Below are 72089 nucleotides of genomic sequence, written 5' to 3' on the forward strand. Positions count from 1 at the left end.
TTGTTTTTCCAAGGTTTGAAATCTTGACATTTTCATCCGACTCGTTAACTCCATTCATTTTTTTACGTTATGGCAGGGGCATTTTTGTCATTTTAGCTATTTGTTTTGTTTATTTATATCAAAATGGCAATATTAAATGACTGAAATACCCCTGACTTCTTGCTAAGAAATGGATGGAGTTAACGAGTCAGATGAAATTGGCAAGATTTCAAACCTTTTAGATCCAGATGCGGAATAACAAACCTTTGGACGAAAGTCGCAAAACTGGCCAAACCTCAGGGACGAAAATGGCATTTTACTATTTGTGATTGGTTAACTTGCTGATATGCTCAGTACATTGTTTATGATCAATGAACAATATATTTTTATTATTATTGTAGATGACAAAACTGAAAGCGCTACTTGATCAAGAAACATGGGTTGAAGTCGACGTTCCTAATGAATTCCAGGCGATAGTGGATTCACTTTTTAGATTGGAGTCTGACTCTGAAGATGATAACCATTCTAAGAGCATTGCTAATAGCTACAATGAAGTGGTTACCAGCAGTGCAGAACAGGTAGATCTCAATGGACAGGTGGAGTCTTTTTTCTCTTTTGAGGACCATTAGAACAAAGCTGATGTCATAACCTTTTAAAAATGATTATTCTTTTTTGGTTTAGGTTAACAACACTAAAACAAAGAATGGACAGGCAAAATCTTCTGCTCATTTAATTTCTTTCAGAGGTGTTGGGTACCACATGGTAAACTGGTTAGTAATCTTCTACATAGCCGCAATGCTCTACTAAAGCGTGTGTTTGACTTCTCATTACACCATGTAGGCCTGTAAACGAACCGAACGAACACGAACATATAATCGTACAAATTTTTTTTGTTCATGTTCGTTCATTAAGAAAATGAGCATGTTCGTGTTCGTTTAAAACCTAAACGAATAGTTCATGATCGTTTAAAACCTAAACGAACAGTTCATGAACGTAAACGAACACAAATGAACATAAACAAACAAAAGTAAACTAATATAAATGAACTTAACTGAACAAATGATAAACAAACACAAATGAACATACTAATGATAAGTATTTTTTTTAATTGTGTATAATGTAGTGATCAATTAAGATACGTTCCATTGGAAAGCCTATTTTTTTAGAGTAAATTACAAGTTTTGTCCTTTATGTTTGTCTCAAATTTCAGGCGCTGTCCTTTATCTTTAAAATTGATGACTTTTATACTTACTGTTTGAAAATGTTGCACGTTATGTCCTTTAGGGCAAACCCAGTTATAATTTTCACTTAAGTTATGTCATGTGCACTGCACATGAGGGTAGAACGGTCATTTCACCTCCCCACTTGTCTTCAACACCAATCATACACATAATAACCTTCAGATCTTGATTTCAAAGAACAATACACTTCCCATTTTCTCCAAATTTCCGCCATTAACGGTGTCGATCACAACCTCTAGCTCCACACTCATCCTCTTCACAACCACCGTCTCCCAACAACACCACCATCTTCCTCACCATTAACAACCATATCCATCATTTGCCCCAATTCTTAGGGTTTCAACTGCAGTCGAAGTCTCAAGTAGGGTTGGGTAAAGAAACCCTACAAATGTTACAGATACTATACACCATCTTGCTCTGGTTTTTTAGCCCATGATATCTACCAGTCGTATATTTCACTTTCTCCAACTCTCATCCCATTTAGATCTTCGGCCTCCAGATTCTCGAAAGCTCTAACAATCTGAGAATAAATCATAAGTGAATATGTTTAAACTCCTCGGTTTCAAGTGCATGACTAAATCTAGTTTAGTCCACTAGCTCGGAACAGAGAAACAAGCTCCAAACTTATCGAAATCAAAGTGGTGCTGCAGAATGGTGTTGGGTTACGGTGTAGAAGTTCAAATGTTCATCAAGATTATGATTCTTGTTCTTGAGTGATTGATCCAAACTGAAGATGAAGGGGATGATGGTTAGTATGAAGGTTGAAGACTTGAAGATGAAGTAAATTAGGGTATTAAAAGAGGGGAAAGACAAGTGGGGAGGTGAAATGACCATTCTACCCTCATGTGCAGTGCACATGACATAACTTAACTGAAATTATAACTGGGTTTGCCCTAAAGGACATAACGTGCAACATTTTCAAACATTAAGTACAAAACTCATCAATTTTAAAGATAAAGGACAGCGCCTGAAATTTGGGACAAACATAAAGGACAAAACTTGTAATTTACTCTTTTTTTATTAATAAAAAAGTCCAATTACTATTTAGTTATATTTTTATAAGTGGTTAGAAAGCCCCCTTTATGTTTATATTAAGATAAATATAACTACTTATGTACTTATTAAAGTTTAAACAAACATAATCGAACATAAACGAATGTTTACAAACATAAATGAACGAACAACGTATGTTAATGTTCGTTTGTTAAATAAATAAACGAACTTCCCGCGGAACAAGTTCACGAACAGTTCATGAACGTTCGGTTCGTTTACAGGCCTAAGTCACCATGGTTTAGTCACTTTGTGAATTTGGCCTAATGCTATTATAATAATTAAAATCTTGTTTGACAGTGGCTTAATCTTGCTGAAGATGTTATCCGAGTACATCGATATGAATAATTTTTTGCCAGCACTTTCTTCTGAGGTTATTCACCGTGTACTTGAAATGTTGAAATTTTTCAACACAAGGACGTGTCAACTTGTTCTTGGTGCCGGTGCCATGCAGGTAACAACTATATTGTTACAGTGGCATAGTGGTAAATTGTAAAAGATTAATCCGGTTTAATTGGAAATACAGGTCTCTGGTTTAAAGTCGATTACATCCAAACATTTGGCACTAGCAAGTCAGGTTATCAGTTTCGTGCATGCTATTATGCCCGGTAGGTGCTGTCTCATTTAATTGAAATATATAATATTCAGTGGGAATATGCTTTCTCAGGTTTTATAAATTATAATACCTTTTCATATGTATGTATTTAAGAAATTAGGAAGGTTCTTTTCCTGAAAGTTCCTGAGGCGCGTAAAGGATTGCTGTTATCAGAAATCGGACGAGTGTCACAGGTAGTGTTAGTGATCCTATGTACAAAACATGAACATTAATTATTTATGTTACCTTTTAGTTTATCGTGACTTTATCTTTGGAAATGAGTTTAGGATTATAAAGTGCATCGCGATGAAATACATACAAAGCTGGTGCAAATAATGAGGGAAAGATTGTTAGTTCATCTCCGTGGATTGCCACAAATAATTGAAACATGGAGCCGAGTAGACGAAACTGAAATACAACCCAGTCAGTTTGCTAAATCACTCACAAAGGTAATCAATTTCTGTAAATTTACTTGATATATATTTTATAAAAGAGTAAAATGCCATTTTCGTCCCTGAGGTTTAGCCAGTTTTGCGACTTTTGTCCGAAGGTTTGTTTTTCCGGATCCAAAAGGTTTGAAATCTTGCCATTCTCATCCAGCTCGCTAACTCCATCTATTTTTCTTCATTAAGGTTTGAAAATACCCCTGACTTAATGGAGAAAAATGGACGGAGTTAACAAGCCGGATGAAAATGGCAAGATTTCAAACCTTTTGGATCCAAATGCCAAAAAACAAACCTTTGGACGAAAGTCGCAAAACTGGCCAAACCTCAGGGACGAAAATGGCATTTTACTCTTTTATAAAATGTTGGTTGTAGTTCGTAATATGCAAGTGTACCTTTTATAATATTTTCAGCTGCTACGTCTAGTTGGCCTTGCTATGCATGTATTTTATTAAATGAATTTTGTTGTACAATTTATTTTCAGGAAGTTGGGTATCTTCAACGCGTGCTTTCTCGGACCTTGCATGAGGCAGATGTTCAAGAAATATTCAAGTGAGTCTTTTTGACAAAATGATGTTAGAATTTTTAATTCAAATAAGACGTCTAGTGCTAAGTTCTATCTAGCTAAAGGACAAGTAGTTTGATCTGTTTATGGATTTTGATCTAGTATTTGTAATTACTGCTTATGTACCCCCCATCTTGCAGGGAAGTGACCATCATCTTTGACATACAAATCTCTGATGCATTCGCACATGTGGATATTAGCACTCCACAAGCAAAAGCCAGGTTCTAAAATTTTATTCATGATTTATACTATGCGTTGTGTTTTTATATATCTTATGTATTAATTCTTGTCGATTACTGTGGCAGGCTTAATTGTGAAATTCAGCACATTCTTGGATGCATTAAATCACTGCCTTCTGCCAAGTTAAATATCGAGTCTGGGATTCCCATTGCAGGACAACTTGAGGCCTTAGTCAAAAGAATATCTTCTGCTGAATCAGATCAATAGTGTATTTGGTAGCTACTTTTATCAAAACATTCACAAAGACTGGGCATATATCTCTATTCATGAACCGTCGTTATGCAAATGAAGTGAGGTAACAATGTTTGTACACCTTTTTTACTTGTACCATAAAAGTAATGATTACCCACCAATAAAATTAGATGTGGCAAAATGGGCGGGTCGGGTAACAGGCCAAAACGTCTGGTTAAAATGGACAGTTTTTGGTACAAGTCGAGGTTGGGTTGACTCAAAACACTTTATTTTAACATAATTTCATATTTTAAAAATAATTAGTGTTGGTTATGATTATGTAAATTATATTATTCAGTAACAATATAATACTCCCTCCGTCCCATTTTAAATGTCCAAATTTCCACTTTTGGTTGTCCCAATTTAATTGTCATTTTCAAAAATGTAAATATAATTTCCAGTTTTGCCCTTACCATTACAAACTTCCATTTTTGGTTGTCCCAATTTAATTGTCATTTCTAAGGACATTATTGTCATTTTACAACCCAAAAAATAAAATACTCAAATATTTCTTAAATTGTGTGAATGTGGGTCCCATGACATCTAAAATGGGACGGAGGGAGTATTTTAAGTAACATGGTTTAAGATGTTTTATGTATAGAAGTATAGGACTAAATTACACGAATGGTCCAGTGGTATGCTCAAAATATATGATTTCACCTTTGCATATCAGAATTATACCTTTGGTCCCGAATGTTTGGCACTTTGACATGGATTACACTACACCAACATACAAGAACAAGACAACACGACAAGTTGACAACATCAAGTTACGTTTGATTTGTACAAGATGCATCAGCGGTTGTTAGGTTGTATAGTATCCGTAATTTGGACCAAACCACATGGATGATTCGTGTAATTTACTTAAATATAGAACAACTTTGACCAGTTTTCTTTCAAGCCATTTTTTAAGATAGATCATAATCCTGATTCATGTGATCATCAATATATTATTCATCATTAACACTTGTTCTATGACTGTGATTCTGATATCCCTGTTTTTTGTTAACATCCAGGTTGCTGTTTTCCATACAAATTTTGTGAAGAGAATGAGGCTAGTAGGCTACATTTGGTAGGCAATGTATAATTCAATGGTATAGATGTAACAGGTTGCTTGATTTTGTTGGTGTTTTTATTTTCTCAAGAGGCGGGCCAGCCCGGCCCAGGTAGTGAATCTGCATTGGACCATGGTTACAATCTTATGTTATGTATATGTATTTGAACACTACAATCGAAGAGAATTTTCAAGATTTGACACATAAATATCAATTCAAATTGTTAACTCTCTTCCCCATAATTTTTCATTGCACATTTTTAAATGTATCGTTTCTGTGTCCTCGATTGTGTTTCGGCTTTGATCCGAATACGTGCCTTTCAAGCCAAGATTATAAGTGAGTGATTCAACCTGATCCCGGATTGTGAGGTTCGGGGGTGCCAACCCCGGCCTTTAGTTCTTTCTGTGAGTGTTTCCCTCAGTTTTGGAGCATGCTCGGTTTCTGTTTTGACGACTATCGACCCTAGTCTACCCCGTTTTCTTCCCAAGACCCATTTTAAAGAGATGTTTTATACATCAAAATTTTACAACAATGCCTTCCATTGCATAGGAATGAACTTCAATATGAAAAAAAATGTTAATTTGATTTATGTTAATGTTGGGGGTTGAGAAGCAGCATTGAAGTTGAAATTATTATTATTATGTTCCTAGTTCAAGGGACGTGGAATGTTGTAAAAGATCATGTTCATGTTTGAAGGAAGTCATTATCGCCATCCTAACAAACCAGATTTGTGGATCTTATTCGCTATTGTGCTACGGGTCAATATAACTATATAAGACAAAGTTGTATTTGTTGCTTGGCGAGTGGTAAAGGAACGACTCCCAACCCGAATGGCTCTAGCGACAAGGAATATAGGTGTAAACTCGGATAGATGCGCCTTTTGTAGAGATTATGCGGAAACAAGCGAACACCTTTTTGTTTTGTGTCAATTCACCCGAACAATCTGGTTCCTTATTGCACTGTGGGTAAAAATCCCCATGTTTTATGCTTTTAGCATAAGCGACATTCTTGACCTTCACAAATACTTGCCATTATCTGCAAATAAGAAAAGGTGTTTCCAAGTCGTCGCCGAAGTAACAATCTGGAGTGTTTGGCTGCCTGGAATAAATTAATTTTTAACGGTACGTATCCGGAGATTTCGACGCGTCATGGAGGAAGTAAAGGCCATGAGTTTCTTATGGGTGAGAAATCGCTCCAAAGATCCGGCAATAATCTGGGAAAATTGGAGAAGGTTCGAGGGCTTTGGTTGAGTAGTTCTGGTTCAGCTTTGTTTTCAATTTGTTTCATTTTGGAGTACAACTTTTAGGATGTGATGTTTTCTGTCCCCAGTTTGTTTTTTGTTTTCTTTGGTGCACCTTTTGGTGGCTCTCATGTATGTTTGGTGTAGCGACTTGCTAATTAATAAAGAGTTTTGTTGGCCGTTCAAAAAAAAAAAAAAAGACAAAGTATTATCTAATTAAATAGACTTTTGAGTTAAATTTTGGCAGTTAATTTTGGAGGGAAACAGTGTCGGTTGTAACTTGAAAAAAAAAAAGAAGACATGTTCATAGAAAAGATAATAGAATATTAGGATCACTGTCCGTGATTCTCGCTTTGATAACATATTATTATTGTTTGAATGCTCTTATTTTACACTAGTGCTAAGTGCTAACATATTTTTAACTACTAGTGCTAATATATTTTTAACTGATAAGTCATAACACCCGATTTAATTTGTGGATTTGCTTTAATTAAAGGGTTATGTTTTATAGATTTTGGAGCAATGGTTTTATAGAAGTAACAAAAATGGATATTGCGATTTGCCGTAATTCTCCATAAAATATGTTGACATGTAAAACAATTGAAAAGTCAACTAACATGTATCTCTGTATCATTATATGCAAAGGGTATAGCACTATAGTTATTAGTTAAAAGCAAACATGTCAAACATCACATGGGTTAGTGTTTAACCAAGTTTTATTTTCATTTTTCACCATGATATAGTAGATCTATACTTATAGTATAATATTATATTATATAGCATATGAGACAAATGTAGGATGATAAGATATAAGCTTAGTTGTGGCATTGGATTGGATTGGATAGGATGTAATAATTTGTTTATGTTTGGAGTCTTGAGGTCCTCTTATGTTTCTCTCCTCAATATGAGTTGGTTTAGTTATAGCTCTCTTTCTTATAATATAACAACAATAATAGTAAAATTAATTACATCGTATGTACATTTGTTCTTGTGTCCAATATTAAACATTTAATATTCCGTACATCTTTAAAGAGTTAGTTGTTCATTGTAGAAAATGGCTTGTTTTTTTAATAACAAAATGAAGTAATCATCAATATATTATAATAAAAGTTTGTTGTTATTAAGAAAATTGAACATGAATTATTTTGTTATCATGACATGCTAATCATAATATAAGTTAAAATCACCTAACCCCAAACGTAACAAACATTCTTAGTTTTAACCCATTGCATCAACTTGCTCATTTTATCACCTCTAATCATATAGTTAGACCGCTACTAGTGTAGCTTTTGAAACCGCCACATTATGTTAGCTATATCATATTACCGTTTGTCCATTTGATTATAGTCCGGCTTTGGTTATGATTTAGTTGGTCCCGTTTGAGACCATCGCTGACCCGACCAGTCATATCATCATATTATCATTTGGTCGGGTCAGTCAAGCAAACAACATTTGCAAGAAACACCACTCTTACATATTGCCCAACTTGGTCAACTTAGTAAAAACTTGGTCCTCATCTCACGTGGCCTCCAAACACCAAAGAATCCAAATTTCCGACCACACAACACAACCTTCCCGGGTCACCCATATTTCCCACCATCCGATCACAACTCCCTAGCCATCCAACGGTTACCATCACACCATCTTGGATCTCAAACAACAAGACCCCTTTCACACCAAATCAACATCATCACTAAATCATGTCACTCTCTTCTTCCCCCTAAAAACTTAAAACTTCCACTAAAACTCCAATACTTAAACTCAACCCCCCCAAAAAAGATCCAAACTTTTCAAGATTTTCTTCATCTTCAAGATTATCTTTCTTGATTTTAAGGCTAAATTTCAAGAAACACACACACTCATGGGTTTCACAATGGGTTTAAATCTACTATTATTACTAGCAATGGTTGCCACCAACATCCTCTCACTCTACCACCTCTCCACCACCATGATCACCACCAAACCCACCACCACCACCACCACCAACAACCCTCCTGTCCCTGACCACCTCCTCCGGCAACTCCAAACCATACGCGCCACCATCAACCACCTCACGCGCCACCACCCCACCACCCAATCCACCCCCACTACCACCTCCACCGCCCCACCGGACCTCCTCCTCTACACCCAACTCTCCCCCATCGCCTCCGCCTGCCGCCACCACCCTGATCTCCTCCACCAGTACATGAACTACACCCCCTTTTCCACCTGCCCCACCCTCTCCTCCGCCGCCGCAGAACCCTTGATCCTCCGTGGCTGCCACCCTCTCCCTCGCCGGAGATGCTTCTCCCCCACCCCTAAAACCCAATCACCTTCTCTCCCCACAAACCCTTTTTCTCCGGTGCCGGAAAATTCCATTTTATGGGCGAATTACAAGTGCAAGAATCTAGATTGTTACAATCCGGATCTGGGTTTTGATCTAAAGAAAGAGAAAGCAAGATTCTTGGTTTCAAAATCTGATCTTGATCTACCCATTTCGCAGTTAATGGATATTGCGAAAAAGGCGAAAAGTGTTGTTAGGTTAGCGTTGGATATCGGTGGGGGTACGGGTACTTTTGCTGCTCAGATGAAGCAGGAGAATGTGACTGTGGTGACTACTACAATGAGCTTGGGTGCACCGTATAGTGAAGTGGCTGCACTTAGGGGATTGGTGCCGTTGCATTTACCATTGCAGCAGCGGCTGCCTGTCTTTGATGGGGTTTTGGATCTTGTGCGGTGTGGGCGGGCGGTAAATAGGCGAGTTTATTATCTGTTATAGTTATTGTTATTTGGTTATAATTTGGCTTTAAGTTTGTTAGTTAGTTATTGTTCTACCATGAGTAATGTTAGGATAGCTATTGACGTTTTATCATTATCATTTGTTAGTTAGTTTTCTGATAAATTCTTTCAGGTGGATACCGGCGCAAGCATTGGAATTTTTGCTTTATGATGTGGATAGAGTGTTGAGGGGCGGTGGGTTCTTGTGGGTTGATCGGTTTTTTAGTAAAGAGGTGGATCTTGATAAGGTTTATGGGCCGTTGATTGGGAAGTTAGGGTATAAGAAGGTGAAATGGGTGGTTGGGAAGAAGACGGATCAGAGTGGTGTCAAGAATGGAGAGGTTTATCTGACTGCCCTCCTGCAAAAGCCAGTTTCAAGATGATGAAGATGATGATTGTGATGATGATGAGGATTCTTAAGGTACCATTTATGAAATTGAATGTTGTTTATATTATGCATATTGCATAATATTATGGTTAAGTTTTGATGGTTACATGAGTTTAAAGTTCCTTAGTTGGTAAACTTTTGATTGAAATTTGGCAATTTGTCATGGATTCAAAGGTTGTAAGATTGAAATCGGAAGCTAGGATCCGGATTTAGTTATTTTTAATTATAATTTAAGTTGAAGTTGATATTGGTTCAAGTTTTTATTGTTTTCGTGATGGTTGACCTTTGTCATTTGTCTTCTTATCCTTCAAAGTGGGGTGTTTTTGTAACAACCTATTCCTCATACCAAGCAATATAGTCCACTTTGTGTTCCTAAGTAGATCCGGATTCGTTTTTGGTTGCTTTAGTTGAAACTTCATACTGAGATTGCTCTCACCCAAGTATACTTAATTGTGGAGTTGTGCTCCCTCTTAGACCAACCGTAAAGGTTAATGCCCCCTAAGGGGCATTTTCTGCCACATTAGCATCATAATGCCCTTTCAATAATTACTTTCCAATTTTTTTCTCTCGTTTGACATTATTCTAGAAACGCCCATCCCTCTTCATGCCCCTGTAACGCCGCTTTAATCGGGCATTCCTTATGAGCCCAACATATCTCATCTCTACGACCGATATGGGATTTGACTAGGGTGTTACATACGTTCTTGATTTTGAAAACTGTGAATGCAAATCTATAGTTCTCTTGATCTAAATCGTTTCAGCTTTTATTTTCTTTCGCAAGTATTAAGTCAACTTACGCGTTCCATTTGAGCAATGAGAACCTCTAAATGTGTAATAAATCTTTTCTTTTTTTTTTTAATTTTAAATCAAAATTTTCTTGTTTCTACAACAGGTGCTAGATGCCAAGGAGCTCAAATCAGCCTAAACAGGAGGTAGATAAGTTTAATTAGAGGTAAACCAGTTTGCTTGATTTACATTAGCTTCAAGTCAATGGCTAGTTCTTGGTGTCTTTATGCATCAATGTTTGTGTTGTAGTTCAAGTAAAGATAAGCATTACCAAATATATGTAACCTGCAAATACCTTCATTTTTGTAGCACACGATTTACGTGTAAGCAGCCATGCTTTGAGTCTGATTCAACGAATCATTTCTCTTCGCTGGACTTGCATTATTAGTATTATTTAAAGGCTTTGTATGAACTTGGTTTCGATATAGAAAATTATATTGTTTGACAATTTGTCAAAATTTGATAAATTATCATGTTAACTTTGTTTGTGATTCATTATTAGAATGATATATATGAATGTTTGATAAGTGTGTTGAATTGACGGACTTGAAATTAGCATATTGAGGGTTAGGGTGATGCTTTTATCAATCTATTTAAATGGAAACATGCCTAACTTAGATTATGTTTTATTTATAGATGAAAAAACAACATCATCATCATGATACTCAGTAAATACCACCAATAGCAAAGCAAAGGTAGGGTCTGAGGAGGGTAAGATGTAGACAGTCTTACCTCTACTCCGTAGGAATAGAGAGTCTGCTTTCAGTGAGACCCTCGGCTCGATAGTAGTTTTGCATCAAGCCTTGGACATAAGGCACATAACACTCAGTAATTGGGACAAAGACGGATTAGTGTATGTACCCTTTTGTCTTTCAGCTATCAATGCCACCACATGATGCATGATTAACCGTCCTCAGCTTTTAACGTTATTTTCACGAAATTAGTAAAATAACGTTAAAATTAGTGCACTTTCACTTTTGCCCCCTGATGGCCCACACATATATACATTATATGCGCATACTGCAAGCGGGATGTTTATAGATGAAATATAAACATTAGCTCTAATTAACCTAGGTCAAATATTTTTCAACGACACGTTAAAAGTATTTAAATGTTTATGTTAACCGGTGGGAGCTGAACTTGGGGCACGCCTTTGGAGTATTTATCTCCTAGGTACCCTTGAGTGATTATTTTTTTGTTGCGAGAAGTAGAATTTTTTGGATGATACAAATTGACCCGTCTCGAAAGTTGAGACGGTCATAAAATGGGGTTCTCCTACAAAAGTTAAAAAGTTTTCTTAGATTGGTTAGGTATCATCATCAGCGATTCATTTAAGATTCTATATTTTTAATTGGTCTTCCTGTTGGCAAAGTTAACCTGAAAAGATGGTAAATTTAGTGGGAAATAATTAAGAAACCTTTCTTCCAAACCTCAAAAATCTCTAGTGAATTGGTTTTGCCCTATTAATGAAAGATATAGCATGTCTTTTGGGATGCAACGAGATAAGGTCATGGCTTATGCATCACAACAATTGAAACTCTTAAAATCAATCTAGAGCTGGTAATTTTTTGTTTTGAATGTTTGGTGATATCAGATTATCATCTCAATTGGGTCAAATGCATCTTTGCAATAATAAATAAGAGATAGCAGAGATGGCTAGGTTATTATTCCGAGATTTTATATCATCCCCGAAAGAAAGACGAATGCCAATATCTTAAAGAATCATTATTTCTACTCAGTATGGTCAATAAAGAAGATGATAATTTGATGGTTGACTGACAAGATTTACCACAAGTTGTAGCAACAAGACAAGTTTGGTCCATCTCTTGTGCACATTCCCAGGATATATTAAATATCAAATGGCCCCATCTCCCATAGGTTTTGTCAACACAATGAGTGGCTTATTGATAGGTAGGTTCAAGACATTAAGTTGTAAAAATGCCATATAACAACATTATAACACCATCCCTATTAGTAAAAAACCTACATATTCATTTCCTCATGTAAAATGGTAATCATCAGAAACTAAACCTCAAAACTTTAAGGCAAACATCATCCACACAACAAAACACAAGTTGGTCTGGTCACACATCCTCCTAAGTATCTGACTTCTATACCTGCTGCTGCTATTTTAAGATCCAAAAAGTCTGGGAATGCACTTGTTGTGTACAAACAAGAAGCGGTGTCTAAATTCATCTTGCTGTCTGTCTAATCTTGATCATCCGTTTCAGTGTCGCTAACCAGAAGCTGCATTCGTCCCAATCACTTGTTGTAAGATCAACCTGCATCAATTCACACAAACATTCCACATATTATTATTTTTCCTTTTCAGTAGTGACAAAACGGTTGTTTGTATAAATATCAACCCGAATTGACACCTTGTTTGTATAAATGGAAGTTACCTGTATTTTAAGCGCAGTAGGGAAATCTCCACGATCTAATGCTTGACAGAGTTGTACAAGCTTTTCAGACGCGTTTTTGGATATATCACCACTGTTTAGTTTCACAAACAATGCACCTAATTTCTTTGAGTTGTCATCAATTTCCCGCTTTTTAGCTGGAACAGCATGCGAACCCCCCAACGCTTCTGATGTCTCAGTAAAAAGTCTCGTTAAACTGCTAATAACCGCCCGTTGATGTGCTGTAACACAAAATAAACTTAATGTGTCTATTAACTTCACCAAAAGATCAACTCAACTCATATCCAAAGCTTTGATACAACAAAATATCCATTATGTTATAGAGAAAAGAGTAGAATGCCATTTTTGTCCCCTGAGGTTTGGCCAGTTTTGCAACTTTCATCCAAAGGTTTGTTTTTCCGCATCTGGATCCAAAAGGTTTTGAAATCTTGCTATTTTCATCCGGCTTGTTAACTCCATCCATTTTCCACCGTTAAGTCAGAGGTATTTCCGTCTTTTTTGCTAACTTAAAGGGCAATTCGGTCTTTTTCACTTTATGTAAAAAGACTAAATACCACTGAAAAAAACCGAATTGCCCGTTATGTTAACAAAAAGACAGAAATACCCCCTGACTTAACGAAGAAAAACGAATAGAGTTAACGAGCTGGATGAAAATGGCCAGATTTCAAACCTTTTGGATCTAGATGGAAAAAAAACCTTTGGACAAAAGTCGAAAAACTGGCAAAACCTCAGGGACGAAAATGGCATTTTACTCTAGAGAAAATGATAAATAAGGATGTGTAACACAGAAGGGGTTGATATTTACCAGGTACATTGGATACATCAGCTGTGTGTACGGTTGGTGGTGGAGCAGGAGGTGCAGCGGGCTGTGGAGGACTGGGCGGTTGCATTTGTTGACCCGAACTAGTTCTTTGAGGTCCTGTATTGCTTATAGGCATAGGCATGAATCCCCTTACCTGTGGTGTAGGTCCCACACCCTGTGACATCTTCTGCACAGGCGTAGGAACCATTGGAGACGGTACAGGGCCTAGTGAACCAGCCACTGGTGGTCCCACTTGGTAATTAGAACTAGCATTCACCTGAGACTAGTACACAATCTCATTATAGCAGCAGCAGCAGAAATCATTCGATTTACTTTTTAAAAATGGGTAAATTTTGTTTGATTTGGCTTGCCCTGAAAAACCTTTTGTCCAAAATTCTTAGTTTTTCTTCAATAATTAGTGTACAGATGCTATATTCTTTCATTAATAGTCTAATTTTATAAAATGTTTCCGAGTAAAATGCCATTTTCGTCCACGAGGTTTGGCCAGTCTTGTCCAAAGGTTTGTTTTTTGATATGATTCCAACGATTTCGTTGGCCAAAAGCAAATAGAAAGAAACTAGAAAGCAAATTAGAAAGCATTTTTTATTTAATTTTCTTGGCTATCTCTTTGATGAATAAAACATGCCTATAAATAGTTACAATGGAGATAAAAATGCAAAACCACTACCTACTAAACATGGCATCATGGGTATATACTCCCACTACTGCCTTTATTCCCTCACTATTTCAACTAACCATGTGACAAAAACCATAAACATACAATTAATTAAAAATGAAAACTCTTGCAATTGAAAATAACGTAAAGTCATGGGCACATATCATTTTTCCGCATCTGGATCCAAAAGGTTTGAAATCTTGCCATTTTCATCTGACTCGTTAACTCCATCCATTTTTCTTCGTTGTCAGGCGTATTTTCGTCAACTTAAAGGGCAATTTGGTCTTTTTCACTTTATGTACAAACATTTAGCATCAACTTAAGTTAACTCGAAGACGAAAATACCCCTAACATAACGGAAAAAAATGGATAGAGTTAATGAGCCCGATGAAAATGGCAACATTTTAAACCTTTTGGATCCAGATGCGGAAAAACAAACCTTTGGACGAAAGTCGCAAAACTGGTCAAACTTCAGGGACGAATATGGCATTTTACTCAACGTTTCCTGATGTTTTATACATTAACAATACAAGATGAAGGACTTTCGACCCATATGACATGAGCTAATATTTCTTGATTTTACGTCTTTGACCCAGGTAATACAACATAGCCGGAGTCGACTCACTCGAGTAAATGGGTCAAAATTGAAAAATACAAAACTATTCATATAGATATATATACACTTACCGAATATATCTGAGAACCCAAGCTAGGGGCCTGCTGGTATTGGTCAGCGTTTTTCATAACTGGCATGGCACTAGGAACAAACACTTTTGGAGCAGGTTGAATTGGTGGTTGTGGAGTGAAGCCGACCTAAAGAACGCAAGTGAAAACCTTATTAGCAACCCGATGTTCAAACAAATACTAAAGAATTGTAATAAACTATGCCTATTTACATACCGGTGGAGTGTGAGGTGCAGGGGCTGGAATAAAAGTAGTAGGCTGTTGCGGTTGCTGTTGATATTGAGGGGCGTATGAAGGAGCAGGTGTTTGTTGATAGTTTTGACGGTTATAGGTAACATCATCCTGAAGAACAGCAATATCATCACTAGAAGAATATTATAATACAGGTTTTGCAATGACATTCTTCACACCAACTATTTATAAAGCAATGTGATAGTATTAGTCTATTAGACAGTGTTACATATGTAGTTAATATCGCGATATATCACCGATATACGGGTGATATATCGACTATCGGTCCCCTGGTAAAATATCGGTGCAAAATATCAGTCAGAATATCCGTACCGATATCATCGACGATATTGACCAATATTCGACCAATATTTGACTGATATATCACCGATTTTCCCGATATCGTACATTTCTACTTAGTTCTACCATTTGTCTTTCTTCTTATTGTTGTTATCAGTGTTTTAAGTCTTAATTGTTAATTGTTAGTGTTTCAAGTCTTAATCAGTTCCTACTTGCTACAACTGTTAGTGTTTTGCAAGTTGCAAAAGGTTAATTTGTTAATGGTAGTAGGAGAGTATACTGAATTATTAAGTGTTAAATTGCTATATATACAAATTCTGCATGATATTAAAATTACCAATATCCTAACCTATACTTTGAATATCGTTCTTTAGCCGATATCCAATATTTTATCGCATTAACTACTTTTACAGGTTAATCCATACGTCATCCGACACGACACGACACGACACGACACGACACGACCGGTCCATTTCGAACCATTTTACAACCAACCCACCGCGTCAATTTTGCCACCTGTAATACCAAAAAATTTCCACTAGCAGTATGTCTGATAAATCCATACCTTTGTATAGATATTTCGATTTACATAAAGAAATGTGAAGAAAATGGAGTACACAAGCACCTGATAATAGTTTCGAGAGGGATCAACGACTGAATTCTGTTGGTTAAAACCATATGCAGCTGCTGTTGGTAACTGAGAGTTGGCAGAATCCTTAGGCCTGGTTGGTCTCACTGCACAATGCGTGACCTCATAAATAAATTACGGAACTCAAAATACAAATGAAAGCATAACTTTCAAATAAAAGTGAATGGCGCGGTGGATGATAATGCGTGTGTACCTGGTTCAGATAAAAGCGTAATTCGATCTCGCAAAACCACGAGTTCGGGAGACGAGTCTTCAGTGCCCATTAAATTTAGGTATTCCATAGCTGTTGTTAAAAGCCCTTGACCCGCCAATATTTCAGCGTACTTTTCAACTAGTTTGCATAGAGAAGAACTGAATTTCTTCTGCCCGGTTGCTAACGCAAGAACCACAGTTTTCTCCATTAAATCCTAACCCATAAACATTACATGGTTAATAATATAAATTCATAAGAAACTAAACTTTCAAGTTTAAATATGATGCTTTACCTGAAGAAGGTCAACATAGGATTTCCCCTCATGCTCACTTGTAACATTCTTTGACCAAATTTCGACTGTTTTATCGATATTCCCAGCACATATATAACAAAGGGTTGCAGCCAGTGTGTTACCAGCAGCCATCAGTCTAGAAGCAAGAGTATCACATAGTAAAGTCCAATCCTCCCTCTGTGCAAACTGTGTCATACAGGCATAGATAATATATCATTATTCGACATAATAAACAGAAGCCCAGCAGCTAGCGATATGACTAGGCCTGTAAATGAACCAAACAAACACGAACAGAGGCATGTTTGTATTCGTTCATTTAACTTTAACCAAACACGAACATATAATCCAACACATTGTTTTATTCGTGTTCGTTTATGGTCGTTCATTTAAAACCTTAACGAACAGTTCACGAATGTAAACAAACAAACTCAAACGAACATAATTTAACCAACAATAAACAACACAAATGAACATAATTGACTAAACATAAACGAAAATAAAGTAATTTTTTATATCAATTGGTGATTAATTACGATAAATTCCCTTGAAAAACCTATTTTTATTACTAGAAAGCCCAATTTCCAATTAGTTATATGTATATAAGTAGTAGAAAGTTCCTTTTTATGTTTAGTATTTATACAAATATACCTACTTATGTATTTCACAATTGAAACGGACATTAACAAACGTAAATAAACGAAAATAAACGGACGTTTACGAACATAAAGGAACGATCAAAACGCGTGTTCATGTTCGTTCATTTAATTAAATGAACAAAAAATTGTGTTCATGACTTCATTTTTGTTCATTTATTAAATAAATGAACATAAACAAACTTCCTGCTGAACAAGTTCACGAACAGTTCATGAACGTTAGGTTCGTTTACAGGCCTAGATATGACATAAAGAACTCACAGTGCAAAGGAGGGCAAGTGTCTCCTTCCAGGACTTTAACGGTCTCGTGTTTACAAGACTAACAAGATCATTATTCACCATTGCAGCAACAACCTTTAGATATGGTGAATGATTCTTTCTAAGGTACTGATCACGTGTGGTCTCCCACAAAGACGCACCACCAACTTGTGCAATAACTAAAGCATCCGCCATTTTATTTGCAGCTACGCACAGTGCAACAGCTCCCTTGTAATCACCAACGACCAAAGCACGTTGAACAGCATCGTCAAATGAAAAGTCAGTAACGCCATCTAGTGACTCACTTTCCTTTGTTGATTCTTCCACATCAGCAACAGATCCTTCAGTTCCAAATTTGTTGACCGATGTTGACCCAGGCGTGTCGACTTTAGGGCTAGGAAGATTGTTAAAGAAATCTTCCCCGTTGTCAGCAACAAATCCTTCGGTAATCACTTCATGTTGTTTAAGATTGAGAGAACTCATATCATGAGAAAGATCATCTTCAGTTGTTTGATTTGTTTCATTTACTTCTGCTGGTAAAGTGAAGCCGAGATGGTTCAAAAGCTTTGTTCTTGCAGTTCCGTCATCTTCAAACATGACTTTTAAGAATCCCCAAGTTTCTTTATCGTCTTCAGATCTGCTTACACAAATCATCAAAACCTACATTCAGAATAATGTGGTAATATAGCAGATAAAAATTATTATTTCCCGAGAAACGTACTCAGATTCTTGATATTTTTGTTCACATAGAAGCCGCAGTGACGATTTATCTCCACTCTTCATTGCAGCTTCGAATTCAGATGATGTACTTACTAAGTTGAGTTCAGTAACCAAGTCTCGCACATTAATCTGAAACCCAACACAGATAATGGATAGATGTAGTAAATAGTAATGGGTCATTTTAGTACGTTTCGTAACTGATAGGATTGGGTCGACCTGTTACCACTTCTTTGTTCCTTTCTTATTTTTATGAGTAAAATGCCATTTTCGTTCCTGAGGTTTGGCCAGTTTTGCAACTTTCATCCAAAGGTTTGGATCCAAAAGGTTTGAAATCTTACCATTTTCATTCGGCTCGTTAACTGCATCCATTTTTCTCTGTTAAGTCAGGGGTATTTCTGTCTTTTTTGTTAACTTAAAAGGCAATTTGCAAAATGTACAAAGCATTTAGCATAATGTACATGTATTCAAAAGACCGAATTGCCCTTTAAGTTAACAAAAAAGACGAAAATACCCACAACTTAACAGAGAAAAATGGATGGAGTTAATGGGCCAGATGAAAATGGCAAGATTTCAAACCTTTTGGATCCAGATGCGCAAAAACAAACCTTTGAACGAAAGACGTAAAACTGGCCAAACCTCAAGGACGAAATGACATTTTACTCTATTTTTATATACATGTAATAACTGTGTTAATTTGATTACCGTAATAGGATTAGGTTCAAGAGTGAACACTAGTGTATTTGCGAACTAATCCTGGCCATACACGTGTGTAAATAATCAATGGCCAGGATTTGATGATGAAATACACTAGTAATAACCTAAATCCATAAACAACACGATTTAAGAAGTATGCATAAAAACAGACTTTTGGTGACTTTCAACCCACTTGACATGTTCTCCTTTTAGCTTTTTTTTTGTTTCTCTCATTTGATCCATTTTCAATAAAAACTCAACCCAGTTCGACCCATTCATAAGTCAAAGGGTTAAAAGTTGCAACTTGCAACATTCAGAATTTCAGATAACAAGAAAAAAATTTAGTGAAAAATAACTAAAGCTGCTAGAAATACCTCGGAGCGGCCAGGTGTCAAACTAGTTGAGTGAAATGAAACAAGCTTGCCACCAAATCCAAAAGTGACTCCAGCTTTGCGCTGGTACCATTTTGGGGCTTTTAGTGGTGCTGCAAACAAAATAACACGTAAATAATAAACAAAGTTACATATAAATGCAATGAAATTTCAGAAGAGCACAAGAGTTCCAAAGTGAATTGCATGTAACCCTAGAGTCAAGGCACTTGTAGCATATTAATAGATGCCTTCTATTTGAATATTCCCTCAAGGCTCAAAATGTGCATTTTTAGAATTCAAAAAGATTATAGAAAAAATAATGTACACAAACAAAGAATCACTAAATAACACTGGAATTACTGACTGAAGTAAAAAAAAAACAATCTGAACATTTAATCTAACTTTTTAACATTTACAATCAAATTATAAACATGGTAAGAACCTAGACGCTGAACAGCTATTAAGAAACTCATACTTCAGAACATTAAAGTTGTAAGAACCACTAGGCGCTAGTTGGCCGGTGAGATACCGACTTTTACAACCATATATTAAATTGATCACAGAAAATAGTCAAAATACAAATAACTTTTTCAAAGAAATCATACAATTATCACAGCATGACATACAAGTGTACAAATAAAAACTATTTAACTAAACTATAAAGTTGACGTGTACAACTATTAGAATAATGAGCACACACCTTATAAATACAAATTATGCAAACCGATTAGATAAGACAATTCATTATTACCTAATAAAAAAAGTAACGCTAAGTTATCAGATAGCAAACAGACTTAAGACTAAAATATCAAATAGTAAGCAAATAAAAAACTACATTAGAAAATCATAAGAACATCACCTCCACTCAGCTTTATCTAAAACCAAATGCTTCAATAAAATACAAAAAAAAAAAAAATTACAAGTGTAAAAAAAAGACCACGAAGAGATACTTTACCAGAGACAAGGTAACTCTCGTCAACACCATAGCGAGCACAAGCCTGCAAAGGGGCATATATAAGCTTCCATAACAATCAAACAGATGATATGGATATAATTTTTTTTTACTATTACAGCAAACCTCAATGTTATAAACACCAATTTTTCCATCAAATGAGGACGCTGATATAACTCCTGGTATCTTTGGATACCAATGCACATCAAAGTTCCAGTTGGTTCCTGCTGGAAGTTCAGAGACAATCTGCAAATGGTTTTCCATCATGATAGCTCAGATATTCTTCAAACCAAAAATATATATAACATACTTAAAAAAACTAAAATAGACCTCAGCTGAATTAGTGTCCCAGCAAATCGTGCGGTTATCTTTGCCACAGGTAAGCAAATAGGAGCTATCGATAGGACACCATGACATTGCAACAACACCTGGAATACTAGTTTGTTAACAAAACACATAAATAAAATAAAAAACATACGTCGCATTTCGATTATCATCGTACCTTTAGTGTGACCTACCAACTCCCGCAGTGGGGTCATTGTGTTCCGCATATCCCATAACTGCATGGCAAAAGTTGATCAATTACATGAATGTCACATTTATGTGTACATATGTTAAAAAGAAAAAGAAAACGCTACCCTCAAAGAAGGTGCTGTATCATCATCTGAAGCAACAATAAGTTGTGTGGCAAAATCTGGATGCCACTGCAAAACCGAGCATCGTCTTCTAACTGAGTCTGAAAAACTGTAGATTTAAATATTATTACTGAATTGGCAAAATTTAAAAGTTCAGGTTTACATCAGTACATCACAAAATCATTATGTGAGATTCCTGAAATTTACCTTATAATCGGTTTTTGCTTCCTCAGGTCCCAGACCACTAAAAACAAACAAAATGTACAAATCAGTTTTTTTAATTTATAATACCTTAAAAAGAAAGGTCAGTGGCTTTTGCCACCGACCCTTTCTACCTATGAACTTTGTGACAATGTCAAAACTAACCCCTCTTAACTTTGTAAATGTCACTTTAACCCCATCAAATTTCTAAAGTTTCGAGTTTATGGTAAAAACTAATTTCTTACGTTTTATTTTTTTTACGTGTCGGTATAAATTCGAGTTCATCTACGCTTTTAACGTAATTTTTGTCCGGAAACGAGTCGGGTCAAATTTATATAATGTTTTATTTTTATATACAGTTTGAGTTGGGGTACGTTTTGACGTAAATTCTGTTCGGAACAAATCGGATGGAATATAGCACGTTTTCATCCGTATAAATTTGAGTTACTATACGTTTTGACGTAAATTTAGTTCAGAAATGAGTCGGGTCGATTGTAGTCTATACCTTATCACGTCACGTACAACGCCAACGCACATGCTTATTTTCTGTACGTTTTGAGTTGGTCTACGCCTCAACGTAAATTTTGTTTGAAAAACAAGTCGGGTCAAATATAATACATTTTCATTCAACAGTATGAATTCGGATTACTCCACGTTTCAACGTAAATTTAGTTCGGAAACAAGTCGGGTTGATTTGTAGTCTATAATTTATCACACCGCGTATGGCGCCAATGCAACGCGCTGCAGGTAAAAAACTAGTTAACACTAACTTAAACTAATCTTGATTTCCATCCATACCAGTTGTTCCATTAAGAGAAGTGGATGCCAAGATAGGTTGAACCTTCTTATTCCATGATACGAATGAAATTTCACCCTGTGTAGCAGATCCAGTGCCCTGCATAGAGAGGTTTGTTACTCTAAACATAAAGCTAAAATACACAAGATGTGAAGTAGAGATCTGTTCATTTGATGACTAATAAGTGTTACCTTAAGAGGCGGAAAATGTGTAGGTTGTGTTGGTTTAGCAATATCCCATATACAGATGTCACCTTCTTCGGCACCAGAAGCAAGATGACTTGGATGAAGAGAACAAAAGTCCAAACCACGAACCTGAAAAAAAATGATGTAGAATAGAGCCATGAAAAGTTGTCACTAAATTCGAAGTATAAAGGAGCCTATGATTAGATATTACATCCTGCAAACACAAATAAAAATTCTTACAGGCCCTTTGTGTCTCGATAGGGTTTGAACATAAGAGCTCTCACTTTTCTCAGGGCTGCAGTAAATACAAACGAAAACTAATGAGACTTCCAGATACTAGTTTTCTTTACATATGAATAGCATGATAAACCATAACTCTAGTTTACTATTTTAGTCAATAGACAGTTAAAAGAAATGAAGAATACATAAATTGAGCATGAAAAGGTTAGAAAATAGAAATAACTATTAGATTATTCTTTACTTCTTCTCATGATAATCACAGCATACCTTGGCACACATCAAAGTTCCTCTATCCCCTATATATTTCCAAACAGCATTCTAAAACGAAAATCTAACACTATTACTAAATGACATTAACACAAGAAAGATATATGTTGCACTTCTTAATGAGGTTTTATGTTAAAACCAAATATATAAATCATAACATTGCTCTACAATGTAACCAGATTATTCAACTGTGTTAAATCATAACATTTCGCGGAGACTACAAGAGGATAGCATTGCTCTACAATGTAACCAGATTATTCAACTGTGTTAAATCATAACATTTCGCGGAGACTATTCAACTGTGTTAAAATCAAATATATAAATCATTAACACAAGATGATAGCATTGCTCTACAATGTAAACAGATTATTCAACTGTGTTAAATCATAACATTTCGCGGAGACTACTAAATAAAGAGCGAATCATATATCTCAGATTTACTAGCATTAAAACAATTTAATCACAATGCTTCTGTGTTTCGGTCAGTTACTCAATCTGACCCAATCAACCCATCTGCCACACATACCAGAATGCAAACTGATCACCTACTGGCTACTTACTAAGCATCATGTTCTCTTATCTGATCACACCATACTTAAAGTCCAAACACCAGTAATATTATAATCAGTTCACTTTTTCCGTTTGCCAAATTCTTAACTAAGCATTAACAATTGCAAAAATTACAAAACTATATCAAACATATTCCACACAAATTATATTATTAATATTTATATAACAGTTTATCACAATTCCGAACCCAAACATCTTCAGTTTTATAGCTACTTACTAAGCATCCTATCCTCTTATCAGATCACACTATCACAAACACTATACTTAAAGTCCAAACAGCAGAAATTACATAACCGGTTCGAAATCGCCAAATTCTTAACCGGGATATAACAATTGCAAAAACTACAAAACTACATCAAACATATTCCACATGAATAACATTATTTACATAACATTTCATCACAATTCCCAAACCTAACATCTTCAGTGTTCAGAACAAGCAGTAAACTACCTGATTAGTAACCTAGGGTTCCAGATACCAATGTTACCATCAACAAGACCACCAGCTACAACACCGAGTGAGAACTCTTCGGAGACAGACGACGGCGATTTCCCCCACGATAACCGGTTAAACGGCTCGGAACTAGGTGCGGAACCGGCTAACGGAAGATTCCGATCGTCGGATTGGAAATCGAGTCCGAAGATTTCGAGATTTGCGGAGGAGCTGAACGACATGTCGACGGCTCCGGCCATCGTTCCGGCGGCGAAGAACGGCGCGTCCGGGGCAAACGCCACCAGCGCCGATCTGACGACTTCCTTTATGCAGGGTGATGTGTTCATGTTGATTGGAGTGTGAGTGAATGATTCAAGTGTTGATCTGATTTTGTGAATTTAGGGTTAGGGGTTTGATTTGATGAGAGAGATGATTATACAAATCTCTCGCTTCATGAAATGAAACTGTAGTTGTAAAGTAAAACTTCCCTAAAATATACTAATAGGCTGTCAGCGCGACGCGGTGGGGACGACGCTTTGCATTACGGCACTCATTTCTGATAGTTTTCTTATTCGTATAATATTTATGGTAGCATTATTGTGGTTGGTGGATATATGTCATAAGTATTACACAACGCGCGATGCTGCGGCGGCGACAAATTGCAACGCGATACTCATTTTCTGTTAGCTTTTCAATCCTCTCGTGGTGATATCGTTATTGTTTTACTTTTCTTAAAGTTTTCAAGTTTGTTGCATCTATGTGATCTATCTACGAAATAACCCTTATACATCTCAATTAAATAATAATAGAATATTAAAATTAACTACTACTAGGTTTATCACCGTCGCCGCGTTGCGGCGAACTTTTTTTGTTATTTAGTCTATGTTTACATGTGTTTGAAATCACTACGAGCGCGTTGCGCACAGAAACACTGACAAGAAAAAAAAAGAAAATATATAAAAAAACACTAAAAGATAACCGAAAGAAAATCAACCAAAAAAGTCGTATAGTAATCTTTTTGTTTGTATAAAACCCGTGGTCAAAGATGAGCAAATGGTACTGGATACCGGTACCGAATTTCCCGAACCGAAAAATCTTAAGTACCAATTCAGTATCAACTTTTGGCGTTCATGGTACCGGTTCGCTACCAGTTTTTACATTCATATACCGGTACCGAAACCGACATTTTCGATACAAGTACCGATTCAGTATCGTTTGGCACCGAACTCATCCCTACCCCTAAAACTAAAAAAAAATAAATCATTAAAAGTTGAAGAAAATCAACAAAAAAAATTGTACGACACCATTGTTGTTCGTAGGGTACCCGTGATCAGGGATGAGCAAATGGTACCGAGTAGCAGTACCGTATTTCCCAAACTATAAAGTTTTCAAACTCAATTCGGTACCGACTTTTGGCGTTTTTTGTACCAGGCTAGTGCCAGTTTTTGATACAAGTACCAGTTTTTAGCTTTATGTACACCAAATCCAACTTAAAAAGTAAAGGAAATAATTATTATTATTATAATATTAAAATAACAAAACTATTAAAAAAACTATATATATTATTATAATATTTAACACACTATTGATTAGGTTCTATCTAGGTTTAAAGAAGTTCGCCGCGTTGCGGCGAACTTCTTTTGTTATTTAGTCTGTGTTTTGAAATTACTACGAGCGTGTTGCAAATGGAACCGCTGACAAGAATAAAAAGAATGTAGAAAAAAACACTAAAAGATAACCGAAAGAAAATCAACCAAAAAAGTTGTATGGTAACAATGTTGTTCGTATGAAACACGTGGTCAGAGATGAGTAAATTGTTCTCGGTACCGATACCAAATTTGCCGAACCGAAATATCTTAAGTACCAGTTCGGTACCGACTTTTGGCGTTTCTGGTACCGGTTCACTACCGTTTTTCACCTTCATATACCGGTATCGTAACCGGTGTTTTCGGTATCAATACCGATTTTGTATCTGTTGGCACCAAGCTCATCCCTACCCCTGAAACTAAAAAAAGAAAAAAAAAATAAAAGTTGAAGAAAATCAACAAAAAAAAATTGTACGATACCGTTGTTCGTACGGTAACCGTGATCAGGGATGAGCAAATGGTACCGGGTAACAGCACTGAATTTCCCGAACCAAAATATTTCCAATATCAATTCGACACCACCTTTTGGCGTTTTCTGTATTAGTACCGATTTTTACCTTCATGTACTGATACAGAACAGAACTGTCCCGGTATTTTCGATACCGGTTGACACCAAGTTATCCCAACCCCTGATATTAAAAAAAGAATTAAAGTTAAAAAGTAAAGAAAATAACTATTATAGTAATATTAAATAATAAAAGTATTAAAAAAACTATATATTATTATAATTTTAAAATCACTATTCATTTCAATTCTGTTAGTAATATATAGTAATAATAATTAGAAAGCATTGTTGTAGTTTTATCAGAACTTAATCTAAGATAATCTATCTTCATGTTCTAGTTCTTCAACTTTTGTATAATTTTGTTGCTTTCAATGCTTATCAGAACTTAATCACATTTAAATCTTCTTGTTTATCAGTAGTTTTATCAAGAACGTAGAAAAATCAGCAAAGCCAATCACAAAGGCCATTGCTTCTAACCTCAGGTACGACCAACTGTGTAAAATATTCAAAACTATTTGACTTTTAAAGTCAAACACAATAAAATTCCCACTGACAATTTATATCTATTCCACACATTTTTTAGAGTAACTTTGAAAACACATCACATATTATTGGTCACGATAATGGCTCGTCATCGTTGCCAAAGAAAAATTTGTTGCTATAATACCATCTCTCATAAAAAGGAAAAAAAAATAAAAACTCTTCACTGCTTGCGTCTTCTTCGTATTCATTTCCCGCAAAGTCTATTTTGTTCACACCACAGTTGATAAGTAGTAATAACCTAGTGATACAAACGTTACACTAATATACCAACTTTAATTTTATATTCATTTTTATCCTACCACTTTTCTTAATTAGATTTACTTATAATCCTTTACATAACTAAACACAAAGGCACTCTTCTTTATCCATCTACGGTTAACTACTTTCATTTAAGTAGTGCGTCCAGATTACTTGACAATATCATTTAAGATCAATGACTAAACAAATATTATCAATTTTATTAATGGCCAAACATATAAATAAATTAAATTACTTAAAAATAGCTTCAAAAAGATCAAGCCTAAATTGTATCGTAATGCTCTTACACTTGTGGTATACTGAAATCTGTTCGGGTTTTGACGCATACCAACAAGATAAACAATATACAGGAAAGAAAAAAAAATTGTTCGGGTTTTGACGCATACTAAAAATGAGACTATTATCAAACATATCAAGCCCAAATTGTATGATAATGGTCTTATACTTACAAACACTTTTTACAATCAATTTACATTGTTTTACAACCTCTTACAAAATAATAAAAACACTTTAGACAATTGTTTACCCATTCCCTTTTTAACTAAAAATAAATAAATATATATTTTGATTTAACCCGTTTGACGCGTTGGATAGAACATAAATGAACCTTGAGATAGTTTAGATCAAGGGCTATAGCTAGGCTTCAATTTGCATTGACATCTGTGATTTGACCCAAAGCTTGGTACGTTGCAGTGCGATTGCAAAAGTATATTGATGCAAATGGAGGAGATTCAAAGCTGCAAAATAAAGCAGCAGTATAAGGTATTGCTAATTCCTGGGTTGTATTTCCTTCACTGGAAATCAATGGCACAAAAATTTAAACCATTGTGTTGTTTGCATGACGTCCATTGGAGAAATGTATGGGAGCAGAAAATAAGACAAAATGAAGAAGGCTACCTTTTTGTAACATGGTCTGAATTCTCTAGTTTTTGTAAGAACTCTAGAGCCTCATCTAGCCTTCCTAAATAAAAGTAGGTAGTTTTTGCCATTGCTTTGTAATTGCCCTTTTTCATGTGGAATGATATTGTTATCTATGTTTAAAAAAAAGATTTAATGATGATATGTGATCTCCATGGCCTAGAAGAAGAGCTTGTGGATGTATCTGCTTTATCAGCTATAAGAGTCTGAATGACCACTTCATACCTCCTCAACTGCAAAATCAGATAGAAACTCAAAGCACATTCCAAGTCTTCAGAAGTGTGTCTTTGTAAAAGATCAGTACATTGCTCAATACTGGCCAACACTTTCTGGTAAGTAAAAAAACACAAAAAAGCTTAATTTAATAGTATTTGGTTTTTTTCTGTCAGTGAGAAAAGTTTTAAATTAACTGTTAAGTTTTTGTCAACTAAGTATCATACATTTTTATCCCGCACGTAACAACGGGTGGGAAATCTATCATCGCCATAAGAAACGAAAAATAAAACATAAAATGGTGAAAGTGGAACTTGGAAGACAAAAAGTGCAAAATTTGCAGTTATGCCTCGCTAAATGGGCGGATTAGATCGGGTAGGACGACGGGTCAAAATGGGTTCAAGCTTCTCATAATTTCTAAAATATAAACAAACATATTATGTATATACTAATTCATTAACCAAATCGCTCAATATTTTAACGAATTAAATCTAAGATCAGTGAAGCAAAATAAATGCTGGAGAAGACAAACCGGACGTATTCAGTTCCCTCTTAGAAAGAGTTACAATGATCCTTGAAACATGCTTTTCGGTTTCTAGACTGTAAAAGCACAAAACTTAAATAAAATTAAACAATAATCATATTTTTATGAAATGCCAAATATTTGCCACTTTCATACAATATCAAAGACCATTCATTTTTTATAGATCTTACGGAAGTAAGCCCTCCTCTAGTTGTTCCCATGTATCAGTTATATCCGTTGATCCAACGGTTATAAATTTATGAAGACCAACAACTCTCCTCTAAGATATAACAAAGATTCATAGTTGGACATCCATAATATAACACTATATAGTGGAAGAATAAAGATGTGAAGCATTATACCTTTATTTGCTGCATAATACAAAACCGAAATGGAGGACTGCATTAATTACCTCTACAATCGAACAGAAACAAACGAACAAAACTGACAGAGTTCACAGTTGCATAACGGGTCTGTGCGTGTTGCAGAAAGCAAGACCTTATCACGAATTTCAACAAAGTGTATGAACTCTATAGTATTGCTAATAACTTTTACAAGTAATACTACAACAGGAACAAAACAAGACTAAAGAGCTGAATCTTGTAGTCAAGGTTGTAGTGTTAGGAGGAGGATCTACCATATAAAAGAACACAATCTCAAACCCAAGAACATCTTAGTTCCACCGTGCGGAAGACCATGAGCCGGAAACCTCATTTTGATTCCATCTAAAGGACATTAGAAAGTAGCAACAATAACCCTACACATACAACAAAATTCATAAAAAAAATCAATAATCAACGACAATACCTCAAATCAAACGCTAAACTAAAAGGCAATCTCACCAACCGCTGATTCATTAATTATCTAATTAAAGTTAAAAGATTGAATGTAGAAAACAAACCAGAAGAAGCACCAGCAACGACATTGTAGATGATTGATAACGGTCGTCGTCACCGGAGCAGTTGTCGGCGTCTTGAACCATCTTCGTCGGTGGTCATCATGGGTTACCCGAAGCTTGTCAGAGAAGCTACAACAACCGAAATAGTTCAAACGTCACTACCAGGTCCGATCTACACGAAAATGGAAACATGCATCAAAATTAGGATGGCCGAAAAACTCATTGGAACATACCTGATGTCATCGGAACTCTAGAATCTTCACCGGAATAAATCACCGTCATCGTTACTATAGATGTGTTCTCAGATGTTGTCTCGGCTATTTGGAGCACATGTAACCACCGTCACATGATAGAATTAAACAACACCTAATTTTGATAGTGAGAATGGTGATTATAGAAGGAAAAGAAGGGGAGAAACAGGGGTATAATCACTGGCGGCGGAATGCATGGATTAGAGGGGAGAGAGGTGGGTTGGTGGTTTGAGAAGATATAGGAGTAGATTGTTTAGGATCTGAAAATCAGGAGTGTTTGAAATTTGAAAGCCCGCTAGATTTCAAGGGTGTTCGAATTTTGAAATCCCACTCAAGAGGATTCCAAGGGTGTTTGAGAAAGCCACATAAATCTGTTTTATGATGGCTTTTCAACAATTATTGGTAGATTAAATGCTTGAACAATAGAATTTAAAGGTTTTTGCATGTTGAAAATTGCGTTTTGCCTTTCTGTTTGCATTATAATGTAGTATCGTACAAATAGATTTAGAGAATAAACCTTTAGTACTGTAGTTTGGAGTTTAAATTAAAAAAAAAAAAAACTTTTTCCCATTAATTAACTATATGATTTTATTGTCCCTTCAAATTAGGAAGTTTTGTTGATAGTTGACTAAAGTGTAAAAGAAATTATTAATCAATTATTTAACAATAGTTTTAGTTTTATGAATAGTGTTTTTAGCTTTTAATCTATATTTTATTTGTGTCGATGACTAAAATTACGTTTTAATCATTTGTACACAAAGACATCATCTACTGGTATATTTTAATATGTACGTTAATATTGAAAGTAGTAAGGCTTTAATCATTTGTAACACCAAGGCATCATCTACTTGTACATTTAGAGTTTAAATTTAAAAAAAAAAAAAATTCCCGCTCGGCTAACTATAAGAATTTGTTAGTCCTCTAAGTAGAAAGTTTTGTTGATATTTGACTAAGGTGTAAACAAAACTTTTATTCACTTATTCTACAATAGTTTTAGTTTTAAAAATGATAGTGTTTTTAATCTTTATTTTATTTGTGATGATGACTAAAAGTATGTCGGGTTTTAATCACTTGTAGACTAATGCATCATCTACTTGTACATTTTAATCCGCATGTTAATATTGACCAATACATATATCAAAACATCGACAAAAATGTGTAGGTCGTCATGCGATCTTTGGATTTTTTTTAAACATTATAGTTTATAAGATATGTCAAGAATAAGTAAAAAAATTAAAAGTTTGTTATGGAGGGGGGAATTGTAACTAATTATCTATAATTTTGTTAAAACCTTAGGGATTTAAGTGTAATAAGTTTAGGGGCTAAAAAATAAATAGTGTTTAAAAGACCAAACTATCCTCATTTTAGGGGTCTTTCTATAAATAAAGGGGGAAAAAAGTTCTTATTTTTTAGGTATCTTAAAATGCTCTTGCCTCATGCATTATAATATAGTATAGATATAGATTATTTTTTTAAAAGAAAATTAGGAAGTTAGTTAAATGAAGATTGTATTTGTAAAGGGTGGGCGGAGCGTCGTCGGGTATTTTTGTCCGGGTGGCACCGTTAGATTGGTTGGTGGGAGGATTTTGTCAATGAACACCCCTTCCACCCTAATGTATTGTTAGTGATAATGGGAATACTTGAGTGTTACATAAATCAAGTTAGTTTTATTGTAATTATACTTTCAGTTAGCTATATTACTAAGTGGGTACTAACAACATTTTTATGTTAAACATGTTAATGCTCAAACATTATCTTTTTATGTTAACTGTGTCAGCGAGTTGCTCGACTTAATGATTTAGTGAGTAGTTAAAAAAAATTTAAGATTTGCATATTAGAAAGTGTTATATAATTTAATGAAATAAAAGGTGTTAGGAAGGTGGGTGTGGTTGTAGTATGTAAGCGGGGCGAGTGAAGTAGCATGGGGTACAACTAGAGAACACTGCCCTACCTTACGTGATACCTATGCAAGGAAGTGATGGGCAATGCCTCAAAGCGATCAAACAACAATGTTGGAGAATTTTGTTTATTAGCTAATATAATTTTATATACTATATTTTATGTAGGTTGTATAGCGAATAGTAATATAGGGATGTGAAAGATAACAAATTTGATTATTTAGAGATGAAATGGGAAAAAATGATGTGGTGTTACTATAGAAGATTAGGGTGGGGTAAGGATGTTAGATTAGAGATGAAATGGGAAAAAATGATGTGGTGCTACTATAGAAGATTAGGGTGGGGTAAGGATGTTAGAGCATCCACATTTATATTTAGGGTTGTTGTTTTTATCTAAAACCGGACATGAATCCGAAGCCTAATTAGAGTAGAGTATCCCTGACAAACCTTGTCAACCTGAACCTCAAATGAGTCGGTTATTGGGTTACTTTAACCCCGAACAACCCAACCCAAAAACAAACTCAAACATTTGTTGTCTTATATATGTGTGTGTGCGCGCGCTTTGGTTTGGAGTCTTAGGATGTCTGGAACATTAAGTTTTGGGATTATAGTTTGTTTGTGACTTTTGAATATTGTCAGATGATGTTAAAATTTGATGTTATGATGTGAAAAAAAAAATTCAATTTACATCATAACCAGAAAACCAAACATTCTGACCCAAATTAACTCTAATCCTACTTACCCAAACTTTAAATGGGTATGCTATTAGGTTACTTTTTTCTAGTAAAAAATCTGAAACCGGAAGAACATCTTGAGTTATCTTCATCTCAAAAAGAGTAAATTACAAGTTTTGTCCTTTATGTTTGTACCAAATTGCAGACGGTGTCCTTTACCTTTAAATTTGAAGAGTTTTGTCCTTAACGTTTCAAAATCCTACACGTTATGTCCTTTAGGCTAAACCAAGTTAGATTTTTTTGGTTAAGTATGGTCATGTGCCTTGCACATGAGGGTATTTTTGTCATTGCACCTTTCCGGAGGCTATTTTGTAAAAAAAAAATTATTCAGGGACTATTTTGTACCAGATCTATTCACCATCATCCACCACCACCTCCTCTCCACCATCCTCCTCCTCACCACCACCACCACCACCGTCACAACCATCGATCTCACCGATTCCGGCAACCTCACAGTTGCAGAGGTTTAAATGAACCGATACCGATCTCTCCACCGATTCCGGACTATTTTGGTAATGTGTGATTTAAATGAACCGATACCCTCTACCGTCATGACAGTGTTTCACACACACAGTTGCAGAGGTTTTAAGAAGAAAGGGTGATATCATATGATTGAGTGAAGATTGAATGAGAAACTGAAAATCACTAACCTGGAATAAATCCAAATGATTTGGTGGTTAAAAAAATTTGGAAAAAATACATACTTTTGCCTCACTAACCTGGAATAAATCCAAATGATTTGGTGATTAAAAAAATTGGAAAATACATACTTTTGCAGTGACCCACAACGAATTCTGTAAGGAAAGCATTTTTTTTTTCACTTTTGATCTCCCAGATGATTTTATTGTAATATCTACCTCTCTCGCTCTACATCTCTCTCTACCTCCCTAACCAAACAATCAGAAACCCTAACACAAACCCTAATTTCCACCATTAATTCCACATTTAACCACCTCCTTTTAGTAATATTCAACAAAATCAACAACTGGATGACAATTTATCTTCAAACTTGCAGCATCCCTAATTTCCACAATTAATTCCACATTTAACCACCTCCTTTCAGTAATAATCAACAAAATCAACAACTGGATGACAACTTATCTTCAAACTTGCAGCATCAGAGGTCACTTCTGGCGGTGTCAACGCAGAACCGAATAGTAAGGTGGCGGTTGGGGTTGGGGTTGTGGTGGGCGGTGGTGGCTGAAATCTAGAGAGAGAGAGAGGAGTGAAAGAGGGGTAGACAGAGAGAGAGAGAGAGAGGGGTGTGAGATAGAGTGTGTGTATATATAATAATATAATATTGGTTTTCTAAATTTATTTTCGTTTTTTATTAAAATAATTTTGAATTTATAGGTAAAAAGACCAAATTGCCCTTGGGTAACCAAATCTAACAAAAAAAAAAATTAACTAGGTTAGGGCTAAAGGACGTAACGTGCAAGATTTTGAAACGTTAAGGACAAAACTCGTCAAATTTAAAGGTTAAGGACACCGTCTGCAATTGCAATCTGATACAAACATAAAGAACAAAACTTGTAATTTACTCTCTCAAAAATTTAGATGTTTCCTCTAATTTGCATCTCCATCAAAACCTTCATCTCCATGTCTATCTCCAAAATTTAAAGTTTTATGAATAGCGATACTCTAAATATAGAGATATACTATTCATCATATATATAAAATGTTTATGAATGTTTAAGGAAGAGAAAATATAACAAAATAAGTGATTAGTGAGCGAGACAAAGATAGAGATGGAGAATAAGATGTGGTAGGTTAAACAAAATTTAGAGATAGACTAAAAGAATGGTGATATTTAGTCTAATGATAAAGATGAAGACGGAGATTCTATTGTAAATGCTCTTACGCTCTGTTCCCGAGTTAAGTTAACGTGGGAAAAGAAAAAGAAAGTAAAAGTGAGAAAGGAAAGGACGAGAAAGGAAAAAAAAAGATGTCTTTCCCCCATTTCCTTCCAAATCGGAAGGATAAAAAAACTAAAAAATATAACCTAGTTTTCCTTTCATTTCCTTCCTTAAATGAAACTTGGGAACACGATATGTTTTATTTTCCTTTCTTTTCTTTCCGTAAATGAAACTCTGGAACACAAAATATTTTTATTTTCTTTTTGTTTCTTTTCCTTTCTTTCCATTAGTAAACTCTGGAACACAGTGGATGATACCCTGTCTCCTTAGCGGAAGACCACAAAGTAAGATTCTATTTGCATCAACCTATTGTGACAAGGTGTAAACTCATACTAGAGTTTATATTTATCATTTTCCTCGATCCCTTTTTATCCATGAGAAAAGTGTATTGCAAATAAACATCGTTCGCTACCAATGTTGCATTATATTACTAACATTAGTTGCTAAATTATTAAGGTATGAATCATTTTTATACGTTATGACCATAAGTCGCTAAATTATTAAGGTATGAACCACTTTTATACGTTGTCAACTTCTTGAAAGGACAATAATGCAAAAACAACATATTGAGCATAAAATATTGAAAAGGTACAAATCATTAGAAATACATGGTTGTTGGTTTGTTGTGTGGGCATAATAGTGACACGGTGTGATTTAATGACAACATTTTGTCACAATTCCCCCATCTTTACTCTTTTTTTTTTTTTTTTTTTTTGAAAGGTAAACTTTATAAAAACCACCAAACCGCCCCATGTCTCCAAGTAGGAGACATAGGCACGGGCAACTTACATCACGTCAAATTTACACCATGAGTTCCAATCTATAGAACCCTTATTGTATCTAGACCTAAACCAAAGAAAACTTAAACTTTTAATCTCCGCGATAACCTCCATGACCTTTAGCTTTTTATCCGAGAAGATACATTGATTCCTAGCCCGCCAAATGCTCCAAACGGCAACATACATGACCCCATGGAACGCCACCTTCTTAATACCTTTGAAGCCCACCAAATTATGCATGGTAACAACATCCCGAATAGAGAAAGCGAAAAGATTAGGGACGCCGCACCAAGAAGCTATCGCCAACCAAACCCCTGACGAGAATATGCATCCCGAAAATAAATGCTCCGTCGTCTCTATGAAATCATCACAAAAAACACAGTTTTTATTAGGGACCATAATGTTTCTTCTTTCCAAAGCCGAAGTTGTAGCGATTCTATCCAACTCCGCACGCCACACGAAAATATTGACCTTAGCCGGAATCCACTTGCACCATTCCAAAGCAAAGCCCGTATTATCTTCAGCTTCCTTTTGCAACCAATTTTTAGTAGCTTTCACAGAAAACAAACCAGAATTATCTATCGTCCACGTCCACTCATCTAAGCGATCCGTGCAATGAAAATCCTCCACCATTCTCAAACAAACAGTCAGATCTTTCTTCATAGATTCAGTAAAATTCTCTTCCCTTTGATTCCACCCACACGAACCATCTTTCAAAGAGGCTAGCCGATCCGCAACCGTCACCAACTTGTTCTTTTCAATCTTAAAAAGGTTAGGAAACTTGTCTTTGAACGCTTCATCTCCACACCAAACATCGATCCAAAATCGTATACTCGTCCCATTCCCCAATTTGCCCTTCAAGCAATCATGTAAGGTTCGACTTTCGACTTTAGTGTTGCACCCATGTTTAACAATGTTCTTCCACGTACCGGATATACGTCCATTAATCGGCATTATTCCCCATTTCCTTTTAGTGCAATGTAATGAATCAACTATTCGTCTCCATAAAGCAAAAGGCTCCACCGTATACCGCGAAACCCACTTTAGTAACAACGCACTATTACAATAATCCAATTTCTTCAAACCCAAACCTCCATTCTTCTTGGCTTTCGTGACCTTACTCACTTTGTATGATGCAATCATTAAGGGATTAACACAGGGAGGATCGATTGATCTTGTAATTTTAAAGACCTCCGATGTATTTGGACCACCACACACAATTAAAAATTATCGGTGCATAACAATATCTCTACATATGTGGACTGAGTGTCTAAACTTTTGTCTTGAATAGATAACACGAGTATGATGTTATGATTTCCTCATCCCTTGTAGAAAATAGATCCTACATGACCTTGTCATAATGTCATGAATGTTTAAAATAATCGTTAGTTGAAATTTGAACATACGTTGCTAACAATACATGAATAAAAAGCGGACACAAGTGACACTTCACATAAGATGATTTTAGATCAGTAATAAAGCCCAATATATGACACTTAGGCTATAGGGTGTGGTCATGACCCTTATGACCACCATGACCCTCCATGTTAGTGCCATGTAACCCACCTCTAATCCACCATCCAAAACCACTATCCTAAGGGTGTGGTCATGACCCAAACCACTAGCCCCTTATTTATTTTAATTTATCTTTGTCTAAAGAGAAAAAAGGAAATGATTTGTTGAAAAATGGAAAGGAGGACCATGGTTGCCATGGTTTAATCCATGCAAACCATGGTGGATCAATCAAGGGGGTGGTGTAGCCTTCTATTCATGTTCCTAGGTGGCAAATCATGTCCCAACCATGACCCCCACACCCTATAGCCTTAGAAGCATGTAACATATGATTAAGTTACCTTTCTCTATTTATAAGGATTTTTATTTGGCAATGTTTCTTTAGGCAAGCGATGTGAGACAACATGTGTTTAAGAGTTCTAGTTTTATAAAACTCTAATATATAGGTTAAGCAAGTGTCTTAAAATCGTGGTAAAACTACTTTTTGTCCTGGAGAGTTCATTCATAAGGTACTATAGATAAAAAGAAATGATAATAATAAGGGTTAATAAGCTATTTATGTAATGAATAAATACACCATCCTCTCTTCCCTGCCAACAACCTGTTAACTATGAACCCTTCATCCCCTGCAAAAAAGAAAATAATAATATTTTAGACAAAGTTCTATCAAATTTCTTTTCTTAACCTGTCAATTCTTTTTCATAAACCTTTTGTTAATGTAGATTTTACCCATAAATAGCTATAAAACTGAAAAGATAAATCCTCAAAAAAGTAGATAGCCTGTTTTTTACTAAAACAATTTGGTAGAGGTTATAAATAACCTAGTCATATGGTAGTAAACGAGCCAAGCTCGACTCGTTTAACTTATAAAATCCCAAGCTCGAGCTCAGATCGTTTCCTATTTCTAACTTGTACCCATTTGACCTGTTGGAAATCTAATACAAACCCAAATCGATGAATCGATCTACTTTTTAGTAACTGGGTCGAGATTGCTACCTCTAGAAACAACGTAACAAATAAGATATAGCCACTTACCATTAACCTGAGATGACATTACGAACGTGTCACGAATCATTCAACTGTAAACGTGGAACTATATTCATCGACTGGAGTTCCTGCAACGAGTAGAGATTGAGGAAAGGGTTACTAGTTAATACTAACCGATAATTACAACAAAACGAAACAGAAAATATAAAACCACAAATTATATTTAGATGTGATGAACAAAAGGATAATTTTTCTAAGAAGATTATCAGATTTACCTGGAATAAAAGCTTGCAGGCATATGGTAGTTTCATGTCAGATATATTATCCCCGGTCTTGCATGTCGAACAGATCTTAGTTTTTGTTTGATAATTTATGTATCCTAGCAACCCACACTTTCTACAAACCTGCCGGATAACAAAACAAGATTAGGACAACATTAGTAGTAAGACTGGCAAAACGGGCGGGTCGGGTCAGCTAACGGGTCAAAAAGGCCATATTAGAAGGTATAAACTGGTCCGGGTCAAAAAGGGTTCTGATCAAAATGGACTCAGAAAAAAGTATAAAAGATTTTTTGGCCTAACAAGATTAGATTCATGCACCAATAAGAATAAGTATGCGTGCAATCAAACGTATGGGATGTACCTGAGCATTAAAAGGATCGCTAGAGAGCATCAAGCGCTCATAAGCCAGATTACTTGCTCCGTAAGCAATCAAACAATCGCGTTCCATTTCTCCCACTCGTAGACCTAGGTAATTATCAGAATTATCATTCAAAATTATTGTTAAATGTTATGTAAAAAATACTTTAAGAAGCACAATTCTCACCTCCGTTTTTGGCTCTTCCTTCTGTGGGTTGTCTAGTCAATTGTGTTTTGGGGCCGATGCCTCGAGCATGCATCTTATCAAAGACCTTGATTTACGTATAGAGCTCAATTAGTCATTTTCAATCGGTATCTTAAAAAATGAAAACTAGTGATTATATAAAGCTTTATATATGACCAAAAGGATGCTCATGACTATCTTTACCATGTGCTTTAGCTTCTGGTAGTATATCGGCCCCATGAATATATATGCTTGTAGCGGCGTACCAGTGGTACCTGAAATATAATGACGATGGCTAAGATGTTCTCGTAGTTTGACAGTTCTCTACTTAACGTTGGTTCTGAAACGAATGTGCCCCGATCAACATAATGTGCAAAAAGAAGATAAATACCTGAATATAGGAAGTCCTTCCCGTCGTAGCAAAATCCATGCTTTACAAGGGTTTCGCTGTTTAAGAGACACAATGTCGTTTATGATGTGCAATCGTATTTAATTTGCGATGAAATTATCGAATCGGAGAAAGATTGCACCTTATGTCTTCGACTTTATGTGCATGACCACTTGGTTCCCCAAAGGCACTGCCGTAATGGAACTTGCCACATGAAACTGCAGCCTTACTCCCAAGAAGCTCTAGCATCTTTCCAACCGTCATTCGACTTTGAATCAAATAAATGATATAACATGAGAAAACAAATTTGAAAATGAATCCAAATTATAACATTACATGTATATAGCCGTATAGGTAATGTTCCATAATCATAAGGGGATTCACTTCTTTTTGTTTGCTTTCTGCTTTCAGCACTTCCCATATCTTTTGTTTTAATTTCATTCCATCTAAACTATCTTTTAGTCCACTTGCGGTATGCGCATATAATGTATATATGTGTGGGCCCTCGGGGGGGGGGGGGGGCAAAAGTGAAATTGCACAAATTTTAACGTTATTTTACCAATTTCGTGAAAATAAAGTTAAAAGTGGCGGGAGGTTGGCGTTGATATTCAAAAGACAAGGGGGTACATGCATTAATCGGCCTTTATCCCGATTGCTGAGTGTTATGTGCCTTATGTCCAAGGTTTGATGCAAAACTACTATTGAGCCGGGGGTCTAATTGGAAGTAGCCTCTCTATTCCTACAAGGTAGCGGTAAGGCTGTCTACGTCTTACCCTCCTCAAACCCTACCTTAGCTTTGCTATTGGTGGGATTTACTGAATGTGATGATGACGAAGAATATTGTTTTTTGGTAACTGTGACAAACTCACGAGACCCACCTAGGGGTGCAGCCGAGCCCGAGCCCGAGCTCGACTAGGCTCAATCTCGAGCTCGTTTAACTTATGAAAGCTCGAGCTCGGCTCAGTGTGAGCTTTGTTTCTAAAGCTCAAACTCGGATCGTTTTATTTGTTAATTATAATTATTATTTTATATATAATTTAGTTATTTTTTCATAATTTTATAAATAGTATTTATTATTATTACTAAATATATATTTAATATATGAATAAAATATTATATAAACAGTAGGCTCGTTTAGGCTCGCGAGCTGACTCGAGCTCAATAAGCGAAGCTCGGGTTCGTTTAAGCTCAGCTCATTCGAGCTTTTTTTTAGCCGAGCCCGTAGCTTGTATTGGGCAGGTGGCCTTCAAGGCAGAAAACCAAAGGAAGTGGGATTCAAAAGCTGAGACCTTTGTTAGAGGGACTCAAGCTCTTACCCCTTCGCCACCCCTTGAAGGTTGGAATCTTGTTAAAATACGCACAATTTCTTTTGCCAATAAGTACATATAATATATTACCTTGGAAACCCATGAGGATTCATAATTAAATCCGGGCATACACCGCGCTCAGAGAAAGGCAAATCTTCTTGTTGAACAATGGTTCCACAAACACCTTTTTGACCATGCCTGCTACTAAACTTGTCACCAACCTAGATGAAACGAGCGTATAATTTTATACAACTTTAGCGAAGAAGAAATATCTCAACAAATGTATGGTATTGCATATCATTAAAGCATACACTTTTACCTCTGGCCTACGAGTATGGCGAATCATGAATTTCACTGTTAAGTTCCGGTCGTTATCAGAGCATAAAGCCACTCTATCCACAACAACCGGCTCCCCACCTGCACCTTTGTAGCTTTCGTTCCTTGTTCTATATTGACTGGATGTAATATCAAAATGAGCTTTAATAATCATAAGAACAAAATGAAGTTAATGACCTTATAAGTTATACGGGCCTATTTTAGGTTAACAAGTTTTATAACAATGACCCTTTTGACCTCTTGTATAATTTAAGTAGAGCCAAATTGACCCGTTGTATAACTTGACTTGACCCAAATCAACAAATTCTTTGAAGCATAGGTCATGATTGCCACCCAGGGCCATCCCGAGAATCCTTGAAACGTTTTGGGCACGGGGCACGTATAATTGCACGCCCTGTAACATAAACTCAATAATCGTCGCCCTCATATGTCACCGTTCTTTTTTCTCACCCTTAGCCCTCAGAAACCTTTTATTTATTTGGGTTTAAATTTGTAATGAGTTTTAATTGTTGGGCCTTTTTTTATTCAATTGTCGAATAATTAGAGTAGTTTAGTCTGTTTTTATTTGGGTTTAATTGTTCAAACTAGTTGGGCCTTTATATTATTTGGGTTTCAATATACATAATATAATTAGAAAAAAATATCCGGACCCTCGGGAAGACCGGGCCCTGGGCCGTTGCCCGCCCCCAAAGCCGGCAATGTTGACACCCTATTTATAACCAACTCACATTTGTGACGGATGTGACGTAGTATTCGGATCTACAGGACACTCTTTCTGGAGATAAATGTCTTGTGGTCTTAGAATTTCACCAGGAGAAGCAATTCCATCATTATCCAAAATCTACAAAAAAAAAAAAATAACCTGATTATTAAAGTAAAAATTTTAAACTTTGCTTATGAATACACCCGATGTCACCTGCATCTTGTCTGAATCACGTTGGGATCTGCGAGGTGCACAAATCCGCTCACGTACACTCGTATTCTTATACGACTTATACTGTTCTAACATCCTGTTTATAGACACGAGTATGAGAAAGCAACATCAACGATAGAAATCTAGAATACTTGAAGCAAAAAGTATCGAGTAACAGACTATTTAAAAAATGTTTATATGATAATTACCTTTTGAGTACAATACAACGACCAAAACCACGATCCAAAGATGCTTTATTCATGACAATGGCATCCTCAATGTCATAACCACTGTAACTCATAACCGCAACGGTTGCATTTTGACCCGCTCCAAGCTTATCATACCCAATCTGAAAACGAGTATGGTTTCTGTTTACAAACTGAGTAATATAATATACCAATGCATTTTTAAAGTATTGTGGTGAGAAAGGATAATACGTACCAGCTCGATTGTTCTCGTTGTCAGTAGTGGCCGTTGAGGATAAACCAAAAGGTAGATCAATGAATCCAACCGAGATAGCTTCATTTAAAGTAACAATGGACCTAAGTGACTACATTTAAACATACAATCCTTTGCATGTAATCGACACATAGACATACCTGGTTATATGCAATGTTACCCATTGCTTGTTTTCCCATAGCACACTATAAACGCAAAGATTTGCTATCATAAGAATAATAAAGATCTAAAATTCCAAAAAAAAAAAGAAGAAGAAAGAAATAAGAACCTGATAGGTATTTCTCGGGGACTGGTTATGGTGAGGATAAGGAATCAGCCCCGCACACGCACTTAAGATTGTGAAAGGTTCTATTTCAATATGAGTCGTCTCACGAGTAGTCTCTCCTTCATATAAAGCAATCTGTAAATCATACAATTAATTAAGAACAATAGTCATGGAATCAATGAAGTATTCTTAATTTCCAATTAGGTTTAAGTTCGTGTGAGGCGCTCCAAGGCATTTAGGTCCTGAAAGCCAAGGCGTGAAGCAAGAGCTTCACATACGCGAGTCATTACTCTATGTGCAACCATATAGCCATTTACATATTAGTGTTACTTATTAGCCATTTATCAAGTAAACTATGCATAATTTATTCATCACTTTGGTTGTTTTAACATATCAGACTCCTACAAACCCTAAAGTTGACCAAGATGTGTATAAGACGCCGACTCAAGGGCCTGAGCGGTTTTCCCAATCGCCACACGCCTCAAGCACGCTTTTTAAAACCAAGAATCGAAGTTTGGCTAACCAAAGAATTGTTCTCTTCATTGACATCAAGATACTCTATAAGTCCTTCTCGTAGAAAGCCGTTAAAATTGCGAGCTCCATCCTATAAAAAGAAAGATGGTTAAAATAATGTCTAAAAACAATGAAATCAAAATTGTTAACAATAATATGTGTTTATGTAACTAACCTTTAACTCTTTCATATGCTGATGCTTAATTCTTGATACACCATTGTCAGCAATTACAAGTGGCCGACAAACACGACCACCATCGGAAGCTATATAAACACAACGCTGCCAACAAAGAGAATGCCAACTTTAGAAGCAAGCATACTTTTCTTTTGTGAAATTAGTGTTGATAATACACGAGACTATGAATAAAAAATTAACGGCTACATGAAACGCGTAGCAAGTTCAGAGAGCTTACGTGTTTCTCATTGACATAGATGCTTACAAAATCACTTAGTTTACCCGCCCTTCGCAGCTTTCTCATTGAATCAGCAAACCACTACAAAGTCATTCAAAACAATATGTAAATATCATAGCAATGACCTGATTTATATAATGTATACATTAAATATACGCATAGAACCTGTGGCTTCGTATGTTTGCCGAGGATAAGCCCATTTAACATAATGAGAAACGAACGTGGTGAGTGTAGTTCTTCTCCAGAAAGCAAAGATAAGTCAACCCCCAAGCAGTAACACTAATGGAAAAAAAAATATTCAGATTATAAACATGGTTTGAAGACATGGTCACTTAATGACAATTAGTCATTGTAGCTTGTTATTATTTAGAACATGAAAGAAAAGAAATACCAAGGAAATAATGGGTCCGGTCTCTTCATCGGTTGTAACATGCGTCATCAGAGCGAGGTTTTTCACCAAACCACAAGCTTCACCTTCAGGAGTATCACAGGGGCAAAGCATTCCCCACTGAGAATCAAAAGTTCGACAAAGAGAAGAGAATGAGTGTTTAAAGTTTGATCAAACCGATTAATATTTATATACAACAAATGTGAAACAATATTGAGCCTAACCTGGCTAGGTTGTAAGGCCCTGGGTCCACTAACTTTCCTTGACTTTTCAAATTGTGGTTGAATTTTTGTCATGGAACCAAATGCATTAATGAAAGATAGTCTTGAAACAATCTGTGTCACAAGTGCATTTTTAGTTTTATCATACAAATTAAAACTTCATAGAAATAGTTCTAGGAATGAAAAGAAATAAAGCACCTGTGTAATGCCTTTCCTATGCATCTTAAATCGACGAACATCCCAGTTTCCAGTCGAGAGGCTACGCTCCAAGCCTGTAGTAATAAGTTGTTTGCAACCACCCGCCAAAATCTGAATAAGAATATTATATTCGGTTAAAGAGCATTGAGGAGGTAAAAGAGAGATTCTATTTAAAATCGACAAGTAGTATAAATAGACATTATACGAAACCTTAATCCTAATGGCTAAGCTAATGGGCCTAACCTAACAATGGCTAACCGTTATATATTCTAACAAACACCAAAAGTGTGCATTTCCTATTTCTTCGAATTGACATACCATCGATATGTCAACTCTCTTGCCGTTCTTCAGGTCGCCATCGACTTGTTTTCTTATATTCTCATTCAATGACTTGAATAGGTCCTGAAACATGAAGTTTAACATGATATCACGCATACTTAAGCCTACTAATGTTGATAAAATAACAAAGAATATAATGCAAGTAAAGTGAACGACAGTCAGGACAATAGAAGTTGCTCTAGAGCATAGTGTCAATAGCGAATAGCGGACGATAGCGACAAGCTATTTCACGTTAGCGATATACTAGAAGAAAATGTTAGAAATATTTTACATTATATTTTATACAAAATCCAGTAAATATGGAAGAATATACGCTTCTATTTTCAATCCTGTAACAAAAAAAACCCTAAAATACTCTTCTTTTTTTCATTCGCTATTTGTATTAAAAAGAAAAAGAAAAAACTATTTCCCGCTATTTCCTCGCTTTTAGGCGCTAACAATCAGATAGCAGCATAGTATCGCATTGCAACGCTATTCGCTATAGCGACGTTATGCTCACTATTAACAACTATGCTCTAGAGTCTAGTCAGCACTGGGTTCATGGACCTAACAACAAAAACATCCTTCATATTTGCGAAAAACAAGCTACTCACCTCAAATAGTATAGATATTAGTTGCCCTGAAAGCTCCAGTCGTTTATTGCCTACATAATCCTGCAAATACATTATATTAACAATCAGTCAAGTAGTACACACACAGGTATATACATACATTATACATATACACACAATGAAGGGTGCGTAGGCTCAAACTTACTTTATCATCCATTGCATCCTCATTTAAAATTGCATCCATCATTCGTCTCAACATCACCACAACATATACACACTTTAAATGAAAATTGTTTTCCCGCACCGGAACATTAAGAAGAAAAGTATCTCGAAGAACACCCAGAGCTCCATCATCCTAAATGAAGCACAATATCCAACTGTTAAACTATGATGCAAACTTGAAAATACTTAAAATAAGAAGAAGAGTAAATTACAAAAATCGTCCTTTATGTATGTCACTTATTGCAAACTGTGTCCTTTATCTTCAATAATCACAGAAAACGTACTCGATGTTTGCAAACCCTTGCAAGTTATGTCCTTTAGCACTAACTCAGTTAATTTTTTGTGGTTAAATCTAACCAAATGGACCCCACATAAGGGTATTTTTGTGGTTAATCTGACCAAATAGACCCCACATGAGAGTAAAATGACCAAAATACCCTCATGTGGGGTCCATTTGGTTAGATTTAACCACAAAAAATTAACTGAGTTAGTGCTAAAGGACATAACTTGCAAGGGTTTGCAAACATAGAGTACGTTTTCTGTGATTATTGAAGATAAAGGACACAGTTTGCAATAAGTGACATACATAAAGGACGATTTTTGTAATTTACTCTAAGAAGAATAATAAATACAGAAAGAGCGATATGTACCTTAGCAGACTTGTATTTACGCTGCATCCAAATATGAATAATCATGAAAAAATGTAAAAATAAGTAATAAAGTCGACCCTTATTAGAAATAGCTATAACTAGCTAAAACATAAGATCAAACATCACATCAGAAATAAAAAATAATAACCTGGTCTTAAATCCTAGTGAGACAAATAGAATGCTTCCTTTTAACATACAAACTTTAATAAAAAGAAAGACGAGCAACTTCTTAAACAATGTCGCATGACCAAAAAAATAAATTAACCAAGTACCAACAAAAAGAATACACAACCAATTTCCAAAAAGTTGCTAAGACGACAATCGTTCACTATATGTGTGATGTAATGTGTTCGAAAATGATAAATATTACTTGATATAAAATCGTCCCTAATGTTTGGCAATTTATTGCGACTTTTGTCCCTTGAACCTCAGGGACGAAAATGACAAGATTTTGAAACCACAAGGACCTAGACGCGGAAAAACAAACCTTTGGATGAAAGTCGCAAAAGTGGCCAAACCTCAAGGACAAAAATGGCAATTTACTCTATATATTAATATAGAAGTTGGAAATTAATCAAAATCTCTGGTACGTGTTAGCAATCAAGCCTACCTTTTGTTGAAGATAATCCAAAGCTTGTTGTTGATAAGAGACGCCATTACTTGCACCATCCTGAAATTTCGAGAGATAAAATGTGATATTCAGTTAAAGCTAAGTTTTTTTTATTTTTTTTATTTTTACAAAGCAATGGCAGGTAGTCGGGCAACAAGCTAAGTGAACACAAAAAAGAAATGAAATGGCGCGTAGGTTCTCGTGAGTATTAAAAGGTTTAGTATTAAATATTAAATGCAACTTTGTATGGCTAAAAAAATATCAATGAAGAATCTAAATGGGAAACGGTTTAGTTTAGCAGATAGAGATAATTACGTTTTTTACTTTCTGTAACGTCTGATCGCTTTCCTCAATAGACGGCAAAAGAAGATTAGCGTATTGAGGATCTCTACCAAGCATCTGCACAACTTCCTGATCAGATTGCATGCCCATAGCTTTCAAGACCAACATAATAGGAACCTAAGAAAAAGAAACATACAAAAAACACAATCAACAGTATTAGTTTGTTATATAGAAGGTGATAACAAATTATATTAGAAAATAAAAGCACATTGTGAAAGAAGATGTCGGAATACTTATAATATTTATACCTTGGTGGAAAATGAATTCAGCACTAAATAAATTTTCCCTTTCTCCATTTTTATAATTGTTTTACTTATTTTCTTTGTTATGTTGCAGCTGCTCATGACCGATGCCTGGATGCTGGATAGGGAAACAAGAACATAGTTGTCAATAGAGAAAAACGGTCAATAGCGACAAGCTAACGTACCGATGGCGACGAAATAGTCCCGCTATTTCATGTTTAGCGATAAAGTAAAGAAACAGAAAAATACATGTTATAAGACCAAACATGAGGTATTGAGTAGTGGAGATGAGGAAAAAAAATGAAAAATGGGAAATAAAATAAAATAAAATAAAAATGTTGCTATTTATCGCTATACACTACTTAGCACGCACAACTATGAACATGAAGGCAAACTTAGTGAATCAAAAGGCAATTTCATAAAAAAAAAAAAAGAACACGTAAATGACCCATAGAAATCTAGACTCCGTTTGTGAATGGAACAAGACAAACGCAAGTATATAACGTCAAACAGGAAACAAAAACATATGAAACACTTAACTAACTAATTCAACCCAACATCCGATCTCACAAGTACATCTTTTCAACAAGCAATTAGAATAACGGGTAATAATGATCAAAGACAGTTACTCTAGTAATAATTTTGTTAGAGCCCGTTAATATTATCCTCATGACCCAACAAAGAAAACAAGATAATAAACTAACAAACATGCATATCTCATGAGGTAAGGAGAAACTACGAATACTCACCAACCCTTATTATCCTTGTCGATAATTATCCTGTTCTTCGAAAGTTGTTCTTGAATTAAAATCACCTAGAAGAGTCACCGCGATCAATAGCGTACCATTAATAACATCAACATGATTACACAAAGTTAAACAAAATATAGAAATAGAATAAAACGACATGGAAATGAAGGCTCCACCTTTTCGTTTCCTTTCACAACAAAATAACCACCCGGGTCAAGGGGGCATTCACCTAAATTCAATATAAACGGAAATTAGTCTACAGATTACTCTTTCGTTATAAATTGATAACATGAATTCAAATGAAGACTAACCAAATTTTGCGAGTTCATCTTCATCCTTTCCATGAAGGACACAAGATTGGCTCTTTAACATAATAGGCATTCTTCCTATAATAACCTGCAAGATCACATTTAAGAGATTCTAATATCATTATATCACAGAAAGTGAAGTCGCAAGTATTATCAGAGATTTAAAACATACATTTGACTTGTTTAAAGAAAAACCAGCCTTGCGATTCTCGATGAAAGAAGAACCAGCCTTGCGATTCTCCATGTAAGAAGAATCAGCATTGCGATACTCGATGTCCACAAATATTGGAGCGGCATACCTACAATTAGTGACACATAAGGCACAAAGCAAAACATTTTATTCAGCTACAACTCCAAAATACATTGCTTGTTGAAACATTACATGACGTTTAGACAGTAGTCAGATCAACTATCACATCTATTTGATGACACACATGAACTGAAAAGAGACTTGCTTACGTCTTGTCACTTTGCCGACACTTATAAGGAGTTAATGGCTCGGTCACGCCATCAATAATTTCAGAAGGCCTTCCAATCCGAACATCCTTATATCTGTCATCATCACAAGCAAAAAATTAAAAACCTATTATTTGAAAACGCCAAGAAAACTTTAACATTAACAAGTAACAATCGACATAAATAACAAATTGACCAAAAAAATGTAAGATGTTAAGTGTTTTTAAAGTGCATAAACTACAGCATTGAATATTTGAATGTTCAGAATCTACATGAAAGACATAACAAAGAACTGTTTTACCTGAGGTAGATTTCAGGATTATATTCCGATGTCACGAGGCTGTTTGCACGAACAATCTTCTTTATGTCAGTTGTAACAAAATAATTGAAAGACTCCAGATGCAAACCCCTGGCCTGCAACTCCAAAAGTTAGCACATATAGGCACACTGTTCAAAAAAAATGAGCTATAAAAATAAAGAGTTAATTGCCCGGATGGTCCCTGTGGTTTCACGTTTTTTCACGTTTAGTCTTCAACTTTTGAAAATAGCAGGTATGCTCCCTATGGTTTGTTATTTTATTACTCGGATAGTCCCCCGAGTAGTTGTCAGTTAGTTTGGAAATAGCAGGTATGCTCCCTAAGGGGACTATCCGAGTAACAAAATGATGAACCATAGGGAGCATACCTGCTATTTCTGAAAGGTGGGGACTAAACGTGTAAAAACGTGAAACCCCTGGGACCATCCGAGCAATTTACTCAAAAATAAAAAGGGTCATGCTATGCACACCCCTCCTAGCTATCTCATCAATCCATCATATATGGGCGTATAGAATTTTTCAACGGTCATATGGTTTTATACGGGCGTATACCACCGCGTTGGTTGCCTTATACGGGCATATACTATACCATTGGCTGTATAGCATTCTTAATTACGGCCGTATACTTCTATAGAAGCGTATACCCTTGTTTTGGCTGCCTTATACGCGCAAATACCATTTTGTTGGCTGCCTTAAACGGCCGTATACCATACCGCTGGCTTCCCTTTACAGGCTAATAGAGTATCATAAAATGCCCTATACGGGCGTATACCAACAAATTGCACAACCCTTTACAACCTAATAACATCAAATCAACTCAACAGGGGGTTGATTATTAATACAGGTAGTGTACGGGGCAAACCAGAAACCGCAAACCTGTAACATTTGGGACCAATATTCGGGTATTCATGTCACTGACCGGACCCATTGTATGGCATGGGACTTGTTTCACATCAATTGTATAGGCAACAGATGTGGTGTTTATAGTCCAAATGGGCTCTCTCACCTACCAGACTAGGAGTTCTCCTCTTTGAGGAGTTCTCCTGTTTGGGCTGTAACATTGGTATCAGAACCAAACTCGGAGTGGTGGCCTGGAGGGAACCAGGACCAACGAGGCTCGAAGGGGTGACCTGGAAGAAGCAACCGTGACCAACGAGGAAGTTGGCCCTTACACTCTGTTCCCGATACTCATTTAACAGGGGGAGGGGAGGGAAAAGGGAAGAAAATATGACCAAATATGACCATATATTCATCCTCCTAAATTGGAGAGATTAGGAGAGAAAATTTTCCTTCCCCTCCCCTCCCCTCACCTCCCCCTGTTAAATGACTCGGGAACATAGTGTTAAGGAGGGTCGATTGTTACGGACTGAAACCATTGTATGGTATGGGACTTGTCCCAAATCGGTTGTATGGGCAACAGATGTGGGGTTTATGGTCCGAATGAGCTCTATCACCCGCCATATTAGTCTACCATACAAGAGTTTTTTTACTGAAATAGTGTTGTTTTCCAAAATGAAATCAAAACTAATGCTGGTTCCCAAAACATTTCACAAATAATGCCATTGGCAATCTGAATGGGGATTTATTTAGAATGTAGTAGGCTGTTGAGATTTTTTCAGGCTTTTAAAGGAAATTGCAGGACCAAATCATTTGCCATGGAAGTTATCAGCCAATCTTATTGGCGAATTCCTGCAGTTGTAGCCATTCTGATTGGCGAAAAGCTTATATTCTGCCACACATAGCCATTATTAATGGCGAAAATCTGCTAAGAACCCCCTTAGAAATGGCAAATTACACCATGTGCCAAATTTAATGTAGCTGGCAATGGATGCATCTTCTCTGCAAGTGTTGCAACTTGTAAGCTAAATTATCTAAACTAAGACTGGGTGGCCACAAACCGACATGAACACCTTTGTTAATTATATACAATTGAATTGAATTACTTTATTTGTTCCCTCATCCCCACAAGCTAATGCTTATGTTCATTGTATTTGCTTTTGGTGTTGTACTATATATAGGTCAAGTTGTAACATGTGGATTTGTTAAGTTTCTTGACTTGAACCATTCAATGTGTTTATATTATGCCAGAAAGACATTGATGGGTCTTTGACAGTTCACACCACCAATAAACGCATTGTATAAATCCAAGAAACCAATGTGAAGCTTCATGTCACCCCCCTCAGTTGGCATATAAATAAATGTTATAACTTGGGTTGAATTCTTTTTTTCAGGTATGCATTTAGGGTGTAAACGAGCCGAGCCGAGCCCGAGCCCGACTAGGCTCGAGCTCGGCTCGTTATGTTTTTATGAAGCTCGAGCTCGACCTCGGCTCGGTTCGAGCCGACTTTTCTGAGCTCAAGCTCGGCTCGCGAGTAAAACCCAAAGCTCGAGTTCGGCTCGACTCGGCTCGAGCTATTTCGAGAACAACCTCAAATGAGCTAGAAGCTCGGCTCAAGCTCGTTTCGACAGCGATTAAGCGAGCCAAAGCTTGGCTCGAGCTCGGCTCACCAATGTTATCATCATCATTATTATATTATATATATAAAAAACTAAATTTTGTTTAGGCTCATTTGGGCTCGCGAGCCTAAACGGGCTTTGTATTTCAGGCTCGAGCTCGGGCTCGTTAAGGCTCGACTGGTTCGAGCTTTTAACCGAGCCGATCACGAGTAGCTCTCGAGTCTCTGGGCTTGTTTACACCCCTATATGCACTTCCAATTCCTCTTTCTTTCTTGAATAGTATTTTGTATTATTATGTGTTCATACTAATCTTGAACTGCTGTGAATCATGTTTATAAAATATATTCTTTATGCATGATTAGTTTGTATTTTCCTTTTCTATGATTTCGGGGAGGGTGTTCAACTTGAAATTCTTGTAGGAGAGACTGAGAGAGGATAAGATCATGATAGGTCTGAATCTGACCACACACAAACTAATTCAGTCCTTTTCAGCTTTTGTGCAGAAAATTAAAAGTTTTCGCCACTTCTAATGGGGTTCTTAGCAGATTTTCGCGGCTATGTGTGCAGAATATAAGCTTTTCGCCAATCAGAATGGCTATAAGGTACTTTTCGCCATTTATTTATATTGGCTACAACTGCAGGAATTCGCCAATAAGATTGGCTGATAAGGTACGGGTTCAATGATTGGTGGCTGATAACTTCCATGGCAAATGATTTGGTCCTGCAATTTCCTTTAAAAGCCTGAAAAAATCTGAACAGCCTACTACATTCTAAAAAAATCGCCATTCAGATTCTTGGCGTTCCGATAGGAGCCAATATGAAATTAGCAAAAAGGTGGAAACCGGTCGTCGACAGATTTGCCAAAAAATTGGCCACTTGGAAGGCTAATTCTCTTTCTTTCGCCGGAAGGGTAACTCTTGCTATATCGGTTCTAGGCAGCCTTCCGTCTTATTACCTCTCGATCTTCAAGGCTCCCATTTCAGTTTTGAAGAAAATGGAGAAGATTCGGCGAGATTTTGTGTGGGGAAAAAATGGAGCGAAATACAAAATGAAATGGGTTAGATGAGAAATGCTCACGCGAGCAAAAAAGAAAGGCGGGTTAGGCATTGCTGGGATAAAGGAATTTAATCTTGCGATGCTCACAAAATGGTGGTGGAGACTAAGGGAGAATCCGAATCAGTTATGGGCCAAGGTGATATACTCTATTCACAAAACGAAGGCGGACGGTAAAGTCGTTCCTGTCAAAAGATCAGTCCCGGGAATTTGGAAGAATATTGGGTCGATGGATGAAGTGCTCGATAAGGAAGGAGTTGGGATTAGAGATAAGCTAAAAGTCAAGGTGGGCAATGGGTCGAAAACTCGATTTTGGCATGACGTGTGGGTTGATCAGTCTCCCCTTAAAGACAGATTCCCAGCCATCTTCGCCCTTGCTAAAAATAAAAGTGGGTGGGTCGCAGACTACATCGTGGATCGGGAGAGCAGAATTCAGTGGGCCTGGGATTGGCTTAGGGCCCCTATGTCGACATCCGAATGGGCCCAGGTTGGTTCGCTTATGGCGTTACTGCACCAGACGCCCATAACCGAGGCCATGGACCAATGGATTTTCGAAAACGATAGCGGAGACCCATTCTCCGTTAAGGAGCTGAGAAATCAACTTCTCCGTTACTGCCGCTCAACCTTTTCGATGGAATAACTGGGCTACTTTGAAGGTCAACTTCTTGGCATGGCGGGCTCTACTGGGCAAAGTGGCTTCGAAAATTGGCCTAGCTGAGAGGGGAGTTAACATTCAAAATTATACGTGTGATAGATGCGGATATGAGCAGGAAAGTGTCGACCACCTTTTCGCAACGTGTCTTTTCGCGAGGAGTATTTGGTGGAATGTCTTTGTTTGGCTTAGGATCCCATTTCCGTTGGCGGCGTCTTCGTTGTCTGATATTTTCGACTATATTGCCTCCAGCCCGGGCTCAGCCAAATGGAGGAAAATAGTGCATCTCGTCCTTTTAGCCACCATATGGAGAATCTGGATTGCCCGTAACAAGAAGACCTTCGACGGTGTTTTCGTCCCGATCAAGAAGACCTTGGAGATGATCAAGGAAGATTCGTTCCTTTGGATGTGTCATAGGTCGAAGAGGCCCCCTATCACCTGGGCCAATTGGTCCGATTTTGACATTGCTGTAATGTTGTAATTGTCCTGTATGTAGTCCTTTCTGTTTGGTACTGTTTGTGTGTTTGTTCCAGCTACTGGCTGGTTTTTCTATATATATATAGAGAATTTTTGCTGTTCAAAAAAAAAAAAAAAAAAAAAAAAGATTGGCAATGGCATTATTTGTGAAATATTTTGGAACCAGCATTAGTTTTTATTTCATTTTTTATATTAGCATTATTTCAGTAAAAAACTCAACATACAATGGTTCCATTTTTAACAATTTAGGGTCAGTTTCAAAATGATTTTTCAAAAAAATAATAATAACTATGTTCATAAACCAATTAATTCCCATTCCCAATCTTACTAAATGTCTAACAAGAACCAAATTATTTTCATCAATGATCAATCAAGAACGAATCTTTTTCACTAATAATCAATCAAAATCAAATCTTTTTCATCAAGAACAAAAACCCAAATGGTAATACCTTCCAAACCTCCGGAATTAGCTGAAACTTATCGACCGGAGACTTCACCGGAGCAGCAAGAAACTGCTTGTCAACTTCTCCGTTGCTGAAACCATAAAAAGAAATTTATTTATGAACTATTATTAATAGTAAAACATAAACAGTAGCATTTAATACTCTCTTACTGCATTGTAGAGTCTTCAATCTCCATGATCAAAGAAAGAAAGAAAGAATATTGAAGATGTTTCTTGGGGTTTAAGGAATGCAGAAGTGGCAGACGAATGAATGATAAATATAAATATTTATATAATAATATATAAACCGGTATTTAATAATCAATAAAAGCCCACGACCCAAGATCTATTGTTGTAGTTATACTTAAAAGCCTTAAAAGTTGTAATTTTTGTTGAAGAAGTTAGTTACGCAAATGATCCCTAAGTTTTGACTGAACTACCCAAATAATCCCTAGAGTTTGTCATAATTACATTTTTACTAAACGTATAAACCCTTCAAACATTTTTATTCTCCGATTTAAGTTTACCTTTACACCTTTCACTAAAGTGAATTTTTTACATGGCACTGAACTTATGGGTTTGGGTTTAATATAAACAGGTTCGGGTTAGACCTGTGAATCCGTTTAGCTAAATGAATCGGGTTCGTTTCAGCCTGACGGGTTTGCGGGTTAACTCGTTTAACCTGATAGCCGTTAAAAAGATTAATTCCAAATTTACATACTGTTGACCATTATTTATTGTTGTAGAGTATTTTTGTAAAGGAGTAAATTACTCCTATAATAGTGGTAAACTTCTGTATATATTTGATATTCATTTTAATGAAAATATCATCTCTTTGAAGTCTTTCATGGTATCAGCCAGTAAGACACAACCCTAGCCTCTCTTTTTCTTTTCTGTCGCCTACTGTTCCCTTTTTTCCATGGCTGGCTCCTCTGCTTCTCCTTCATCTGACCCAGCAACCACTCCTCTTCACACCCTCCTCCATCTAATAACCATAAAACTCTCATCTTCTAATTACCTTTTATGGAAAAATCAAATCTACCCGGTTCTATCCTATCTCAATCTTCTCAAGCACATTGATGGCTCCACTCCTACTCCCCAAGAAACCATCACAACTGATGGAAAATCTGAACCGAATCCAGCATTTGTTACCTGGAAAGAGGCTGACCAGCGGGTTCTCCTGCTGTTGCACTCCACTTTAACTGAAGAAGCAATGGCTGAGGCCATTGGACATACTTCGGCTCATCAGGTTTGGCGAGCCCTAGAACATGCTTATAGCCATCGATCCATTGAAAGGATGCATACACTCAGAGACTCCCTTCGCCAATTGCAGAAAGGTACCTCCTCAGTCTCAGACTATGGTCGAAAATTTAAGTTATTATGTGACCAATTAGCTGCCATTGGTCACCCAATTTCTGAGGAAGACAAGCGCCATTGGTTCTTGTGTGGACTCGGGTCCTCTTTTAAAACTTTCTCCACAGCCCAGCGGATGGTTCACCCTTCCCCTCCCTTTCGTGATATTCTGGACCAAGCAGAAAATCATGAAATTTTCTTGCAAACCCTACACACCCAATCCACACCCCAAGCAGCTTTTTCGGCCCAAAACAACCGTTTCTCGCATAACACCAAACCCAACCGTGACTCTGCTACACGTGGTCGGTTCCGTGGTTCTTCCGGCCGTGGCCGCACCACTACAAACCGCAGACCACCTCACTGCCAATTGTGCAGAAAAGATGGGCACTATGCGAGTTCCTGCCCAAATCTCGCCACCTATGCTCAACGAGCCACCCCACTAGATGCACATCTCGCCCATGCTTTCAATACCCAATGCAGCATTAACCCCGACTGGACAGCCGATTCAGGCGCCACTACTCACATGCTCCGCTCAACTGACGGCCTTGATGCATCACACAATGATACGGGTAATAATTTTGTAACATTCGGTAATGGTCAAACATTACCGGTCACTCAAATCGGTAAATCTAAACTTCATAATATACCATTACATAATGTGCTTGTGGTCCCAAACATTACCCGAAATCTACTATCCATTAGTAGGTTAACAAATGATGCTCATGTTGATGTTTTATTTTCTAATCATTATTTTCACATTCAGGACCGAAAAACGGGGGCGGTCCTTGCTAGAGGTACATGTGAAAATGGATTTTATGTTCTTTCCCAAAGTCACAAGTCGCTTGTTGCTGCTCTTGCTGCTCCCCACCTTCGTGCATCTTTTGATAAGTGGCATAGCCGTTTAGGCCATGTCTCGTTTGATGTAATTTCAACTTTAAATAAACTTGGTCAAGTGTTTGTTACGTCTTTATTACCCAAACCGGGATTATGTTCTTCGTGTCAACTTTCCAAGGCACACCGTTTACCTTTTGTTGAAAATAATAAACGATCCGCTCATGTGTTGGATTTAATTCATTGTGATCTTTGGGGTCCAGCACCAATTCCCTCTATGGATGGGTATTTATATTATGTCATTTTTGTGGACGATTTTTCTCGTTTCACTTGGTTTTATCCATTAAAATTCAAGTCGGATTTTTATAATATACTCATCACTTTTCTAACCTTTGTTCATAATCAATTCTCACGCACCGTTAAAGTTTTTCAAAGTGATGGCGGTACCGAGTTCACAAATAATCGAGTAAATAACCTTTTTCAACAACATGGCATTTTTCATAGGCTATCATGCCCACACACACCACAACAAAATGGACGTGCCGAACGAAAGCATCGTCACATAACCGAAACGGGCTTAGCCATGATGTTTAATGCTCATGCACCGGCTCAATTATGGCTTGATGCCTTCACCTCCGCCACCTATATCATAAATCGTCTTCCTACCCCTCTTCTAAACAACAAATCCCCATTTGAACTTTTATTTCATCAACCCCCATCATATTCCAACTTTCGTGTGTTCGGATGTCGTGTATTTCCATACCTTCGGGATTATGCTAAAAACAAACTCTTTCCACGAAGTGCACCTTGTACTTTCATCGGCTATAGTCCCAAATATAAAGGTTATCGTTGTCTAGATACAACCACTTCTCGTATCTATATAACACGTCACGCCAAATTTGATGAAGAAAATTTTCCTTTCTCGGGTGCCGTGTCCAAAATCGATGAAGCACAACTCCTTTTTTCAAATTTTGAGGAGTCAATTCCTCTACCCGATCCTCCATCATTACCCACCAATACTACACCAACTCCCGCTCCAAGTACATCTTCTGTTTGTACCATATGCCCAGCACCCACTTTAAATATACCCACAAACTCACCTCAAACAAATCACACCACTCAAATAAATCCCACTGCTCAAACAAATCCCACTCCCCAAACAAACACACCCGCCCAAACAAATCAAACTACCCAAAATAACCCCACTGACCAAATAATTCCAAACAATCCAATAACCATTACCAGCCCACCACCTTTAACATCTACATCAGCCGATTCACCACCCCAACCTACACACGGTCAAAACCAACCCACCTCCACCCAACCGACTGGTCCCACTCATCCCATGCGTACTCGCTCAAAATCTGGAATTTTTAAACCGAAGCATTTCGCGGATTTAACCGATTTTTCCAGAAACCAATTACATCATGCTTTGTTCTCCTCTCACATTCCAAAGGGTATTAAAACCGCTTCAAAAAATTCAAACTGGGTCTCGACAATGAAAGATGAACTAGAGGCACTTCGAAACAATGACACATGGGAGCTTGTTAAACGCCCCATTCACTCAAATGTTGTTGGTTCGAAATGGATATATCGTATAAAATATAAAGCCGATGGCACACTTGACCGTTACAAAGCTCGTCTAGTTGCTCAAGGTTTTACCCAAGTTCCCAGTCTTGATTTTTCTCATACATTCAGTCCCGTCGTCAAGGCCTCGACAATTCGAGTCGTTCTGAGTATTGCCACCATCTATAATTGGCAACTCCGTCAACTCGATGTCAACAACGCTTTCTTAAACGGACACTTAAACGAAACCGTTTACATGGAACAACCACCAGGTTTCGTGGATTCAACTTTCCCAAATCATGTGTGTCGTCTCAAGCGTGCACTTTACGGTCTCAAACAAGCCCCAAGAGCTTGGTTTCATCGACTAAGTGCATTTCTCACTACTCTTGGTTTTCAATGTAGTCGCGCTGATCCGTCTCTTTTTGTTTACAAAACTGAAAAGGTATTAATTTATCTACTTGTTTATGTAGATGATATTATACTAACAGGTAACAATCCACAAGCTATCAAAACCTTTACTGAATGTCTACATAAGGAATTCAAAATCAAGGATTTGGGCACTTTGAACTACTTTCTTGGCCTTGAAATTATTTCAAACTCCTCCGGGCTCTTTCTTAGTCAAGCTAAATATGCCTACGATATCCTTTCTAGAGCGGGTCTTCTTGATGCAAAACCGGTCGCCACACCTCTCACCACAACTGACACTTTTGTCTCCTCAGGCACACCATTTCATGATCCCACACTTTATCGTTCATTAGTTGGTGCTCTCCAATACCTTACCATTACCCGACCGGACCTTTCATATGCGGTAACGAAATTTTTTCCTACCACGCTCCAGGTAGCGGACATATTCACCCCAAGAGCTTACCAAGACCGTTGTTTGAACGATTTCGCTCCAAGCTTCGTGTTGGCCCCCTACCTATTCGCTTGAAGGGGGGTGATAGCCGCTAAAAAGATTAATTCCAAATTTACATACTGTTGACCATTATTTATTGTTGTAGAGTATTTTTGTAAAGGAGTAAATTACTCCTATAATAGTAGTAAAGTTCTGTATATATTTGATATTCATTTTAATGAAAATATCATCTCTTTGAAGTCTTTCATAACCCATTTGTTTTTTTTTTATTTTGTTAGTATGCATTTTATGTCATAAATTAATTTGAAATTAAATGTGATTTTAGTCTATACGGTTTGAGTCATTTTGCCAATTTAGTCCAAAGTTTTCATTTTTCGCATGTGGGTCCAAAAAGATTTCATCGTTGCCATTTTAGTCCACTGGGTTAACTTCATCCATTAATGCTGTTAACGAGAAAGACAACTCGGTCATTTTATATGGCCGAATTGCCCTTTTAGTTTACAGAATTACATATAAAATGACTGAACTGCCCTTCTCATTAACAGAAAAAATGAATGAAGTTAACCCAGTGAACTAAAATAGCAACGATGAAATCTTTTTGGACCCACAGGCGAAAAATGAAACCTTTTTACTAAACTGGTAAAGTGGCCCAAACCACAAGAACTAAAATGGCATTTAACTCATTAATTTGGTTGGATATTGTACTTTTTTTAAACGGCGGGAATTACATAAAAATCACGACTAACAAGCCACTAGTCGGGACAAAACAAACTTACAAATACATAATCAAGTTTTTTAATCACTCGATCGAATTCAGTTTTATCTTTCTATTGTTAGACAATCCACAAGAAAGAGAAAAAGTTAAAATCATCAAACATTGTCTTTTTCCCTTTATTGTTGGATATTATGCTATACTTATTAACAAATTTTACATGACTAATTTCAATTTTAATAGCTAGAGCATTATTATTATTAACAATGTTTGTTAACTAAAAACCGAATTTAATGCTGTCTTCTTCCGAGATAATCCTCATCAAACATTTATAATCCTAGAATTTATGTGACTGTCATTTGTAACGATCTCGAAATTCTGTTAATTGTTGTTGTGTAGTTTTGGGTGCAAAGTGTAATTATTACGAAACTTGTTTAGTAACTTTGGGAACAAGGAGTTATTTGTTAAGAAGTGAGGGGCTTAGATGTAAAATTACAATAAAATCTTTTCTTTTTCATTCTTGATCTTTCGTGATATACATCTTATTTAATGACGAATGATTTTTCATCAATGCTCTTTATTTGAATTATTTTTCAAATCAATTTATAACATTAAAAATTAAATTAAAATAAAAAATATTATATACGTTAATCTATGTGGTTTAAATCAACTTTTATCAAATTGTTTTGCAAGTTTTATATTTTTCAATCAGGTTTCATATAGATTATTTTTATATATGTGTGTTTAATGGAAACCGATTAGGTTAAAGTCTCAACAGTGACGGATCCAATAATTTTTTCTAGGGGACTCTCTTTGGTAGTTTCTCACTAATTATCATTAACTAGTTTAATACCCGTCCGGTGGACGGGTTACGCTAACAGCATAACAAACAAAGATATGAAAACGCGTTGGGTGTTTTGGGGGTCAGAGAATAAAATGAAGGTATACTTCAATCCAAACCTATCCAATTTTCGAAGGTTAGCGTGCTGCCTGCGACCCTATCCCAGCACCAATTAGGCCTCATCGAACTTCCAAATTGGGTTTTTTTTAAATATTGGTTTGGTATGAAAGTAGATATAACAACCAATTATTAATGCTTCGATCATTTAGATTGTGGCTTATCTCAACCAAATAAAGCAAACGCCAACTCAACCTAATCTTTGGCACATAATTAAAATGATCCGTCTCAGACTGAACCGTTTTACTTGTTACCAGATCAACCAATCTCACAATGAAAAGTGAACTATCTCGACTAAAAATTAGTAGATCAACCAATCTTTGTCGGTACATTTAGTGATCAAGCCTAGATAAAACATGGCTTCTTGTGGGAGAAGGCCTTCAATGAAAAAATAAGCATGTGAAAATGTGTGTTGGGCATCACATCTCCAAGAGCAAGAGGAATTGAGAAAACCACCTACAATTTACATGAAGTCACTTAAATATTCCACTTCTAGCAATCATTCGCTTGAGAAAATGGTCATTTGAAACACCCATAATAAGGGCAAGATGGTTTCCAATTGCCATCATGTAATAATATTGTTCCATAATCATAATTAACAAATTCATTATTTATAAAAAAGATAAAAAAAAATTGACAAAAGGTTTTAGCAGGTCAACTTAGTTTGTTTTGACTTGAAACACATAATAAAAAGTGATATGTTTCAACTCAAAAGTCAAAACCCTTTTTGACCCATTACCCAACCCGTCCGACCCCCTATCTTGTCTTCGCTGTAATAATATTGTTCACAATCATAATTAGCAAAGTTAACATCTTTAAAAATAAATATAAAACAGTAAATTGTGACAAAAGCTGTTAGCAGGTCAACTCGGTCCGTTTTGACTTCCAGACACATACCAAAAAGTGACATGTTTTAACTCGACCCTTTTTGACCCGTCACACAACGCCCGACCCCCATATTTTGTCTTCTCTACTCTCATAAGTATTCAATGCTCATGTTATGCATTTACAACCTAAACCAAGAATCAAGAAGGATACGTACCTGGGCATAGACCATAGTCGAAGCTTCACACTGTATAGGGTTCATTTTTCACAAAAATAGAATAAGATCATATGGTCAAAATAATTACCCAAGTTGCTAAATTTATCATCCAAATCGAAAAGAAAAAAATATGATTTTTTGTAAGTATTTATGAAATAGTGACTTTAGAGGCATGTTGCTGCTACCACGTTTCATTCTTTTAAAAAAAGAGTATTAAAAGAAACCTTGTATAACAACCCTAAACCGACACCCTCATAATTTTGTCGACACTCTAAAATATTTTAAAATATCCCAATATGTCCCAAAATACACCTCATACGTGAAAACAGGCCCCAAATACATTAAATATTATTAAAAATCAATGAAAAATTTTGGGGTTTAGGCGGGCCGCGTAAAAGACCCTTAACCCTTACGCGGGCCGCGTTAACTTAAAAGGTGGCGTAGCCCGGTGCAGTCACGTGGCCCAACACCCGGCAGGTCTAGTCGCTGACCCAGCTAAGCTACAACGTTGACCAGGTCTAACGCGGGCCGCGTAGATCCTTGTCTACGCTTACGCGGGCCGCGTAAAAGTTGAAATGTGGCACTATATATAAAGGCCATCGGGTTTCAGTCAGAAATCGTTCAAAATCGAAATCTCTCTCTCAAATTTGAATATTAGGCATAATATACGAGTATTATACCCCCTTAATAGCGAGGTTTTGCTACGATGTAAGTATCATAACCCCTGGATACGTATTAGATACTCTGCCCGATTGATCTAGGGTTCCGTAACGGCTGTCGTGGTTCTGCCCGACGTAGTCGTTGGAATGCCGTCTCGGTGAGGGTATTGCTAATATTAAAATGAGTTATTATACTAACACGCGTGCATTTGTGTAATGTATAGATTATTCCCAGGAAATCCTTACTGAAAGCACTAAAACAGCAATGTGAGTAATCTCATTTTTGCAAATTGTTTTTACAAAACCTCACTTAATTAATTATACATTAAGCAGTTATTGAGTATTTGTAAGGATACAATTACAGTCGATAAATTTGGGGTTTTGTATACAAAATTTGTTACAACCTGGTAAGGAGTAACATGACCATAAGTCGGAACGACAGTACCGTGTGGTGGTAATTGATATGACTTAGAAACAAATGTAATTGCGGATGCGCCCTCAATACTGTACTATGGTTTTTATTAAAAACTTGATTGAACTGGGATTCACTCACCAGTATTTCCCACTGACAAAATGTTTTTAAAACGCGTTTCAGGTAACAAAATGTGAAAGCCAAATAGAAGCCAGCTGGACAGCACTGAAGGCTTGGAAAAGTGGCAATAAAGTTACCTAAAAAGAAATAGATGTTTTTCTTCAATAAAAATAGGGTGTATCTATAACAACTCTAACGTAAACCGACACCCTCATAAATTTTTCGACACCCTAATATATTTTAAAATGTCTCAATATGTCTTTATATGCACCCCGTATGTGAAAACCGAGCCCAAAATAGATTGTATATATATAATAAATTAAAAACACTAAAAATTTAAGCTGAGGCGGGCCGCATAAGACCTCACCTCAACTTAACGCGGGCCTCATTAAGATGTAACCGGACTCCGCTAAATCCTTTAGTTCATGCGGGCCGCGTATGGTTCCGTTTAAGTTCATGCGGGTCGCGAGTGTCCTAAAATCTGGCACGACCCTGGGCCGCCACGTGGCCCAACACCCGGCATGCCTACATAGTGACCCAGCTAAGCTACGCCTTGACCGGAGGTCAACGCGGGCCGCGTAGGCCCTGTGCTAATTGTATGCGGGCCGCGAGAAAGACAGAATCTGGCCCTATAAATAGAAGGCAACGGGCCTTCAGTCTGCTCGTTCATTTTCTTTCTTTCTTTCTAAACTTCTGTAGTGGCGTTATTATACCCAGGCATTATACCCCCTAATTAGCAAGGTTCTGCTACGATGTAAGTATTATAACCCCTGGAGACGTATTAGATACTCTGCCCGATTGATCTAGGGTTCCGTAACGGCTGTCGTGGTTCTGCCCGACGTAGTCGTTGGAATGCCGTCTCGGGGAGGGTATTACTAATGTTAAAATGGGTTATTATACTAACACACGTGCATTTGTGTAAATTATAGATATTCACCAGGAAACCCTAAAGAATAACCTAAGACAGCAAAGTGAGTAATTCTCTTTTTGTTAAATGTTTTTATGTAACGCTCTAATACGCTTTAACCAAAAGTCGCAGCGGAAATACGAACTTAAAAATTTTCTTTCATCATATTCATTCTAACATACTTAAAAATACATTAAATCACTCTTTTACATTAAATACATTAATGCTTTCTATAAATTTATAAAAATCGGACATACTACTATTAAATTACGTGACCAAGCACCCACATGTACAATCCATCTCTTGACTCGATCTTCAACCTTTTACACTCCATGATGAGAATCCACAGTTCTGTACAACCTGCAGACACCACGTACGATCACATCATTAGCAACCGGTGTCATCTTATATAAAATTTAAACATGCATAATTAGGCGTCAACATATCATGCTTTCGCTTATGTTAGTCCGTTCATCCATCCATTCAAACCATCCGCATTGGATTTCGGTGCCTACCTTCAACTTCCATCACTAGTATACCTGCATTCCCTATTTCATTCTAAATAGGAAAACAGTTAGCATCATTAGATTTCATTCATACGAACATATCCATGTATACGCATAACAAGTCTCATTCATTTGTACATATAACTAAATTCCAATTCATGCACACATACCCTTTCTATTTGTACATGTGCTTACAACTTACATTCTACACAATATTAGTTACAATCCTAAACACACACATCTATACATGTAATTTGCATACACATAATTCTCCATACTTACGAGTTTATAGTCATACTCTCCTATGATTCCCAATTACTTGCTTACAAACTAACCCATACCTCTGCGTATAACTACTTATTTCATCTTTATGCATAATACCATCATGTAAGCTTCTTTCTTACCTATACTTAATAGAAACTATTTCTTAACCATTTTCGACACATTTACCGTAAACTTACCCTTTTACTTCCATTGTATCATACTTTCTCTCATGATTCACAATAATCATTATACTACAATACATTTTACATTCAAAGTGTAAGTTCGGGATTCACTTACCTCGTGCGTCCGAGTTCAATCATAGCTTCCGTGTTTATTCTTTGGCCCGTTGCCTTTCCATGCTTATGAGTTATGTCCACGTTGACATGACTCCTATCCGTACATGCTATCACATCCATCATAACATGATTAGCATACATGAGCATACATATCTTTTAATGAAGGTTTCTAGCCATATAATCTTATCAAACTAATTTCCCACTTGTAATTCATTCAAAACACATTCCTTATACAAATCTATTATCTAATACATCATCCTCACACTCTATAAACATTTATTCATTGTTAGCATACAATTTCACTTATCATTTTCTCCTAAGCATTTCATCAAACACCTGGTGCGCGTATCACTTTCTAAGCATAATGTACAAGTGCTTTAAGCATGTTCTTCCTTATTTCATCTTATGAACCATTACATTCAAACAAAAACTCATAATCATAAATTTTACTTCAAGTTTATCTATCTTAGTCTATCATACAACACCTTATACAACACAAGATTACACTATAACATCTACAAGTTCATCATGATCATCATCTTCACACTCATGCAATGGGTTTCATTCTAAATCACCCAATTACTTGAAATCATTCATAACACAAGTTCTATTTGGTGTTTCTAACACCTCTACATGCTTAATTTCATACAATTTCATGGATTGATCATAACCCACTTCAAACAAGATTACTAAATCTAAGTTTTAAGACATACCTTATGATCCCCTTGTGAAGGTGATCGTTAATTCATGTTCGGTTGTGAATTTGGGCTTCGTTTAGCCTTTCAATTTGGAGAATTTGATGAAGTTTAGGGTTTTGGCTCCATGGGAGCCTTCCCTGCTCGTTCACGATCACACACACACGATGTGTGTAAATGTGTGTGTGTTGTTTTCTTTTAACACAACAACTTTCAAGTTGTTCACTTTGGCCCCTCATGTTTCGTTTTAATCAAACAAGGCTACAACCCTTCGTTTAATACCAACTATACTAATATTCAACTAGGTTAATTATCCCTAGTTAATATTTATTTATGGGTTAACTTTTCTCATTAACGGTACCTTACCTGTTTCTTAATAGTAACCGAGTTTAAATTACCAAACCCGTTTTTGGGGTGTTACATTTTACAAAACCTTACATACTTTTCCATGCAAATAACAGTTATTGAGTATTTGTAAGAATACAATTATCGTGGGTATGTTGGGGTTTTGTATACAAAATTTGTTATCTCCTGGTTAAGGAGTAACATTTCCACAAGTCAGGTCTGACAGTACCAACGGGTGATAATTGATATAACTTGGAAACAAATGTAATTGCGGGATCGCCCTCAATACTGTTCACTATGAAATTATTTTCTTTAAACCTGATTAAAATGGGATTCACTCACCAGTATTTCCCACTGACAAAATGTTTTTAAAACGCGTTTCAGGTAACAAAATGTGAAAGCCAAATAGAAGCCAGCTGGACAGCACTGAAGGCTTGGAAAAGTGGCAATAAAGTTACCTAAGAATAAAATGGATGTTTTTATTAAATAAATAGGATTTATTTCTATAAAATGTGTGTACTGAAAGCTTGGGTTTTACCCATATGTTTAATGTTATAAAACATGGTGGTTTACTCTAATTAAATATTTCCTAACTACGGTCCTGATGAAAATTTCCGCTGCCAAATTGGATAAATAAACGTGATACCACCGAAACTGGCTCACGGCCGCCCGTTCCTGGGAACTAGGGATCGGGGGCTGTGACAGAAGGTGGTATCAGAGCTATGCCACTGATTCAGCCACAGAAGTGTTCCGCTGACATCAAAATTCAAAGTGTTAGGAAATAAATTACGGGAATACGTGCATAATTGTATTTTCTTGCTATGTGTTATCTGACTATTTATTAGTTTACAGTATGAGCGACCAAGGACCCTCTGACGCCTATCGTCAACTGTCTGGTTCGCCTAGGAGCGAAGGCACCTCCTCTTCTCAGCCTGCCCTCTCAGGGTACTCTGCTGACACGGAAGAAGGAATCTTTGTGTTTAAGGCTCAATCTGAAGAGCCATTTCCTCAGAAAAAGAGGGGATGGTTCAGTAGGGGAGCACACGAGCGTAGGAAACGAATGAAAAAGTTGCAGGAACAGCGAGTGTTAGCCGCAGCAAAAAGAGAGACTGATGCCTATAATCAGTATATGCTAAATAGGGGTATAGCTAATATCCATATTTTAGCAACCACTACTGCTGACCCAAACCTGGAACAAATGCTAGCACCTCAACCACAACCACAAAATCATGACCAACCCATGGAAGTAGAAAATCAAATAGAAATGCCTGATTACAACCCGGAGGAGATACCTAGGGTACCTGCACCAAACCCTCTAGACCCAAACAACTACGACCCCTGGTGGGACGATGTTAGGGACTACGTGCAACAAAACCCAATACAGGAAAATGTGACAATGCCCAACTTAGGAGCTTATCCAGGGTTAGATCCTCAAGATCCCTACAACATTAGTGATGCATATGTTAGGGAAATTTTAGAGAATCCATACCCGTACCAGGCCCCTATGCCTCCATATCAGGAACCCGCACCCCAGATTCCAAACCCAGTCCTAGAACCTGCACCCCCAATGAGTGCAGAAAATGTCCAAGAACTTAGGACTTTCGGTGAGGAAATTTTAGAAAGCAGTGAGAGAATGCGCCAGGTGGTAGAACGCCTCGTATGGAAATACGACGAGCGTAATATGGATTTTTGGATGAATCCATATCAGTGAATGTGATGGCAGGAACGATAGTAATAATAATAATAATAAAATAATATATGTGTGTATGTGTTAAAAAAAAAACACTACGGATGCCTACTATTAGTGTTGTAGCTTTACATTTCAGTCGGTATTGTAATTTAAATTTCAGTACTAGTGTGTAATGATGCATACTATATAAATAGAGTAAAAGTCGCAATGCTCGACGCTTTTGGCTGAAAGTGCGTGTCATGTGATTGGCTATATTCAAATATTATTTGTGATATTAATATTTGGTAAATGTTTAAAATTCAGATGACCGACGCGGGAAATCAAGATAATCTGAATAACGATAACCAGAGTAACATTAACGTGGTTAATGAGAATCCGGACAACAATAACAATGGAAACCAAATGGATAATAGTGCCGTTCAACACATAGTGGCACAAGGAATTATAGATGTAATGCCATTTATTATTCAAACGGTTCAAGAAGCGAATAATAAAAGTAAGCATAGCAGTAAGCGACCAAGTGAACCGGAACACAGCCTGAACAATGGACCCATACTTTAAGCGCCCATTCCCAAAAGAAGAAGAACCATGCCATATGGTTGTTCTTACAAAGAATTCTGATCCTGTAAACCAATAGAATTCTCGGGCAATGAAGGACCCATTGCAGCCCTACGCTGGATAGAGAAAACTGAGGCTGTTCTAAAAATAAGCAAGTGTGCTGAAGAAGATAAGATAATGTTTGCTTCAAATCTGTTTAAAAACGCAACCTTAGAATGGTGAAACACTATCCTCCAGTCAAGAGGAAGTGATAGAATTTATAGCATGGAATGGGAGGAGTTCAAAAATATGGTAGAAAGGAAATTCTGCCCTCCCAATGAAAAGGAAGAGATAGCCAATAAGTTTCTGAATCTTAGAATGGTCGGGGTAGACAGTAAGGGTTACACTACCACATTCTTTGAATATGCTAGGATAGTACCAACCCTTGCATCACCTGAACCGGTATTAATCTCCCGTTACATCTGGGGATTAATTGGAGAGATTAGACATGTAGTCAAGGCAGCTAGACCCCAAACCATAGAGGAAGCTGTAGAACTAGCCAAACCTTGACTGATGAACTAGTGCGAACTAGAGAAGAAGACCAGAGGAGAAACCTAACCCAAAGGCTTACTCAAGAATTCTGTTCTGGGAATTCCAACCGTAGGAATATAGGTTCTACCTCTGCACCATACTGCAGAAACTGCAAGAAGAAGCATTCTGGAAAATGCTCCACTTACTGTAATTGCTGTAAGGCACCAGGACACATGGAAGAAAATTGCAGGAGAAAAACCAGTAATGGAATGTGTTACAACTGTGGAGAAAAAAGGTCATATTAAGACAAACTGTCCAAAATTGGCTCCAGCTGCAAACAACAAGAATACTAAAAATGCTAGAGCATTTGTTCTAACTGCAGACGAAGCTAGGATGATTCCGGACGTCATTGCTGGTACGTTTTTAGTTAATGATATTTTTGCTAAAGTATTATTTGACTCTGGTGCAAACCAAAGTTTTATTAATACTACATTCTGCAAACTCCTAAATCAATCATTAACTAAACTACCACAAGAATGTCTAGTAGAGACAACAAATGGAGAAACCGTTAAGATTTCTGAAGTCTTGCAAGAAGCAAGAATAGAAATTTTTAATCAAAAATTTATTGCAAACCTTTACCCAATGAATCTAGTAGGATTTGATGTCGTATTAGGAATGGATTGGTTAATAGCCAATAAAGCCAATATCTTATGTGATCAAAAGTCAATTCAGGTAAAATCACCAAGAGGTGAAAAGATCACAATTAAAGGAGATAAACCATCTAGATCCACTAAATTCATCTCTGTGATGAAAACCGCGAGTTATATAAGGGAAGGATCTATAGTGTATTTGATTTCTATGATCACTAACACTAAAGAAAAAGAATTAAAAGACATTCCAGTAGTGTCCCAGTTTTCAGATGTCTTTCCAGAAGAATTGCCAGGACTACCGCCAGACAGGGAAGTTGAATTCAGAATTCACCTACTACCAGGAACAGCACCAATTGCCAAAGCACCTTACCGTTTGGCACCCGCGGAAATGCAAGAACTGAAGAAACAGCTAGACGAATTGTTGGAAAAAGGATTCATACAGCCAAGCTCATCGCCACGGGGAGCGCTGATTTTATTTGTTAAAAAGAAGGACGGATCAATGCGTATGTGCATTGACTACCGCGAATTAAACAAAGTCACGATTAAGAATCGGTATCCATTACCGAGGATCGATGATTTGTTTGATCAACTTCAAGGAGCTCGATTTTTCTCTAAGATTGATTTAAGATCAGGATATCATCAATTAAAGGTACAGGAAGAGGATATTCCTAAAACCGCATTCAGAACGAGGTATGGTCATTATGAATTTACTGTCATGCCATTTGGTTTAACCAATGCCCCAGCTGCATTTATGGACATGATGAACCGAATATGTAAACCATATTTGGATAAATTCATAATTGTCTTCATAGATGATATTCTAATTTACTCTAAAAGTAAGGAAGAACATGCAAAGCACTTGCACTTACTTTTAAGTTTATTGAGAAAGGAAAAGCTTTATGCTAAGTTTTCAAAGTGCGAATTTTGGTTAGAACAGGTACAATTTCTCGGACATTTAGTTAACCATGAAGGAATTCATGTGGATCCAACAAAGATCGAGGCAATAACCAATTGGAAAACCCCTGAGTCACCAACCGAAGTTAGAAGTTTCTTAGGATTGGCCGGTTATTATAGAAGATTTATTCAAGATTTTTCTAGAATAGCCATTCCTTTAACTAAGTTAACCTGTAAATCTGTTAAATTTGAATGGGGACCAAAACAAGAAGAAGCCTTTAAAATCCTTAAGCAAAGATTAACCCATACACCCATACTAGCGTTACCGGAAGGAACTGAAGACTTTGTAGTCTTTTGTGACGCTTCAAAGTTAGGTTATGGATGTGTATTAATGCAACGTCAAAAGGTTATAGCTTATGCCTCTAGACAACTTAAAAGTCATGAAGAAAATTATTCAACCCATGATTTGGAATTAGGAGCTATAATTTTTGCCCTTAAGATTTGGAGACATTATCTTTATGGTAGTAAGTTTACCGTTTTTACAGATCATAAGAGTTTAAGGTATGTTTTTGGGCAAAAAGAGTTGAATATGAGACAAAGACGCTGGATGGAATTACTTAGTGATTATGATTGTGATATCCAGTATCATGCAGGAAAAGCCAATGTGGTGGCTGATGCTTTAAGTCGAAAGTATCACGAAAAGCCAAAAAGGGTACGTTCTCTTAAACTAAATCTACAAGTAGATTTAAACGATCAGATTAGAAAAGCACAGGAATCAGTAATCAAGGAGGATACTGAAAAATTAAAAGGAATGATTAAGGAGTTAGAACAAGGAACAGATGGAATTTGGAGGTTCCATAAAAAGAGAATGTGGATACCTAAATTAGGAAATTTACGCCACCGTATATTAGAAGAGGCCCATAAATCTAAATATACGATGCATCCAGGAAGTGATAAAATGTACCAGGATTTAAGGAAAAATTTCTGGTGGATAGGAATGAAAAAGGATATAGCAGCTTATGTTTCTAAATGTCTAACTTGCTCACAAGTTAAAGCTGAACATCAGAAACCCTCAGGTTTGTTGCAACAATTAGAAATGCCACTTTGGAAATGGGAATTGATAATAATGGATTTTGTTACCAAATTACCCAAAACAAGAAAAGGTAATGATACAATCTGGGTGATTGTAGATAGACTAACCAAGTCAGCTCATTTCCTACCAATGAAAGAAACCTTTAGTATGGAGCAATTAGCCAAATTGTATGTAAATGAAATCGTTTCTTTACATGGCATTCCTTTATCAATTGTTTCTGATAGAGATAGCCGTTTTACTTCCCATTTTTGGTCAAGTTTCCAAAAAGCAATGGGAACTAAGTTGAATTTAAGCACAACTTATCATCCTCAAACAGACGGGCAAAGCGAAAGGACAATCCAGACGATGGAAGACATGCTTAGAGCTTGTGTAATTGATTTCGGAGGTAACTGGGACGAACACTTACCTTTAATAGAATTTTCTTATAATAACAGTTATCACACAAGTATCAATGCTGCACCATTCGAAGCACTTTATGGACGAAAGTGCAGAACCCCAGTCTGTTGGGCAGAAATTGGGGAAAAACAACTATCTGGACCTGAGATAGTACAAGAAACAACTGATAAAATCATTCAAGTCAAGGAACGACTGAAAGCAGCGCGTGATCGACAAAAGAGCTACGCTGACAACAGACGCAAACCATTAGAATTTCAGGTAGGAGATAAAGTATTATTAAAAGTCTCTCCTTGGAAAGGAGTAGTAAGATTCATCAAAAGAGGAAAACTAAGTCCCAGGTATATTGGACCTTTCAAGATTATTAAAAGAGTAGGACCTGTAGCCTATCAGCTACAACTGCTAGAGGAAATGGCAGGAATACATGATGTATTTCATGTATCTAATCTCAAAAAGTGTCTAGCCGATGAATCACTCTTAGTACCTCTTAAAGATATAGAAGTAAATGAACAACTCAAATTTGTAGAGAGACCTCTACAGATTGAAGATAGGAAAATTAAAAATCTCAAGCATAAGAGATTAGTTTTGGTCAAAGTGAAGTGGGACTCCAAAAGAGGACCTGAATACACATGGGAGCTCGAATAAAAAATGCAAAGGAAATATCCACACTTGTTCCAGTAGATCTCGAGGACGAGCTCTAAAACAAGGTGGGGAGGATATAACAACCCTAACGTAAACCGACACCGTCATAAATTTTTCGACACCCTAATATATTTTAAAATGTCTCAATATGTCTTTATATGCACCCCGTATGTGAAAACCGAGCCCAAAATAGATTGTATATGTATATAATAAATTAAAAACACTAAAAATTTAAGCTGAGGCGGGCCGCATAAGACCTCACCTCAACTTAACGCGGGCCGCATTAAGATGTAACCGGACTCCGCTAAATCCTTTAGTTCATGCGGGCCGCGTATGGTTCCGTTTAACTTCATGCGGGCCGCGAGTGTCCTAAAATCTGGCACGACACTGGGCCGCCACGTGGCCCAACACCCGGCATGCCTACATAGGGACCCAGCTAAGCTACGCCTTGACCGGAGGTCAACGCGGGCCGCGTAGGCCCTGTGCTAATTGTACACGGGCTGCGAGAAAGACAGAATCTGGCCCTATAAATAGAAGGCAACGGGCCTTCAGTCTGCTCGTTCATTTTCTTTCTTTCTTTCTAAACTTCTGTAGTGGCGTTATTATACCCGGGTATTATACCCCCTAATTAGCAAGGTTCTGCTACGATGTAAGTATTATAACCCCTGGAGACGTA

At 36.7% G+C, this 72089-nt stretch overlaps 4 protein-coding genes and 1 long non-coding RNA gene across 10 annotated transcripts in view; 2 read left to right on the forward strand and 3 right to left on the reverse strand.

Annotated features, from left to right (window-relative positions):
• LOC110865863 (vacuolar protein sorting-associated protein 54, chloroplastic) overlaps nucleotides 1–5626 on the forward strand; it is a 10041-nt gene extending 4415 nt beyond the window's left edge. For 2 of the 4 annotated variants that reach the window (XM_022115190.2, XM_035984591.1), the window contains 10 exons: nucleotides 381–575; nucleotides 661–749; nucleotides 2571–2724; nucleotides 2797–2878; nucleotides 2980–3059; nucleotides 3153–3314; nucleotides 3793–3860; nucleotides 4014–4094; nucleotides 4179–4408; nucleotides 5361–5626. In XM_022115190.2, the coding sequence (XP_021970882.1) occupies nucleotides 381–575; nucleotides 661–749; nucleotides 2571–2724; nucleotides 2797–2878; nucleotides 2980–3059; nucleotides 3153–3314; nucleotides 3793–3860; nucleotides 4014–4094; nucleotides 4179–4320 (1053 nt within the window). In that variant the 3' untranslated portion in view covers nucleotides 4321–4408; nucleotides 5361–5626. The remainder of the gene's footprint in view (nucleotides 1–380; nucleotides 576–660; nucleotides 750–2570; nucleotides 2725–2796; nucleotides 2879–2979; nucleotides 3060–3152; nucleotides 3315–3792; nucleotides 3861–4013; nucleotides 4095–4178; nucleotides 4409–5360) is intronic. The other 2 variants (XM_022115191.2, XM_035984592.1) reach the window with 1 other exon arrangement.
• Nucleotides 5627–8319: 2693 nt separating this feature from the next.
• Nucleotides 8320–11040, forward strand: LOC110865862. Its single transcript, XM_022115189.2, has 3 exons — nucleotides 8320–9375; nucleotides 9530–9817; nucleotides 10677–11040. Exons 1-2 carry the CDS (start codon nucleotides 8501–8503, stop codon nucleotides 9777–9779), a joined length of 1125 nt encoding a protein of 374 aa, XP_021970881.1. The 5' UTR covers nucleotides 8320–8500; the 3' UTR covers nucleotides 9780–9817; nucleotides 10677–11040.
• Nucleotides 11041–12482: 1442 nt separating this feature from the next.
• Nucleotides 12483–24266, reverse strand: LOC110865861 (protein transport protein SEC31 homolog B). Of its 2 annotated transcripts, none has more exons than XM_022115186.2 (21): nucleotides 23810–24266; nucleotides 22522–22576; nucleotides 22288–22410; nucleotides 22099–22195; nucleotides 21307–21343; nucleotides 21103–21208; nucleotides 20967–21024; nucleotides 20795–20892; nucleotides 20591–20710; nucleotides 20468–20510; nucleotides 19516–19625; nucleotides 18450–18577; nucleotides 17732–18365; nucleotides 16818–17003; nucleotides 16526–16739; nucleotides 16309–16418; nucleotides 15369–15494; nucleotides 15156–15281; nucleotides 13796–14075; nucleotides 12973–13211; nucleotides 12483–12852 (listed from the first exon to the last, which is right to left on the reverse strand). In XM_022115186.2, the coding sequence occupies exons 1-21, from the start codon at nucleotides 24136–24138 to the stop codon at nucleotides 12763–12765; spliced, it is 3309 nt and encodes a 1102-aa protein (XP_021970878.1). In that variant the 5' UTR covers nucleotides 24139–24266; the 3' UTR covers nucleotides 12483–12762. The 2 variants fall into 2 exon arrangements, with proteins under 2 accessions (XP_021970878.1, XP_021970879.1); XM_022115187.2 differs by having other exon boundaries at nucleotides 13796–14069; nucleotides 23810–24263.
• A 2889-nt stretch (nucleotides 24267–27155) lies between these two features.
• Nucleotides 27156–29917, reverse strand: LOC110865860. Of its 2 annotated transcripts, XR_002551033.2 has the most exons (5): nucleotides 29529–29915; nucleotides 29299–29424; nucleotides 28407–29154; nucleotides 27641–27894; nucleotides 27157–27480 (listed from the first exon to the last, which is right to left on the reverse strand). It is a non-coding gene; the product is annotated as an uncharacterized LOC110865860 (long non-coding RNA). The 2 variants fall into 2 exon arrangements; XR_002551032.2 differs by having other exon boundaries at nucleotides 27156–27480; nucleotides 27641–29154; nucleotides 29529–29917.
• Nucleotides 29918–36841: 6924 nt separating this feature from the next.
• LOC110865858 (DNA-directed RNA polymerase III subunit 2) lies at nucleotides 36842–53725 on the reverse strand. Its single transcript, XM_022115185.2, has 38 exons — nucleotides 53633–53725; nucleotides 53469–53553; nucleotides 48366–48478; nucleotides 48068–48160; nucleotides 47781–47907; nucleotides 47612–47696; nucleotides 47477–47529; nucleotides 47301–47365; nucleotides 46558–46669; nucleotides 46283–46426; nucleotides 45968–46027; nucleotides 45358–45378; nucleotides 44691–44840; nucleotides 44528–44587; nucleotides 43914–43997; nucleotides 43596–43706; nucleotides 43401–43511; nucleotides 43180–43296; nucleotides 42954–43067; nucleotides 42789–42869; nucleotides 42551–42655; nucleotides 42386–42466; nucleotides 41866–41997; nucleotides 41738–41782; nucleotides 41580–41657; nucleotides 41348–41487; nucleotides 41142–41235; nucleotides 40954–41066; nucleotides 40209–40344; nucleotides 39980–40110; nucleotides 38725–38850; nucleotides 38586–38641; nucleotides 38399–38469; nucleotides 38198–38282; nucleotides 38015–38118; nucleotides 37648–37776; nucleotides 37421–37500; nucleotides 36842–37011 (listed from the first exon to the last, which is right to left on the reverse strand). The coding sequence occupies exons 1-37, from the start codon at nucleotides 53656–53658 to the stop codon at nucleotides 37450–37452; spliced, it is 3489 nt and encodes a 1162-aa protein (XP_021970877.1). The 5' UTR covers nucleotides 53659–53725; the 3' UTR covers nucleotides 36842–37011; nucleotides 37421–37449.
• Between the last annotated feature and the right edge of the window lie 18364 nt (nucleotides 53726–72089).

The sequence above is a fragment of the Helianthus annuus genome, chromosome 15 (assembly GCF_002127325.2).
Source record: "Helianthus annuus cultivar XRQ/B chromosome 15, HanXRQr2.0-SUNRISE, whole genome shotgun sequence".
In the NCBI taxonomy this organism is placed as follows: Eukaryota; Viridiplantae; Streptophyta; class Magnoliopsida; order Asterales; family Asteraceae; genus Helianthus; species Helianthus annuus.

Excerpts from the sequence above, each read along its gene's own strand:
- LOC110865862 (XM_022115189.2), top strand. The coding sequence starts at position 8,501 with ATGGGTTTCACAATGGGTTTAAATCTACTATTATTACTAGCAATGGTT. Across the intron at positions 9,376-9,529 it reads TGTGGGCGGGCGGTAAATAG|GTGGATACCGGCGCAAGCAT; the intron begins GCGAGTTTATTA and ends AAATTCTTTCAG.
- LOC110865861 (XM_022115186.2), bottom strand. The coding sequence starts at position 24,138 with ATGAACACATCACCCTGCATAAAGGAAGTCGTCAGATCGGCGCTGGTG. Across the intron at positions 18,578-19,515 it reads TGACACCTGGCCGCTCCGAG|ATTAATGTGCGAGACTTGGT; the intron begins GTATTTCTAGCA and ends GTTGGGTTTCAG. Across the intron at positions 14,076-15,155 it reads TGGGTTCTCAGATATATTCG|TCTCAGGTGAATGCTAGTTC; the intron begins GTAAGTGTATAT and ends ATTGTGTACTAG.
- LOC110865858 (XM_022115185.2), bottom strand. The coding sequence starts at position 53,658 with ATGGAGATTGAAGACTCTACAATGCA. Across the intron at positions 42,870-42,953 it reads GCAAACATACGAAGCCACAG|TGGTTTGCTGATTCAATGAG; the intron begins GTTCTATGCGTA and ends ATGACTTTGTAG. Across the intron at positions 41,488-41,579 it reads CAACGAGAACAATCGAGCTG|ATTGGGTATGATAAGCTTGG; the intron begins GTACGTATTATC and ends ACTCGTTTTCAG.